Raw genomic sequence first — 72,089 nt, forward strand, 5'->3', positions numbered from 1 at the left:
ACAAGGCAACTGCTACAGGTCTGCATCTATCCTATCAGTTCAAAATGCCACGGTTTTACATAAGAAAACTGAAACGGGTCTGCATCTATCCTGTCAAATTCAAATATTCATGTGAATCATTTTCATAGGTATCTATTGCCACATATTGCATTACAAAATACCTTCGTGTTCTTTATACATCATTAAATCAATATTTTTATTTTGAACGATTTCAAGCTAGTTTGTCACACATTACTTATTTATGATACTATAGTTACCTATCGGAAAAACTATTATACATCATTACACGTATGAAATATTGATCAGGTATTTTCATTTTAGCTCCTGCGTAATCTTCAAAAACTTGACGATAAAAAAGAACTTGGTGCAGAAAATAACGAGGCTGAGGACTTGGAAGGCCAGAGCTCGGACGATTACGCAAGAGGTACTAATTTTTCTATCTATACATGTTAACCTATTAATGCACGACAAACGTGAATGGTTATAAACATACCTAAATATGAAAGTATATTTATCAGGACGTAACTCTCTCAGCAGGTATGTAGATATTGTATTATATATGTAGACCGATGGATTGGCAGGAATCTAGATTCATGGGTTGGATAGCTTGAACGGTCGATGGATAGAAGAATTAGGGATGATTAGAAACATTAAATCCTTTCCTGAGTCTATAACAAAATACTTGGAATCTGAGGATATTCAAGCCAAAGTAATAATCATACATGTATTTCACACTAATATTATTATTGCAAAATGTCGTCTCTAGTATAAATTATATCTCGTGATGAAAGAAAGTCGATCTTCTTCCTGGTCTTTTAGCTCTAGGAGAAACTAAATGGGTCCGTAATGATAATCCACTCCAAAGTGACAGCGGTGAAGAATCTGAAGAGAATCACAGCCAAAACCAGAAACTTGTTGTTTGTAAGGTAAGTAAAATGTATCAAACGTTAGAATTGACAACATTTACAAAGAGAGAGAGATACATAGAGGAACAGAATAAGATACTAGCATAACAATATGTTTTACATTTATTAGAATGCATGCCCGTCAAAACACAATAACAGAAAATGCCAATGGTAAAAATTGTTTGGAAAGTTGTGCCGGACATAATGTCAGTGCCCTCTAATGTGGAGTATAAGACATCGTTCCCGACGGGGAAATTGTAATTTTAAAATTAGGCTTTCCGCTGTGTAATCAATCAAAATGCCAAAACAAAAGGTGCACAACGATGTTACGAAGTCTACATATTCTAGTATGTACCTATGCACACACGAAACACTTCCCACTGCTAAGAGAAACGTTAGCTCTTGGAATGACAAAATCTGTTTGCATATCTACAAAGAACGAATATATGTTGGCATATCTACATTGAATGAAGATATGTTTGTAATATATACATTGAACGAAGAACTGTTGGCAGATCTACATTGAACGCAGATCCGTAGGGATATCTACATTGAACGAAGATCCGTTGGCATATCTACATTGAGCGAAGATCCGTTGGAATATCTACATTGGATGAAGATCTGTTGGCATATCTACATTGAACGAATATCTGTTGACATATCTACATTGAACGAAGATCTCTTGGAATATCTACATTGGACGAAGATCTGTTGGCATATCTACATTGAACGAAGATCTGTTGGCATATCTACATTGAACGAAGATGCGTTGGCATATCTAAATTGAACGAAGATGTGTTGGCATATCTACAATGAACGAAGATTTGTTGGCATATCTACATTGAATGATCGAATTTGGTTTGACGTGTTTATCTGGTTTTATTGCTTGACACACATGCCATGTTGTGTGCGTTCATTTCAGGTCTGTTACACTACTTTTTATTTAAGACATGAAATTCTGACCGTATGACCAAATGTGGACTACAGAAACTACATAGTAATGAATTAAGTCGCTCCGGTGGCCTAAGTGGTTATAGCGCCCGGCTCGGATGCGGGAAGTTCGGGTTAGAATGCCAGCCGAGTCATACCAAAGACTTATACATATGGTACCAGCAGCTATCTCGCTTGGCGTGTAGCATTAATAGGTTAGTGTTATGACTGGTCGGCCTGGCGTCAGGAAAGCGGGACTGGGTGGGACATGATGCCACATGTCTTTCGAGCACATGCATAAATATCATCACATATATCTGCTTTTATATTGCGACAACAGCGGCAATGTATGTCACGATTTAGTAACCATATCTATATACGTAAGGGGGTCAATTCACTTGTGTATGCGAATGTTTTAGAAACTAACAAAAATATACTAACTGTTTATGTCGAAGTTTATCTATTATAACGGACTATTACCAAATTTCATAAAGTAACCCGACTAAATCAAAATGTGAAGTGACATAGCCGAATAAACGGTGTAATGCCCATTTTGTTACCACCCATTTAGTTATCGCGAATTAACCAAAACATGAAGGTACAGTTTCAAAAAGAATACATTCAGTTGATCATCACCGCAGGTTTAAAAAAGTGAATCTTATTCGCGCACCTTATAATAGGCACTGGACAAAGATACATTACGTACCGGACACTGGACAAAGATTCATTACGTACCCGACACCGGACAAAGATACATTACGTATCCGACACTGGACAAATATGCATTACGTACGCGACACTGGACGAAGATAATTACGTACCCGACACTGGACAAATATGTAGTACGTAAACGACACTGGACAAAGATGCATTACGTACCCGAATATTAAGCGCGGTTTATTAGACTGACATTTATTGATGGTAGAAGATGCTGCGAGAAAAGCGCACACAAACAATTTTAATCAAAGATTAATTTACTGACCTATTAGTTGTATGTCGTAATCTCTCTCTCTCTCTCTCTCTCTCTCTCTCTCTCTCTCTCTCTCTGTATAACGTTAATATTAATAAACGTAATAACATGAAAAGTGGACTAATAACTTGTATTATGTGTAACAAGTTCTCTTCATGCTTTCTAACTGAGGTAACATACTTCCCTATGTACCTACCAACCTCGTACAGAATGAGTGTAGTGATGTGTTTTGTTTTCAATCAAAATTAGCCCTATTTTCCTTCCGTTTCGTGATCTTGGATGCTGACATAAATATCTGCTAACATCTTGTCACAGAAGTACGTAACCCAGCAGGGATTCGCAAACCGATGCATGATAAACAAGACCGGTTATAATTTTGTAACATGTTTATTATAAACACAAATACAGAATTATTAATTGTGTAACATGTTTATTCTAAACACAAAAACAATTTATTAAAACATCTTTGTTCTAAACACAAAAACAATTTATTAAAACATATTTGTTCTAAACACAAAGCCAGTTTATTAATGTGAAACATGTTTATTCTTAACACAAAAACAGTTTATTAATTGTGCAACATGCTTAATATTAAAACAAATACGGTTTATTAATTTGTAACATGTTTATTAAAACACAAATGCATACAGTTTAGTAATTGTGTAACATGTTTATTATAACACAAATGCAGTTTGTTAATCGTGAGAGCAATAGGCTTAGAATTTCTAAAATTGAAAATTAATACTAGTTTTATTCTTATAATATTCAAGTCCTTGATTCAGCTCATAAAAGGATAACAAAATTTAAATGATAATATCAAGAAAGTTAGCAATTAAAATGTACTTACACGAAGTTAATTTAATGAGCAGTATAAATAATCTTTGAATATTTATATGGAATCCACTCCATTGAGATATATCTATAAATATACCTTTCGAAGGGAATTTTTTAAATATTGTTTCTTTCAGTTACTGGATTCCTGTTCTATCAGATCAATAATTGCAATTAACTAATAAGTTAAATTGGAATTGTTGTGATGTGGGCTGTTACATTTTCACACATTCTTGTATATATGGGCTGCGAGAATTTCAATCTTCGAAAAATATATCGACCTGTATAGTTGTTACCCCTACCTCAAACGTTTCCACCGCTTACGAAGTAGTCCTTGCTTCCAATCCATTTCAACGCCATATCAAGTTAAATTATATCTAATGATACGTGGCTATGTTAGATTTGTTCATTTGTAAAGTTGATATATTCGTCGATCCCGCAACTATAACCGCACCGCGATCCCCACCGTAGAGAAAAATCAATAGCATTTTTGTCCCGACATGAGTCAAACACGATAAGAAATCAATCAAAGTACTTTATAACCATCGATCAAACACTACAGAAACCAAATTACTCTATGTTCATAATTCAATCACGCCCATAAGCAAAATTTATCTGTGCTGGATATGATTCAGACACGCCCAGACACAAAACAACTCTGTGCTGGATTTTCTTCAAACACTCCCAGAAACCAAATTACTCTGTGTTGGATATGATTCAAACACCCCCAGAAACCAAATTGCTCTGTGATGGATATGATTCAGACACGCCCATAAACCAAATTACTCTGTGTTGGATATGATTCGAACACGCCTGAAACCAAATTACTCTGTGTTGGATATGATTCGAACATGCTCTGAAAACAAATTACTCTGTGCTGGATATGATTCAGACACGCCCAGAAACCAAATTACTCTGTGTTGGATATGATTCGAACACGCCCTGAAACCAAATTACTCTGTGTTGAATATGATTCGAACATGCCCTGAAAACAAATTACTCTGTGCTGGATATGATTCAGACACGCCCAGAAACCAAATTACTCTGTGTTGGATATGAATCAGACACGCCCAGAAACCAAATTATTCTGTGTTGCATATGACTCAGACACGCCCAGAAACCAAATTACTCTGTGTTGGATATGATTCGAACATGCCCTGAAAACAAATTACTCTGTGCTGGATATGATTCAAACACGCCCAGAAACCAAATCAGCATATGTCTACGGTTTAAACAAGATTATAAACCAAATTAATATAATCTTTACACGTTCCAAACACTCACAGAAGGTAAATTATTATATGTCCATGATTCAAAAAATGCCAAGAAACCAAATCAATCGATGTCCATCAATTAAATACGAACATAAACTATATCAGTATATGTCCATGCTTTAAACACGACCAGAAACCAAATTAATCAACGTCCATACCTGTGGTTACAATTTGTACGCACGTGTTTGCACTTTTGCATTGGATGTTGCAAACAAAATATAATGATCTAATTATTAAACTGACTTCCCTAAGCGCAATATTTATATTCCAGAATTAGTATTTACATTTATTAATATTTGAGAATTAGGAGTATATACCTTTATTATATTTTTATTGCAATTTATCACTTTTCCAGAATAAGAAGTATTTTTTTTTTATTGAATTTGTATTGTACTTTATTAATATTCCACAATTAGAATCATATAGTTTTATCATAGTTTTATAGCAAGTGTCCGAAATTTAAAACATAATATGAATGGTCTCAAACGCACATACTTTTCTCTTTTGTCGCAAGTGCTTATGTCAGATTAATTTGCAATGCACCACTGTTTCATAAACGACAATTACTGCTAATCTGCGTCTATCCTACCAACTCAAGACATTACGATTAAAAATAGCTGCTACTAGTCTCCTACCATTTCTATAGACCACTATTTCATTTTAAACAGCTGCTACGAGCCTGCTTTTATCCTGTCAATTCAATATGGAGATGTGCGCAAGATCGATATCGAATGGACAAAGAGACGTGGGTTTCATATCGAATGGACAAAAAGACATGGGGTCCATATCGGATGGTACAGATATGTGAGGCCCAGATTATTTTGACACTTAACTATTCAGGGGACAAAAACCTCTTCTCACTAAGACTCATTACAACATGGAGTCCCTAGGTCTCATTACATCACTGCGTTGCTAGGAATCATTATATGGTAAGGGCACTAAGACTCATGTCATCATGGGGCCACAAGGACTCATAAATAACGGGGTCCCTACACTCATTACATAATGGGGTCGCTAAGACTCATGACATCATTAGGTTACTAGGACTCATTAAATAATGATGTCGCTAGGGCTCATTACATCATAGGGTCGCTAAGACTTATTACATAATGGGGTCACTAGGACTCATTACATGATGGGATCGATAGAACCCAATAAATCATGACGTCGCTAGGACTCATTAAATAATGAGGTCACTAGGACTCAATACATCATAGGGTCGCTAAGACTCATTACATCATGGCGTCACTAGGACTCATTTAATCATTGGGTCACTAAGACTTATCACATCATGGGGTCACTAGGACTCATTAAGTCATTGAGTCATTAAGACTCATTAAATCATGATGTCGCTAGGGCTCATTACATCATTGGGTCAATAAGACTCCTTACATCACTGGGTCACTAGGACTCATTAAATAATGAGGTCATTATAACTCAATACATCATAGGGTCGCTAAGATTCATTACATCATCGGGTCACTAGGACTCATTAAATCACTGGGTTTCTAGGACTCATTAAATCATGAGATCGCTAGGGCTCATTACATCATGGGGTCACTAGGACTAATTAAATCACTGGGTCCATAGGACTCATTAAATTATGAGGTCGCTAGGGCTCATTACATTATGAGATCATTACATTATGAGATTAATACATTTAGAACTGATGTGATCATATTAAAATCAGGAAGGAGAAAGAATTTAAAGCTTTATAGCCTACTGATAAACAAATTTGGTCCTCTAAAACTATCTTAAAGTTGTATACATCTTTGGTGATTCTGATGGCTGAACCAGGCTCGGATGTATCTTATTTTGTTATGTATAACGAAGGCTTTGCTGACGAAAATTGTTTTAAAGATCAGCTATGCAGCGTGCTCCGAAAGCTATTTAATTAGCAATCCGACGTCAATGTTTCTATTATATTAATACAGTCTTAACGTTATAAAGGAACATAGTACGATTATGATATTTTCAAGTCCGGATATTCGTGCATTTTGATTGCAACAGTGCAGTAATATTTTTAAAAAGAAATAATAATATCCTTTACAATCCTTGTTCCTTTGCATTGTATGCAACACTAAGAATCATAACTGTACCAGCTGTAAATCACATCAAACATACGGGTCTTGTACATAAAAGGCACATTTGTATGACGAATATGTTGGCCAGTCCTTTCACTGGTGTTTGTATACAGGATTGTCAGGTGGTAGAGAATGTATTAAGTGTCGTCTAATTATATATGGAGTCTATCTAACAAAGCAGATTTTTTAATCTTCTTTAGCACATCATGTTGATAATAAACCATCAGGAATGCGAAGAGATATGGAGTTACTGTCTTCGCTAGCACAACAAGCTAATGACGCAGCGTCGGGAAAAGAAAGAGACCTTGAAGAATATATAGATAGACGACTAGCTGATGAATTCGAAGAGCCCGGAACTCACGAATTTATGGACATACCATCTGATATGGACGAAACCATATACAGATATTGGTAAGGGCACACTTTGAGAATATAAACTTTTCAAGCAAGTCAAACTCTGACAGGGGAAAAACGAATTTGCTTCCAGAAAATAAATGCTAAATATAATAGTCAAGAGAATATTTGGAATATTAGGTATGTTAATAATAAGGGGGATGTACTAAAAAGAGATAAATAATGGAAAGAAAAAGAAACAAAGTTAAGGAAACCATAGAATAAGTGATCTACGTAGCATCTACTCTAAGTAAATAGTAGCACAGGTATAGCTTGTGGATAATAAACTAATGCTTGACTGGAATGTGAAATTTGCTAGGAACATTAGATGTGGTTAATTTAGCCTAATTCCCCTTGCCTTTTCAATTACAGTAGCTAGTTACAGTTGTGAATTTCGAGATGATTTGTTTCACGAATGAGGGCTAGTGGTCATTCATCTAACACACACGTGTGTGTGTATATTTGTAGCCAACTCACAAGCAACAGTACATCAAGTCAGGATTTAATGGGATCTAATAATCATTTCCATATCTCAAGGCCACCGATGCAAGCAAATAACAACTGCAAACAAAAAAACACAAACAAAATATATATGTAGTGTTGTGTTATTGACACAAAATGTATCAGAATATAATTCTAATATATCCAACCATGTAGAAAACTATATGCTATGAACTATTGATGTTTTGTCAAATGAGGAAAATCAAACAAACATGACGAGAACACAATTTGCGTTAGACCTGTATATGTGACCTATAATATTTACCATGGAAAGGAAATTTAACATCATATATCAATGATAGCAATGAAAGACAAACCAAAATGTGACCCAGATACGTTTAATTTATAATTATAATCTAAAGAGGAATACATTACGAATGGGCTTACATATATGCAGGACCTATCCTTTAACGGCATCTCCGCATAATAAAGGTCATACGACGCAAATGGAAAGAAGAATTATACACGTATATAACGCAACATTTGCAACAAAACAGTAGGATTATAAACACTTCCTAACAAAAGCAGATATAGAGTGTAAACAAGTTTTAATCATGCACCCAACACTACGAACAATGTGGTAAGTACAATTTTACATCACCAATAAAAAGTTAAGTTCTGAAATGGAAAGTCCAAGAATAAATATCCATCCTCACCAAAGTAACCATGGAACCAATTCAGAATGACACGATATACACACTTTATATGCAATATCATCAAACGGTTCGTCCACCTTACTAAATGAATTTGGAGATAGATTGACCAGTTTCTCTGTCTAACTGTAACAATATGTGTCCTTGTGTTTGCTATATTACATTTCTTCGAAAATTACCCCTCCAAAAAACCCAATAAAACAACTAATGCAAAATAAACATTCATAACATAAATATTCATAAAACGGATAGTCATACCAAATTATTTGCGAAAATAATTTCGATTATATCCCAGTTGTTTAGAGTATTGATCTTTAAAACAAAATGTTAAATGAATTTATATGTGAAGGGACCTGCCATAGTAATTCATATGCGAAGGGACGTGCTAGATTAATATGTGAAGATACATGCTAGATAGATTGTATATGTGATGGTACGTGCTAGATAGATTTTCTATATGAAGGGAAGTGCTAGATAGATTTTATATGTGAAGGGACGTGCTAGATAGAGTTTATATACGAACGAACGTGTTAGATAGATTTTATATGTGAACGGAGGTGCTGGATAGATTATATATGTGAAGGAACGTGCTAAAATGATTTTTATATGTGAACAGTTGTGCTAGATAGATTTTACTTGTGAAATGAAGTTCCAGATATATTGTATATGTCAAGGGACATGCAAATATATTTTACTTATGAAAGGAAGTTCCAGATAGATTGTATATGTCAAGGGACGTGTAGAAAGATTTTATATATGATGAAACGCGTTAGACAGATGTTATTGTGAAGAAACGTGCTAAATTGAATTTACATGTAAATTGACGTTCTAGATAGTTTTTATTTGTGAAGAAACATGCTATATATATATATATATATATATATATATATATATATATATATATATATATATATATATATATATATATATATAGCAGCAGAGGGGGCGAATCGGACATTTTGTCCAATCGTTATTTTGCTTAATTATTACTTTCTGCACTCAACGATCTAGTGTCGTCAGCGCCTGGTAAAAAAAAAACGACGTCGGTCCATCCTACACGATGGTGACGTCATTTGGTTTAATTAACACCTTCTGCGCGTTGATCCCCAGCGTCGTCAGCGTCCGGTAAGCACATCGACGACCGCGTCGATGTCATCGCCCCCTCTGCTGCTAAGTGGTTATTTACAATGAAAGTCTTTATGATCTTACAAACAGAGTGATCACTAACTCCTCCTCTTGCAGATCAATTAGGTTATTTGACTGATCGGTAATTCTAAAATTAATTCTCGTTAAAAACCGATCATGGCATCGCATATAGACCGGATTAATCGGACTCTCAACGATTAAAAATCCCGGAGGGGCTGTTGGTGAAAACGAATAAAGGATATATCCCTGTTGAGCCTGATTTGATTGCTTGGTATCTACCTGGTAACTTCCTTCGATAGCATCACACACTAGATTAATCGCTATCACCGATGCAATATTTACGTTGTATGGAGCAATATGCCTACCACCATCTCCGTTATCGTGTCTGAGGATAGTTGATGGGGGGGTGTCCGCGGGTGGATTCTCAGGCCATCCTAGTATGGTTCTTATTGAACTGTTATAAATATCAACCATATACCCCGGTGTGCTTATTTCAATCGTCGACGATAACGTCGGTTCATGAACCGTAATAGCGATTTTTGATTCCTTTCCTGTGATCGATTTTATCCTGCGTTGAAATTCTTTATTGATTTGTTCTATTTGGTATGACCCAGTTGGTATTGTAACCTCCTCCCAGTCTGGGGTCCCATCGGGTTTATTTGTCCGTGCAAAAACCAGCGAGTTATTAGGTTGTTGTCCGTTAAATGCGTCCGCTCGGATATTAGGCCAACTGTGATATACTCGCAATTTTGCCAGTGCTATTTCCTTTACTGGAACCGGTGATGGAAAGTTTACACTGAATTCGGGTTTCGTTGACGTTATTGATATCATATTTGTTTGTACCGGAGTGGTGTTCTCCGCGATCCGCTGAAGTAATTGAAACCCTTCCGGGTTCAGCGACATTATTATTATTCGTTGTCTTTAGTGTCTAATTTCAACAACCAGGTGGTTTCGGCTTCCAGTTGAAAATCCTCGATTTTTGACATCGCGGAGCTATACAACTGGACCATCGTGGAGAATTCAACATCGGATACGAACAAATTATCAATCGATAACGAGATCAACCCGGATAATTTCGAGTATGCGTCGGATACTATTTGATGTTTTACTGTATACTCGTTGAGTTTTTTCTGAAAACACGATGATATCTTCCTAGTGATTGCGTTGGCAATTCCAGCAACTGTTGTCATCGCGGAGACAGCGATTGGAACAGCGATCGGGGTTATCGTGGTCACCGTGGATAAAATAACACCGGCGCCAGCTACTATACCCGACACCGAGTACACGACCGCGTCGATGGCGGTTATTTTACGACGGTATTTTTTTATTTTTACACGGTATTGTTCGGAAAGCGTTTTCAAGTTCGCGGAAAATTCTTTTGCGGTATCGAATCGATATTGATGTGACGTCGGTGATACCTCTGATTCAACTTCCTTGGTGGTCATTTTTATTTTAAAAGGGCTAGTGTTTTTAATTACTTAGATTCGCTGCAAATTCCACATACCATGTAATGTTTGCCCGGGCTAGATTTCTATCAACGGCATAAATTGTAAACTGTTCAGTTGCGTTCCTGTCTATAATTGTTGATATTGTATTGTTAAACCCGGATGAACTCGACGATAATATATTAAACTGCATCATTGAAACCAGTGTCAATCGATAAATACCCTTAACAGTTGCGGTAATATTTACTGTATTCTGTGTAGGAGTCCAATCGAATGATCCATGCCGAATTGTGTATACTGTGTTGATGATGTTCTCATGAGGGATTTTTATTTTTTCGAATTGCTCTGCTACTCTCGGTAGTCCGTCTTTAATCGCTTCAACATCAGTTTTAATCGTTCCTATTTCCTGTATATGCGTGTCCACATCTTTTTTGTTCGCTGCAACCCTAGTAATGAGTGTATTTATTTCCTGTATATGCGTGTCTATACTTTTTTTGTTCGCTATAACATTAATTTTGAGTACTTCTATTTCCCCTTCATGCACGTCTATACTTTTTTTGCTCGCTATAGCATTAGTGTTAATTGTTTCTATTCTCTGTCTATGCGCGTCTACATTATTTATGATCGTTACAACATTAGTTTTGATTGTTTCTATTTCCCGTGTATTCTCGGTCATACTTTTTTTGTTCGCCGCAACATCAAGTTTGATTGTTTCTATTTCATATGTATGCACGTCTATACCTTTTTTGTTCGCTGCAACATCAGTTTTGATTAATCCTATTCCCCGCCAATACGCGTCTACATTTTTTTTGTTCGCTTCAACATCAGTTTTGATTGTTCCTATTTCCTGTGTATGCGCGTCCACACCCTTTTTGTTCGCTTCAATATCAGTTTTGATTATTCCTATTTCCTGTGTATGCGCGTCTATATTATTTATGATCGTTGTAACATCAGTTTTGATTGTTTCTATTTTCCGTCCATGCGAGTCTACATTATTTATGATCGTTGCAACATTAGCGCCGATTATTTCTATTTCCCGTTCATGCGCGTCTACACCCTTTTTGTTTGTTGCAACATCAGTTTTGATTGTTTCTATTTCCTGTCCATACGCAGTGATATCATTTATAGTTATTGTGATTTCATCCGGCTTGGTATTTTTTTTACCAAGGAATTTATCAAAGTTGTCATCGATCCTGTTAACATTTTTTCGTAACGTGTAAAATTGGCCCGACAGCGTCGTAAACTCCAAAATAGTATTTTTTATTGTTGCAAGATTTGGTTCGAATACTATCGGGTACCCAAAAAATCTATCGATAGTTGTTTTCACATGCCCTTCGAGTTCGATTATTGATCTATTCAACCTTATACCACCGTCTCGGATTAATTCTATCATTCTCTCTATCTCCACTATATTTCGACCCGGTTTGAGTCGTCCGTCGCTGGTATACAGCGCGATAGTGTTCTCGTCGGCATCACGCTGTCGTATTAAAACATCATTCAGTGACACATTACCGGATTTCAATTTACCCTGGCGGTCTTGAAATACAACTATTTCATCTGGGTCAACACTGGTTAAGTTCAACGTATCAGCGATTTCATCCTCAATTAGTTTTTTTATGTCATCGGTGGCGGCTGTTTCCGTGGATTCTTTCAGCGCCGAAACCGATCGTCCCCAAATATCAATCATTATTATTGTAAATGTTATTCTCTAAAATCCGTTGAGCTTCTACGACCCCACTAGTGTATTCGTTTACAACCACATGAGGTGGTTTTCGCGCTGATGAAATCGCCGCAAGTACGTTCAATACCTCACGGCCACATATCGGTGGGTCACTTAATCGCTGTGTTGGCAGCGTGGAATAAAAAACCCGGGCTGAACACGCCCGGATATACCGCATGAATTCGTTTGGTGGGGCTAACCCGTATGAATCAAAATAGACGATCGCACGCGGATCAATCGCGTACGCAACCCAATGAGTTCCCGCTCCGGAGGATCCATCGAGGTTAATTATGCCGGTTTCAATATTCCTTGGTGCCGCCGGTAATTGATCCCTCATAAAAACACCTCTGAAGTTTTTTATCGCTAGCGCGTTTGCGGCGTCTATTAAATCAAAATTAGACATTGGAGTCATAGACTCAGGAGTCATTGACTCCCGAGTTAATAAACGGTTCCCGGTAGTCTTAGACCCTTTCCCGAGTACCATGAATACGGAGTTCCCGGTAGTCTTAGACCCTTTCCGGCTACGGGTCGTTTTTTTTTGTAGCCTTTCCCGGTTGCCTTCTTCAATGCCATCCCCGCCGCGGTACCAACGGCCCCCAACGCCGCCGCCTTAGCCACTGCTGGTGCGGCCGCGGCAATCAATGCCGGAATCGCAGCTAACAGCGGAAATATCCCACCGGTCTTTTCCATGTTTTTAATTGCTGCGGCCGAAAAATCTATTTGAACACCCTTTTTATTCTTCATCGCATCATTGAAATGTTTTATTTGACGCGCCGTCAACGATATCTTATGATTACCACCCGCCATCTGCGACGGCTTCAGCGTTATTGTGGTTCCGCATTGTTTAGCCGACTTTGATCGTAATTTCTTGACTTGACCATCGGTCAACTCTACACTGACGACACTATACGACATTTTATTGTAAACGCGTTTTGTGCTTTCAATTACATGTTTTCCACTGGCGCATCAACGATTCTCATTCGTCCACCAACACCTTCTAGCAGCATTGATTTATCGCTGAGAATGACAGCAACCGCTCTATAATTAACACCACCCGGGGCTATACGAGCTCGGAAGTGTATATCAACGACGGATTGTCTCGTTAAATCAAGATGTTCCAGCGAAAAATAATAAATCGGATACAGTTTTTTAAAATCAAGTTGTGATATTTGCAAACCAGTGTCGACGTTTTGATCACGACCCATATATGACAGCAATCGATGATACACACGTGCGACATGGTTGTCACCGTAATTAAGCTGTATATCCTCGGATGGTTCCTGTTGTCCGTTTATTCTCAGCGAAACCTCCATGACTCCTAATCGATCAAATATCATATGGCTGTGTTCTTGATTACCCAATCGATTCCTATTCTGCAGCGCTATGAATATATGACGCGGGGCTGAAACACCCTGTTTTGATGCCAGGTGCCATGTAAACGTATCGGCGACGTTATCCTCTTTAGCATCAGTTGTTACCGCTAGCCAACTCAACAACGATTTCCCTCCCTGTTCCATAAATGCTAACAATCGTGCTTCCGTGGTAACTGATGGAGTCAGCACCGGCATCCACAATGCCATTTTAGTTAAAACGACTTTACCGGCAGCGACGCCAGCAGCACGCCATATTGCATTGTTATCATCGCCCCTTCGCGTCAGCGCGATTGTATGCTTAGCCCCATAGATAACCTTCCTGACATTTCTGCAGAATCCAAATATGTGATGGAGTGGAATCGCGCATGAAAACTTTCGGCGTGGTCCTTGCAACATCCCTACTCGTGTTGCGAATCCTAGATTAAAATTATCGTTAGTACTTTTTATAATATTGAAATTAGCGCCTGGTCTTGCTCTGCGGTCTGGGTTAGCTGCTTCAGCCTGTGGGTCAGTTGCGGTATCTCTTTCCGCCAGCACGTTGATGTACTGAATATGGTCAGCGTTATCGTCGGTGTCCTTCGCAAACATCATAGATGGGCCCGCCGATCTTGTATAATCATCCGAGTATCTCGCCAACCCAATTATCGTTGTTGCAACATCAACCTCGCGTTCTATTGATTCAATTTCTCGCCCGTCAATAAGATATCTGGCGCTCTCAAATAACGCCATGATACCGTTGTTGACGAAACCAACTCGAACACGAGGGTCATCTGCGTATGGTGCATTATCGGCGGCATTTGTCACGAGTTCTCCCTCGATTTCGATAAACGCTTCACACGGCAGAAAGTATTTACTGGTATCTTGGACCTGAAGTTCAATTCGCGATCGTAGGTCGGGTTGCGCTGCATAATAAGAATAATATTGATAATCACGGACAGAATCATCCCTGCGCACTGGGGCGTCCATATCAAACGCGGGATCAGCGGTTCGCGCAAACATTCTATTATTTATCATGTTGATGTTTTCAATTGAAATCCATCAACGTCGTTTTCGTCGTAAATTCTTCGAATTTAAACCACTCCCCGCTATCGCGTTCATGAGCGCGTTGGTTGCCGCATCGGCGGATGGCGAAGTCGCCAACGACTGAGTCGTCGCCAACGACTCTAATTTTTCTTCCACGGCGTTATTTATTACTTTACTGACATTTGCAGGCATCACTGTCGTTGATGGCATCTGTTTTCTTTTTGAGAATCTCTTGGATTTCACCAATGACATTAGTTTGTCCCGCGCGGCTGAAAACGCCCTTCCGGCAACATCTCCAATGGCACTAATACCCTTATCACGAATAACATCAATAGCCTTCATTCCTAATTGTTTGGCTAACGGCGCTACTTTTGGAGCCATTCTTGTAAATAACCCCGCAATGGTGCTACCGAGACCATCTCCATAGTACGCGCGGTAAACAGGCAATCGCGAGTTTACCACGTAGACGAGTACTGGTTTATCATGGTTGTAGTGTATGATCATCCTTATTAAAAACACCAGTTTTCCAATTAATCATCCACGAGCTCGTCTATGAGCGTTCGATATGCATTAATGTCCATAATACCGCCTGTAAATAACCGCTTGCAAATATCAGCGGCCTCATTGATTATTTCCGTAGAGTTATTTCCGGCTCGTTTTCCTCCGATTAGTACTTCCAGCCGTGATATATCACTGAGAACACTATTAGGACAGGTAACGCCGTAGGATTCTTTACCAACAGAGTATCCTTTTCCTTTTTTTGGTGTTATACTCTTAACTTCCTTGTGGAATGCGTCGTAATCGGATTTACTACGATGTGGTAATGCATCTTTATGTTTACTCGCTAAATACACTATTCTTGCCCAGTCCTTTAACGACTTTATATTTTTCTCGTAACCGCTATTGATATGCTTCTTATCTCGTATGCTCTTAGCAAAATTGTTGGCAGCAAAATTAATTAATTCTTCCCTGCTGCTGAAGCCTCTAATTTCATCTATTGTGCTCTTCTTGAGTACAATACGGGGTATATTCCCCTCTTTTTCTTCCGGTATTTCTTCTTCTGGTATTTCTTCTTCTGGTATTTCTTCTTCCGGTTCTTTCGCAGTAGCACCTAGTTCTTCTTCATCGGCCATTGTAACATAGGGTTCTTGTGGTTCGGTTATAGCGAGTGGTGGCGGCCTCCGTGTTGTAGCAGCCGCTATTTTTGCAGGAAGTGTTTCTAAAGACCTTTTTGTTTGTTCGGTCTGAGCCGCTATCTTTTCAAGCGCACCAAGAACGGGTACAGTTGCCGCCGTAACATCTTTGGTCGCTTTAGTTACCGGGGCAAAGAGTTGCTCGCTTCCAACAGTAAAATCGGTTTGTAGTTGCTGCCGCGTTTGAAGTTGTTCTCGGACCCTATCTCGTAACGGTATAAACTTTTTAAGCGCTGCTAGCCGCTCTCTGGCTAGCCGAGTAGTAAGTGATTCGCCTACCATTATTGCAATTGCGAAGCAATTTCTAATTTCTCGCCGGAGTTTTCGTCTATAATCCTTCTAATGTTTTTGATCTTGCTAGAAATCTCCCGGCGTCGTTCATAAACACGTCCGAGTTTTTTTCGTATTATTTCAACGGCAGTAAATAGTCCAATGAATGCATTTGCGTCATTGTGGTACAAGTTTTCATTAATCGTATGTTGTAATCGTTTTATAAAAAAATACTCGCGGGCCAGGGTAAAACGCCCCCGTTTCGACTGTTCGTTAATAATCTCATAATCGGATAATATTTTTTCACTGTCGAGACCATCAGATAATTCAATTCCTTGATTTTTTAATTTTGAAATCTCGGCTAATATATTATTGATGTCTTCGATATTCATTATTCTTATAAAACATCTTATTTCTAATATCAAAAATTTTAATAAAATTATTGGGGGTCATTTTTGACCCCGTTTTTTGTATGGACAGTACAATGCCGTAGATCTCCACTCGAGTGTTGTGGCAGATTACAGGCATACATAGACGGTACAATGCCGTAGATCTCCACTCGAGTGTTGTGGCAGATTACAGGCATACATAGACGGTACAATGCCGTAGATCTCCACTCGAGTGTTGTGGCAGATTACAGGCATACACATATACTTAATTAAGGACATTCATATCTTGGAACCCCAAAGCATACATCTCCGAGAGGGAGGCCTAGGGTGACAAACGTCATCGTAGACCGCCCAGAAGATATGCTTGGGGGACATCACTACATGGATGAATATATTTACAATGAAATGATTGATGGATGATGGGACGGCACAAGACAGCACAAACATAAAACGGCGGGGCGGAACTCTACGGCCAATTCAACCAATCAAAAGCAACCCAATTAAATTAACCCGGTTGCATGATTGTGAACAAAAGACAACCACACGCCCGGGTCAAGAGCGTGGGTTAGTTTTGATTAGTTGAATTGGCTTTCGAAAGCCCCAGGCTTATAACGAGTCATCTTATATATAAAGTGACTAATACAGCGGCGTCAGTCACAAGGTGTGTGTTAATTTGAATTCCCTTGAATCGTTGAATCCTTAAATACTTATTAATGGTGTTTCACGGCATTTAAATGGAACCAAATACTCAAATAAAACATTAAAAAAAAGAATACAGCTGTTAGATAACAGCGTGTATTTCATTAGTTTTCATCGTAAAATGATTAATTAATCGCAACATTAATTGGACTTCAAGGACGTAACTCTTGTCATGCGACGCTATCACAAAACGAGTTATCTCCCTTTGATGTTATATATGAAAATCGAATTCTGTGACCCGTCTTTTTTGAGATCGCTGTTTTAGTTATATTCTCCGCAACATCTAGAACTGATTTACTACAAATATCGAAGTATTTACCAGCCGCATTCATAGAGCGAAATATTTTTTCCTCGTGCGTTATTGTATCAAATGACTTTACGGGTTTTGCCTTTCTCATCCCTCCTGTTTTTCCAAATTTGGAATTTTGACTCGGTGTAACAGCTCTTAGATTACACAGTCTGTTATTTTGAGGACATCCATCAATGTGATCAATAACGAGACCGTCGTTGATCAGTCCGTTAAACGCTTCATACACCATCCTGTGAATAAGACAGATTTTTTTCCCAGCATTAAATCGCAAGTATCCGTGATTATTTACGGTACCAACCGGCTTCTTCAGTCTGCGGTTTCTAACAATACCGTCGCGAGATGCCTCGTAATTAACAAACACAGGGTGAGGTCTGAACTCTTGGTCCATTTGTATAATAATACTACTTGTCTAATTTATTATTTGGTTTAATTATAAACCTTGCAATGTAGTCCTGAGGAGTTTTGATGACGAAGTCTGCGGTGGGGTTGATGACGGCGTTTTTTATTCGTTTATCGTAATAGCGTTTTAGTTCCCTGTATCGCTTTCCGCCACAATTGATACACAACTGTGATTTTCCTCTTACACCGACGTGGCAAACCAAGCACGGGAGGGGGCCAAGAGAACCATTACGAACGCTTTGTAAATGATACCCGCAGAATTCACCTCTACATGATTTATTGCACGGGGTTGTCGACCCAATCATCAACCATTTGCATTTATTCATTATACTATATTCTTTCATTTAAATACTTGTTTTAATTATATGGATGAGTTCGAGAGATTAGCAGTAATTAAGCCCCGGAAAAATATTAAGTTCAATCTCGATAGAGTCCTCAAGGACACACCAAAAGCGTTAATAAACGATAGAACCCTGTTGAATAAAATACGCGATTGTATCGATGAATTCAAACGTGATGGTGCATCTCATAGTTGGTCAACATTTCGAATTGATGGCGTTGTTGATGCTACCATGAACGACAACCGCGCAGCAACGATAATATCACAACTTGACGGTAAAAGGTATTTCTTCAGAGTAAAATTCATTGTCCGGGTGGAATCAGGCGATTGGATCATGCGTGATAAATTTGAACCAGTTCTCAGCGACAAGAAAACAGTCACTGTCAGCCGCGACTCCAAGCCGGGGTTGTTAACCGGAATTGACAAACCATACTATGAACGAGCGTATCCTGAAACAGCAGTTGTTTATGGAATATACCCGTTAAATAAGAAACCTGATATCGGAAAACTGAAACCGATGAAACAGTCAACTGGGATAAATTGTGTAGCAGAACGAATAATAGAGCATTTTACAAATGCATGTCGAGGAAACAAATTGACTGATTTACGACGTAGCAAAATCAACCAGTGGGAACTAACCGTAAAAGAGCGTGGAGCAACCATCAGCGACATAGCGAGATTAGAAACATCGCTGAGATTTCCAATAACCGTTACAACGATAACCGGTGAAGTATTATACGAATCGAAGTATAAATCGAAGGGAGCCCCAATCAAAATTATTGATCATAACGAACACGCATGGACGCCCGTGATCACAATATTTCCACGGGATAGAACAGTAAAGTATATACCCGAAGAATTCCTGGGAGAACAATTCTCCAAGGACGGTTTTCTCGCGGAGAGGAAACTATTTGATGCTATTGCCTACTTGTGTAAAAACGACCCTGTATCAGTGTGGTTACTTCGCAGCGCTGAAAACGATGCGGATACCTTTGATCAGTTTGTAAGACCAAACGGCGAATTATATCGCACTGAAGCATTTCACAACAGGATGAAAAAAACCGCCATAGAATTTGAGGAGCATGATGAACAACTGCTAACAAATTGTTTTACGATTCCATCGGTTGTAGCTCATGTTGCAGCAAGGAAAAATGCGTGGAGACCAACGCTCAGGGAATTTCTACCGGATGTACAATCCAGTTGTTTGGAATACTATCACGGTGGACTATGGAACACTGAATACAACCGCGACGCTATGATCTCGGTTGATATGGTTGCCTGTTATCCAGCGAGTTTTCTCGGGTATGGATCCGCCGCTGAGTATTTCAAACGATTTGGACACCCCAGTCATGAAATGACTCGTGTTGCTATTAATGGACCACTGCCTGATTTTGATTTAACCGGATTCGCTCGCATAGTATCATTTGAATTCGCGGCAGGACTCCATCGCTGTTGCTATATTTGGATCGGTAGACACATGGCTGAAAAGAAGTGGCTGCCAATAGCGCTGCTACGGTATATGATTGATTGTAGCATGCTAGTTTCGTTGATTGTCAGTGACGCGATTATATCATACCGGGCGCAGACTGAAGTCTGGTTACCAGAACCGGAGCGTCTAGATAGCATAATTGACGAATCCAGAAAAAACATTGATGCCGACGAGGAATATATCATCGAATGGTCCAGGAGGATATTTAACCAACGAAACCGCGAGGCAAAAGATCTCGGTAGAAGAATAATTGGTAAGTTCACACAAGGTGGAAAAAACCACGACTACAAACGATATTGCTCACGGCTGATTATAGATGACGCAGAATATGATTTCGTAATCAAGGACGCAGTGGCAAAAAATAGATACGTGAACTGCAAAACAGCTTTCTTGTCCAATGGAACAAAGTTGGGTACAGTTGTTACCTACGGCGATGGAGACAGCCCGGCGTATCCACATTTGAGGGCGTCTATGCTGGGATATGCCGCTATCAATTTATTCTCGATGATAAATAGATTCCCCGATACCGCGGTTAGAGTAGCCGTTGATTCGTTTTATGTTGACGTAGCGTATAAGGGAAACGTAGCCGAGTTTACTAGTCCGGACGAGAGTTGGGGTACATGGAGAATTAAAAATGAAATACGACGCGATTATTCCCCGTCAGCAGATGTCACCGTTGAGAACAACTACTTACGCGGTGATAAATTGTCAGAATGGTCTAATGCACCATCGTGTTCTGATCCAATTTGTAGACACAAGACGGTTTATTTAAGCGGCTGTGGCGGGTCAGGAAAGACGACTCGGGCAATTGAATTATTTCGAACGCGGGCAAGTATAATCGTGCTTACACCGACTCATAGACTAGCGCGAGAGATAAAACAACGAAATGTTGACGCCGTTACTTATCACAGCTTCTTTCGATACAGCGGCGGTGAGTGGACTCCTGATCGAATGGGTGAAAAATTTATTCCTGAGGTTATCATTTGGGACGAGATATGTACTGTTTCGTTAGATACTTTACAAATGTTTCTTGAGTGGTTGCTGCGCGCGAATACAGCGGTAATCATGTGTGGCGACCATGGCCAACCACCACCATTTGTCGGCGAGGGTCCACATGATTGGTTGAGCGGGTTCGTGGACTATTATGAAGAAACCGATACTGATTACCGAGCACTTGATGAACAACTGCGCGAGGTTAAAAAATTAATCAGATTACAGCCGGATAGAGTTCAATGTGAAATAATCCGCGAGGTGATTCCGGAAACGCCGTTAAATGAATTCTGGGAAACATGGAGACCAAACGATTTGATTGTAGCGAGTAGAAAGATAGTCAGAGACACACTTCAGCGGAAATTGTTTGCGTTGCATAAGGAAAAGTTTCCAACGCGTCCAGTGCCGTTGTGTTATAGACCCGCGGACACACGGCGGCAGAACATTGAAGTTGAAATTCCAGCCCCGACAGCGTCGGGGACAAAAAAACAAATTCTTGTGCTGAATGATATTGTGCTCGTTGATATCAGCGTCGTCGAAGACGCGCTACGTGCTGATAAATCCCCGTGGACGCTAGGATACGCAACGACAATACATTCCTCGCAGGGACTAACCATCACGGACACAGTTGTTTGGATAGTTGATAATCGCATCGAATGGTCGAATCTAGTCTATCTTGCAGTGTCCCGAGTACGGAGAATAAATCAGCTTCGAAGAATTGTTGTTGACGAAGTCAGTGACGGAGTCACCAACGACAACGACATTATCGATGCAAGCGTCATTAATAGAAAACTCTCGGGTTACCGCCAACAGGATAAAAAAAAACAGCGGCGTTTTGATATTGATGCCGAATTAATAATCTCGCTACGACAACAACAGAATAATCACTGCGCGAGTTGCAATTGTATAATGAGTTGGCGTTATTCGGATAAAGACACTCGCCAATTTACCGTGGATAGGATCGATAACAGTCTCGGTCATGTCAAAAACAATGTGAGGTTGACCTGTCTTGAGTGCAATAGACGCAACGGCGCTAGTTAAGACCACGTGGGGGCAATTGAGTATCGTTAGGTATCACTTGTAGTTGCTCGCGTGTAAATCCGCGCTGAGGAGCAGTTGAATCCAGTCTATAGATCGGTGGTCTACCAGTTGATCGTGTTATCGTTGATATGTTATGTGTGGTAACACTCCAAATAGGATCGGTAGCCCTTTTTTTACCGCCTTCAAGCTCTCCTGGTTCATACAGATATCTCACGGTAACATCGCCGAGAATCGGCTTGGAAACGCTATTTATTTTTGATTTTCCGGGTATATACTCGTATTTAATCGCGTCGCTGGGCTTCATGTTGATTGCTCGGGTAATCTCGTTATTTAACGCTGCAATTACGCCTGGCAACCTTTTGACCCATTCACGAGATCGTTTTTCTTGGATGAATTCCTTCGCGTATTGATATCCAAATAACCGTTCAGCAAGAGTCCGATTGAATCGTTCAACAATTGCCTGATCACGATGTAGCGCAGTATGACCTCGTCGTATCGCGACGCTATGATGTTTCAGCGTTGATAAAACAACGCCGCGAAATTCACTACCAGGATCAACTTGTAATAGATTTGGCCAGCGCAGAGGACCTCTTCGATAAATTCTTTCAAACGCAGCGGCTACTTCAGTTGCTGACTTTGTTTTTAACGGCTCCGCTTGTTTGTATCGACTCGCAACATCAACTACGGTTAGCGCGTATTTGTAACCGTTGTCATGAGGCAAAAATAGTATATCAGCCTGATGAACTTCATTAGGTACGCTGACATCAAAGCGCGAGAAGTTGATTTGTTTAGGCGGTGGTAGATAGATTTGCCATATAGCCTGTTTGGATAACCAATTAGCCGCAGTGGTCTTTGTTACCTTTGCAGCGCTTGCAAGCTTACCAATTGCGGCCTTCCCCTTCCAGTATCCTCTCGGAGAATAATAGATGGATTCCATGTTGTTATTATAAACGCTATCGTTTTCAATTACCAGCGCGAGAAGCTCCGCTTCCAATCATTAATTTACCTTTCATAGCCGATTTTACCAACCATGAAGCCAATTTTTCTTTGAATGATTTATCAGGAATAGCATTTAATGCGTGAATTAATTTTACATCCGCGATATGACGCTGTTGCAGATCGCTACTTTTGTAAGCAACATCATGAGCATGACACGCTTTATCGATAGCGTTTATTGGATACTCACCGGGTTTGGGCTGATTTTGATCATCGAGTCTGATATCTAATCGTGTTCCGGGGCCACAGTAGCTATATCCTGGGAGGTGCTTTTCTCCTGGATACTTTGCCCACGGTGTTCCGGGGAGTTTTGATAACTTGGCTGCGATGTCACCTCCTCGCTTTTTTTTTAAAACATCTCCGGGTCTAATAGAAATAAATCTAAATTTCTTTGTACCGCATTGTACACACTTGCCAGTAAGGGCCGATCTGTTATTTCTTGTTGTAGCGGTTGTCATATCATTTGTGCCAGTACGTACTCTACACTTCACACAATATAGATCCATAATTTATGTATAGAGATATGAATATAATTGATTTTTCGGCGACTAAAACAAGAGAACCAGTTAAGCATGTTGCAGCGTTACCAAACTCGATCCGGATGATTATCATCGGACCATCTGGATCCGGCAAGACGCAATTGTTACTCAATTTAATAATGAGATGGATGAAGTGGGATAAGTTGTATTTGGTTGCTCCTAGCGTAGATGATCAACGATGCTACGAGGTGTTGAAAGATTTCAACGAGAATGCATCAGCGATCGCTAAAAAAAATGTTATTGAGTTTATTACAGATATCAATGATGCACCAGGTATTGATGATATTGATGGCGACGTTAACAATCTAGTCGTGTACGATGATGTTATGTTAGACAATCAAAAAAACCCAGCTAGGATATTTTCCAGAGGCAGGCATAAAAACACTGACGTGATATATGTCACTCAACGATACACTCAGATTCCAAAAGTAATTAGAGACAACTGTAATATTCTTGCTGTATTCAACGGCGTTGATACACACACGCTACGAAATATTTGGCAGACATGGTGCGGCGGTGACATGGACTTTAATGGTTTTCGAAACTTTTTTAGTCATGCTCAGTCGACCCCACATGGATTCGTAACGATAAATTTACATGATCCTCGCACACGATATCGTATCGGACTTGACCAAATATTCGGTTAAATTGCAAGTAGCCACTTAGCAGCAGAGGGGGCGATGACATCGACGCGGTCGTCGATGTGCTTACCGGACGCTGACGACGCTGGGGATCAACGCGCAGAAGGTGTTAATTAAACCAAATGACGTCACCATCGTGTAGGATGGACCGACGTCGTTTTTTTTTTACCAGGCGCTGACGACACTAGATCGTTGAGTGCAGAAAGTAATAATTAAGCAAAATAACGATTGGACAAAATGTCCGATTCGCCCCCTCTGCTGCTTATATAGGAAATTGTTATATAGATTTTATATGTTAACAGCCGTGCTAGATAGATTTTATATATGAACGGAAGGGATGTGGTAGATAACTTTTATATGTGAAGTATAATTTATCTATGCATTTTTAGATGTGTAGTATGGGCAGTGGGTTTAATTATAAATATCGAGAGCTAATTATAGTGGAAATGTCCATTGAAATTAAACTCGGTTGATTGAAACTATCATACAAGAAAACTAAAATGCTAATTAGTATCAAATACGACGCGGACATGTTATAAAGAACAATGACAAATTGTATTTTAATATGCATCCCACAGCTGCAACGTTAGATCATTTTATTTGCATATTCCTTGAAGGATAAACGGACATGCCAGCTTTGACGCTTTTTTCTTAGTATCTTTTTCATGTAAATTAATGTGTTTTGGAATAATGGATTCCTTTTGTTAGCAGAAAGCTGTTCTAAAGAATGGATCACATATATTCATTTTTCTTGATTTATATGTTATATTAAATATATTGATTTTGTTATATCATGTGATCAAAGGTTTACTCAATCATGGAAGATGAAAATGCAGATTGTATTTTTGCTGTCTTCATTGTCTAAGAGGACAAATGTTTCTAAAGTTAATTCTTTGAATGGAAAATGTTTTATTCGCATGTTTTTAATCATAATTAGTTCTGTTCGTTTTATTCAAAGAAGCGAAATAGAAGACAACATGTGTAGCAAATTAAGTTTCGGATACTATCTGGTCTCACACATTATTAATAGGAATTTGTATTATTTCTCTGTTTTCAGAAAACTCGAAGAAAACAGGCGTAATACCAAAACTGTCGGGAAACAACGGATCTACGATAATAGAACGACAGTGTCCTTTTGGAAAGAAACCTTTCTTAAATTCTTCAAATAAATGCGATGCTGTATTTAGAAGTACTACATTTATGGTGAGGGTTTTCCTCCCTAGTATAATTGATTTTTTTTTCCTCTACAAGAACCTGCATACAAAATATTATTTGGCAACACAACGCTACTATGCTGGGCCTTCAGATAATAAATCACCTACGTAATTAAAAATGATAATAAAGTATATATTTCTTGCACTGACAGATTTCTACCGTTTTTTCTAGACCACTGATGAAATTGTCTTCTAGTCAAAAAATGTGTCCACTTTTCCATATACACAAAACATAAGTCGATTATGCGTTTAAAAGCAAAATGAAAAAAAACAACAACACATCAGTGGGTGGAGAACAACATATCCACTTGCAATAAATCATACCTCCTTAACACACACACACACACACACACACACACAGAGAGAGAGAGAGAGAGAGAGAGAGAGAGAGAGAGAGAGAGAAAGCGCCGAAATGAACGCTTATGCCACAAGAATGACATACACACACTGATAGAAAAAGTGATATGTCTTCTTCAAAAAAGACACTTCGCACATTCATCAATTAGTTGATCAAGATAAAACAATTACCTTTAAATCCCTACCAAAAAAAGCATAAATTAAACTCTTCTATCACCACCAACATGAAAGAGGGAAAAATGTTCTCAAAATAGACTAGAACTACATTCGTGGATACTGAACCGGAAGTATTAATTGTGACCCGATTATATACGACCTTGGTGTATTCATACGCCATATGAAACTCGCTCCTTATGTGTTTTGTTATGAGAGGGCAGATATGTACCAATGTATTAACTCCAGTTGCTAGCACGTGTAAGTTTATTCAAACCATATGCATGACGTTGATGATCAGTGTTAAGTTTATTCGAGCCTTGGTACTAAATAACCTACAGGTGTTGATGTGTCGTGAAGAATCAAATCAAACAATTTTCCATATACGAGTACTTCTTCATTCATATGACTCATCTTCGGTCGCTGCCGGTCGTTACCGATACTTCACTTTCACAAGATTAATAGAGACTGACCTAAAACTTACACTAACTTTCAATATACAATTTAATGAACATAGCATTCTTGCCACAGTTCGGAATCAGCATGCAATAAAATTTACATTTAGGAACGCACGTATTTATATTCCGCAAATGAGAGTGACATAATCTCTCTGTCTTTGTCTCTCAGTTTCAGTTTCTGGAATGCTAGGATTTGGTAATACATGGATTCTAATTTCACAGATACTTCAAAATCGAAACGTCAAAGAGGTTATATATATATATATATATATATATATATATATATATATATATATATATATATATATATATATATATATATATATATATATATATATATATATATATATATATATATATATATGAAGAGATAGAGTGAGAGTGACAGAGAGAGAGTTGGTCCTATGCAGACTAATTATCATCTTGCTGTAGTCACTCAGGATTATATTGACAGAAAAAGAGGTTTATGGTAGGTTATTGCAGAGTTATTAATTTAAATGTAACCTCTCATGGATCTACATGTGAACAATGTGAGACGTACCATTACCTAAACCGGTTTTTATTTCTCCTTACACTAAAATTAAATGTTATTCACAAAGCATTATTTACTTTCTTTACTTGACATCACACTAAACGAAAAACAGTGACGCGCTATATGAAACACTCATGTACTTAGAATTCCGTCCTACACTTGCCCAGTAAGTGTGTAGGGTAAGTTTCTTATCCTCAACCTCAAAAGCTGTGACAAACGACCAAAAATGCTCAAGCAAAGTGGGCCCTGGGTAGATGTAAGTGGAATTTGTTTAATCAATGCCATCCGTGCACCTGAGATACAATAATCGATTCCTAAAGTGTCTGTACAAGCTTTCTGTCATGGCATGTTGTTAGTACATGCAAACGTTTGAATAATGTTTTGTTCATAATAACAGCAAATGTATTGCTACAATAAATATATAAACCTACATTTAAGGGTGAACTTTTATAAGTTTTGTTTCCAGTCATCGTCAACTTCATCGTTCAAAGTGATTTCAGGATTTGCAATACATTGCCGAGGATGGAGCGTTTTTTATCACCTTGCGCTAGGTTGAAAGTGCATAATGTATCTATTTTCTGCAAATGTTAGTGTAGCTTACTGAGAGATGTTTTGCCCATAAAATTAAACGTATTAAACTTCACCTAATTATTAATGACTGAACGTCGTTAGGCATGTAAATTGTCAAGTTTTGGTACCAGCTAACGCTTTCCATGTGACCGACCACACGGTGTACAAACCTCAACGCGACTTCTGTTGCTAGTTGAATACACTATAAATAACTTGTCCCTTTACCTACACATATATTGTAATCCACCAGTTACTGCCTGGTGGGAGTGACTGGTTAGAGCCACGTATTCCTTATTACCTAGTTGAAGTGAATATTGACATGGTTCCATGTTGTTGTTGTTGTTGTTGTTGTTGTTATAGGGTTTAACTCCATTTTTCAGCACAAGATAGGCTGTACATGGCGGCCAGTATTAATGGTGGAGGAAGAACCCGGGAATATCCCGGAAAGAACCACCAACCCACGAGAAGCTTTCTCACATATCCACATTTGCTGAGCCAGAGACTCGAACCCACGCAGACAGGTGAGATAGCAGTGATCCGTGAGGGAGAGCGCTTTAGACCACTCGGCCACTCGGGGCCCTGACATGGTTCCGGAAAGTACACTAAAATATAAAGAATGTCTAGCACATGTGTAGTTGTCTATCTCATAATGATCCCATTTCATTATTGTCACGTTTTCAATGTTATATTAATATAATATTATCACCAATGTCGGAGCCACGAGTGTCAACACAAAATGATTCCTCTTTGCTTCTGTGCCTCTGTAGATCTGTTCAATGATATTATATTTTGTTCTTATTATACATAAGTGTAAAGGGAAAAGGTGTCGATTTAAGTAGGATTTCCATACGTGTAAAGGCAAAAGGTGTCGATTTAGGTAGGATTTCCATATGTATATATTCAAAAGCTGTTGATTTGAGTAGTATTTCCGTGTTATATACCAGACATAAATTGTAAACTGATTTTACGACAGTGACGTTGTACAAATTCAACTTGCATATATCATGATTCAAATTATGTATTGTGTCAATCTCTGTTTTTGTACTAAATTTATATTTGTTATCATATTTTTCATTTACAGATTGATACTGTTAGGTATATTTGATTTAGTTATGTCTGATCTAATATATATTTATTTCAGTTGAATTGTCTATTTGTCAGTTTCGATTTTTTTTAATTACATGATAGTGTAATGTAAATGTATTCACTACAGATGATACTTTTTCCAGAAAATGGTTTGACCGTGACTGTTCATTTCGTAAACACCAGGAGTTGAACTAGATCCTGACCTTGATTCAAAATTAGTATCAACCACGTAAATAAGTTCTAGTTTTATTTTAATATGATTGGTTGTTGTCAAAATCATTATGGGACTACGTGTATATGATGTAAACAATTTGTTTTCCCTTCTATTTCTTATAATAAAATGAATGGCTTCCGTCAGGGCGACACTGCGTACATAATTTCGACGAGGTTCTGGAACATGATCACGTGACCCTCTTTTTACGTTTTAGAATACGATTTAACCTTCATTTTGGAGAGATGGTCTCATTAGTAGTTATTTGACTTTAAGACTGAAACTTGTATGTTGGGCTGTTTGGAGTTACTTTAAAATATTTGGATTCAAAAGAAATAATTCTTTTCTTCCCGTGGAAAATACGTGTGTTTATATAAAATTGTTGAATAAGGACAGCTTTATAAAAATTTACTCAGATTTCCAAAACGGAGTGATATTTTATGTTTCTGCAAGGATCTAAAGACTTCAACACTACAGATGACAGCATACTTCATAGTCTTACATGTTTGATTATTCGTGTGGACTCGAACTTGAAATCATTAGAAGATTTTGTTATTAGGACTTCAACAATTTTATTCATGCATTATTCTTGAATTATTTTTGGATTTGATTCTTAAAACCGTAAGTTCATATTTTTTCGTTTCTGCAGAAATTTCCAGGGAAATAAATTATTATATTTTTTCAAATATTGATCTTTTCACTCTTTCTTGTGTTACTATTTACTCGAGCCTAAACACGTAACATACGAATACTGTTGGGTTGTGGTAACTAGAAGCACAATGAAATGATTGTATACAACATATTTCAAAGCATAACATCTTTAACCAAAGATTTAATTTTTTGAAAGATTACTTGAAAGGCGTTTCGTACTTTAATTTGTTTACTTCTATCTTGAAACGTAATTTGTACCTGTTGTATTGGTAAGCACGCAGACTAAAAGATTCTGTATCCATTGTTCGGTTCTCACATAATTTCGGTTTCAAATCCACAATAATCATTCCCCAGATTTATCCATCGTTTTCAACACGATTTTGGTTCTTGTTAAAATTGCTGCAAAGGACTGTATTACTTTATGTAATCAAAGGCTTAGTTTCTCTAAGAAATGTGTACCTTATACAGTAGAGTAAAATAAAAGTAAACATACAAATAAGTATACTATTCTTTAAAACTTAAAGTGAATTTGTCAATTAATTCTCAATATAATATGATTGATTATTTATAAAATACTTGATAGTAAGCGTTACGCACACCATATTTTTTATTATATAAATTGAGTTCTGATAACCAATTTAACAGTTGTGAAGATTATATTAGTATATGCATTTTATATATTTACCTTTCTAATTTTATTTTCATTTTATTAATTTTATGTTCTTCTCTTTTCTTCTATTTATTTAATTTCTATATCTCTAATAAGTGTGCATTATACATAATACAAATATTACTAAAACTGTTTATCTCTGTTTATTAATAAATTTTATATAGTAGAGTATCACCCATATACACTTAAGACTGTATGGGTGACACATAGCAACACGTCTTATAAGTTCAGTTTCCATGATGCATGCAGAAATCTAAACATCCAAAAGTGTATGTGTGATGTCTAATATTTGCTGTTTGTAGTTTTAAAAATGGGGGGGGGGTATTTCTTAATTACACCCCCTTGATTGCATAAACTTTACACAAGAGGTTATACTGTTGAATTATTTAGACTTTGTAACCAATATAATTATATCAATCTGAGCCAAGAACATTGGAAGTTACACATAAACTCTCGGGTCTACCTTTGGCTTACCTCATTTTATATTATAAGTTTAGGAACAGACCTAATTATAACTACGATTTTTATCTTGTAAACATCGGGAGCCTTCCAGGATGAAATTGTCCAGTTGGTAATACATTTCTTTAGAAAATGCTAATTGAGACATGTGGTCAAGTACAAGACTATACAATCTTGTTTATCTAGACATTGTTCATTCGTGATGCAATATTGGAAACAAATCAGTTATGTTATCGTTGTGTCCATTGGTTCATTTGAGCCATACTTTATTTATTCAAATTATTTAATACAAGTGTAACCAAGACCAACCTTGTCAGCGCACCCAGGAAGAACGCTCCTTGACTGGAACGTGGAATTGTTCAAAGCTCTGGACATGGGATACCAATTGTTAGAAGTGTACGAAATTTACCACTTTCCCAAGACACAAAATACCACAAGGAAAATACCACAAAGGCGACAAAACTCAGAAAGGCATTTTCGCAGACTACGTGGATACCTTTTCAAAACTAAAACAAGAAGCCAGTGGCTATCCTTCCTGGTGCCACACTTCCGAAGACCAAAAGAAATTCAAACAAAAATACTGGGAGCAGGGAAGCATCACATCGAGAAAAATGAAGGCAGGCGATCGTTTGCCAAAGTCATGTTAAATTGCTTGTGGGGCAAAATGGCACAACGATCATGTTTTCGCAAGACGAAGTATTTTATAGAACCCTCCCGCTACTTCCAGATGATTTACCACAAAACCAAATACATGAAACACGTGGACGTCGTTCGTGTGCATTTTATCTCTGTCCATTACGAAGAAGAACTGGACTTTGTACAAGCCGAAGAATTTGGAAATGTCAGCATTGCGGCGTACGTGACACCTCATGCTCGCTTAAAATTGTACGAAGCTTTATAACTGTTAGGAGTGCTGTACTTTGACACGCACAGTTGCATCTACATTGATCACCCGAGTCAGCATGACCCTGACATCGAAGGAGACCGTTAAGGAGCCTGGACACGATTCTAAGTTTTGCTAGTGGTGGTCCTAACAATTACGGCTACGAATACTGGGACAAACAAGGAGAAGTGCACACTGAGTGCAAATTGAAAGGATTGACTCTCAATTATTGTACCAGTCAAGTTGTGAATTTTGGGGTAATGAAAGAAGCCTTGCAGTCTGGAGAGGATAGAAACTTTAAAGTGACCACCCACGAACCGCATAAGATTGTACGTTTACCCACTTACCAAATTGTCTGTCCACTCTTGGAAAAGCTGTATCAAATCCTGTACCACAAGCGAGTGTGGCTTCCCAACCACTTCACTTTGCCGTACGGTCACGTCGATATTGGTCAGCATAGAAAAAGGATAACGTCCAAGACCAATATTTCATTGTCACTACCAGCTTCTATCGAGGAAGTTGAATCCTTTCAAACAGCAAGTATTGAACGTAAGACACAAATCTAAAGAGAAACTCAGGTATGATTATATGCCTCACGATCACATCACCAATGCAGTACCACATCTTAGATGTTTATATACTAACGCCATGACAAACTACGTGCAACCAGTGAAAAGTACAGACCACAACACTTTACCTTATGGACATGCTGATATCACCCAGTATAAAATGGGACGACTTCCAAGAACAACACTTCATTGCCAGGACAAGCGACAAGAAAGATGAATAACTCTACTCAGAAGTAAAAAGAGAAGGAACAAATATAATTGACCTCTTTCTCCACCATACCGTCACAGCAAAGTGCTTCAAGAAGGGAAAGGATTCAATAGACCTAAAGGAGTATTTTAGCATCCAAATTACTCAGACAGCGACCTCGAGAAAATCTGATACGACAACGTACACCTACACGGTGAAAAAATTAAAGACTTCTCGTCTGATGATTCAGCCGAGGAAGTAGCAGGTTTCATTACGAACCTATCTGACTCACTCTTAGAGCAACTCAAATGTTTTTGCCAAGTTAAAGATCGAGGTATTTTGACCATATCCATGCATCAAGACAGTTTGAACTCGCCTGGATGTTTCGTATTTAGCGCACATGCAGAAATAACTTCTTCCAAACGTTTGAGCTTTATTTTAATGTTTCGGATTATTAAAGATTAACTCATTACTCTCAAAATAGTTTGTGCTTATACAGCATTCTTGAATAGAAACATTTTTTGAAAATTTTTTTTAGATTTCCAAGACTGGATGATTAATTATACAAAGAAATGTAAACTTCAACAAAGTACACGTTACAGCATGCAGCATCGCCTTCCTTATTGGATTCTTCGTCTGGACTCGAACTTGAAATCATTAGAACATTTCATTATTAGGACTCCAAAAATTTTATTAGTTTACTATTTTTTGATTTGATTCTGAAAACCGTACGTCATTTGTTTTAACTTTTACAGACTTTTTCCAGGGAAATAGATTGTTTATTATATTTTCAAAGCTTGTTTGTTCACTCTTTCTTGTGTTACTGTTTATTTGAGCCTAAACACGTAATATTATTTTCTTCAAACAAAGGATAACCTCGGTACCAATTGTTTCCACTTTTTATGATTAAATTTCAAATTAGTTTTCACCTTTATATACGATCATCATAATTCATTGTATTCCTAACCTGTCTACAGACACATATATATTTTGATCTAAATTTCCAAAAGGTATGCAGCAAATCATGCAGTGCTGTATAATAGGTTGCAATATCTGAACTGGCTCCTTGGTTAAATCAAAACCATCTACGTAGATGCACATTCGAGACTACAAGCATGTCAGCATTTTCAATATCGGAATATATTTGTAATGTCGGCTAGAATTTAGTTGGAACTTCATACATTTGGACTTGGGATAGAACTTTTACGACCATTTGTGATTTAATTCAGAATACGGTACGTTATTTTTAAAATTTTCACTTTATATTCTGAGAATTGTTTTTCAAATTTTCAAACAAACGTGCTAGTCAACGGTCTTTTCTATTCATTGGTTGAACAAAACAAAAGGGGGTGGCCCGATTCTGAGATTAGAATTTATTTAAAATATTTCAGAATACTTATTTGTTTAAAAATTTAAATCCTCTTTGTTTGGAAATAGCCTAAGTCTCAGGTATTTTAATTTTTACATATTTGATAAACCTATACTGAAACTAACAAGCTTTCACAATGTAATCTAAAGTGGAGAGTGTTATTGCAACTGCTACCAAGAAAGGTTAGAGTCGTTGAAAATCGATTAATTGCTCCAGCTTTCCAGACAATATGATCTTTCAGAGGCGAAGGCTACTTTATCAAAGCAAGAGAAAGAAAACATGTTTGCCAATATTTTTTGGACTTGAGGTTTCTATATACAATTTTTATGGTAAGATCTGAAAAGTCATGCGATACAAGTAATAGAACGGATAGAGTTAAGAAAGCATCAGCTCCAGAAGGAGACAGAAGGGAGAAAAATGCAATTGCAGAAGAAATATAAGTCATGCAGTTGAAAGAGGAAAGAAGAAGAGACAAACGCATATGACAAAAGAAGTGGTGTAACTGTACATATGGAGAGGAAGAGAAAAAGCAAGAGAGAAATGCAGCTTAGTCTGACAGTATTATAATTGGCGAGTGGAAAGCAATCTCTCCTTGCTTGATGTTACCAGAAATATTAGGTTAATACCATTTGTAAAGAAATAAGATGTAATTAAATATTTCTCCTCGTATTAACAAAAAGCTGAAAATTGTAAATGGCCAAGAGAGCAATGGTTACTTATTGGCGTAGCGCGTGAAGTCTACACTTCACTGTCAGTACAACGTACTGATTACGGTGCAGTTCAGGAATATATTTTGAACGGTTATGAGTTAGGACCTGTGACATATCGACAAACGTTAGGAACTTTAAGTAAATAAAATAGACAGACCCTTATCGTAATTGCAAGAGAAAACGAACAATTGTTTGATAGGTGGTGCTCAGCTTAGAAGGTAGGTCAAGACTATGATAACCCCAGACAAGACCAAATTTATCAGTCTTTGGTATAATTCAGCCGAGGTTCGAACCCGCGACCTTCCGCATACGATCTTGGGATATATATATGCATGTACGTATGAGGGGGATGGCATTAGAAAGTTTTAATTGTCAACTCGATAAAGAGTATTTATATTTCAGTTAAATGAAAACAAACCTCAGAGATATCTAACATTTGTCTTTACCTTTTCAAATGCCATGCCACTTAAAAGGAAAGAATCGTATCCATTTGCCAGTAAAGAGTTCTCCTGCAAATGTAATCCCTTTAAGAATTGCTAGTTTGGAGTTTATCACTTCAGGACTGTACGTTTTTCATTACCACAAAATGAACTGCTCATCAAGCATGTGAATGGTATGAACGTCATTACCACATAGTTATTGTGAATTAATGCATTATGCAAGATAACCCCAATAGCAACAATACTATTTACACTTTACAGTATTGCCGAAGCACTGGTACGCCTCTGGTTGTTATGCAATTACAGCTAAGAACATCTCAATAAAGAACGGTGCCACATGAGTAAACAATTTTGAACATTGTGAATGCATGACATTTATCCTATTATTCCTTAATCAGTATATTTATATGTGAATTAGATATACCAACATAATTATATGGAAATATTTTGAGCAATTCATCTTATAATGTATTTATGCAATCCATCTATTTGGTACAATATGTTGAGCATGATGCAGTTTTTGTCTCTTGCATACACATGCATGCATAACACCTGGTAGACTTTTTGCATTAAAAATAACATGACCATGAAATTGTTAGTATAAAGCAATTTCATGTACAAATACTATTGATATATCAGATTGTGATCCGCCCGTTTCGCAATAATACGCATTTATGAACATTCTCACGACCTTGTGCGGTTGATTCAAATCAATGATGAATTTCCACATATGACTAATTAGTGACGTACGAAAATAGCGATCCAAAGTTTTAACAATCCCCATGTTCTAAATGAATTTAATATTATACACATTTTCATCGCAATCCCTTCTTCTTTCTTTTCCCCCACATCCTCACATGCATAACTGACAAACTACGCAGGAATGTGGAGTGAGAGAGAAAAAAGAATTTAGGCTGGATTAAAACCTTGAAATAGAAATTACACCGAGGAACCTACAAGAACATGGTTCGTCATATCGATATATGTGTACCTCCCTTTTGATTTTTCTACAGCGTCTATCAATGATACAGTTTCAACCCATGTCGACATTATAGGGCAAATTTCTCGGTTACGTGGTACATGTACTGTGATTTATTTAATGTTTTGTTGTTGTTATTTCTTAAACAAATTACAATTATCTAAAATCGATTAGTAGTTATTAAATATCAAAATATCCAAAGACACTCCTTTTCTCTCTCTCTCTCTCTCTCTCATCGTACCAAGATACGGGCAAACATCTATGAAATGACGAACGTAAAAGATGTTCGATCGTGTCATCCCACGATGTCTCTGAACTTCTGAATGATGAACGTAAAGTCAAACCGACCAAAGCATAAGAGAGAGAGAGAGAGAGAGAGAGAGAGAGAGAGTTTATTGTCGGCGGTACTGTTTCTAAAGCAGAATTATGACTTAGAGCAACTTAAATATATTAAAATATTTGAACTATCTATTGTTGGTTCACCATTTCAGTTAGGTTCTCTTCCACATTAATTTTCATGCACCGGTGCGTAAATAGCTAAGCATTCAGGTGAATGGCGTAGCTAACCAAGTCTTTGAAGTGCTCTAATTTCATCAGTTAAACAATATTTAATATTTAAATCATAAGTATCTATTATATTATTATATTAATTTAATCAAGGTGAAGAAAATATTAACAAAAAAGAAAACAATCAACTTATCAATATGCAAAGATGAATGTGAATAGCCGCAAATGGCATAGAACTACATTATGTAGCGGACACACTTGGGCATGTGAGGAGTTTATTCACTCAGTCAATACACAGCTGCCGGTAGTAAATCTTTACTCGGTTCAAAGGGCAATTATATGTATTTGTAAGTGATATAAATAAAACATACGCATAGGATCTTCACTGTATCAATGATATGCTACTCGTTTCCTTTGAATGAAAAATGTATACATCTCGAGACATATCATTGATACATCGTACATTATATAGATATAAATAAAGAAAGAAAGAAATAAAGAAATAACAAATAAATAAATATTCTGTGTTAGTATCATCTTGTTTATACACAATACATTCTATTTACAGCAGGCGTAGTTTTCCTTCTCTTGTTTTCGACTAAACGTTCATGTGAATTCTCGCTAAGTCTCTTGGGCATAATGGTGCCCATTTTAAATAGTGCATTCGGCTGCTTATTTAGTGAGAAAGCCAGAGGAGCAGACGGCGGTTGCCAGTTTGCTCTCACGTTGTGGACACCAGTACTAAAGGTGTTCAGAGTTTGTCAGACAGCAGTGTCATATAAAACAACTAGGTAAAACATTAAATGTTGCTGTGCTATAACCACTTGACTTTATCAAAGAACACGTGATAATCGAGGCTCGAACCCAAAATGATCACACATCTTACGGATCCGACCATTAAAATAACAAGTTGATAAACGCGTATTCAAAACTTGTTCTCTGCATAGAATGATTAGGAAAAGGACCTTTACACGCGACTCTCACTAAACAATAATATATTAGATAATTATATTTCAAACTGAAGTGCGTTTGTTCATAGAGATTATATTTGTAATACATTATGTTATTTGTTTGTGCATTTGCTATGCTGTTCAAAATACAACACTAACACAACATACATGATGTACAGGCAACATTCCATGCATGCACTTGGTATTGATTCTTTTACCTCCGTACTACATCATTTATGCGGCCGATACTGATAATTAAGTCAGTATAGCACTTCGTTACAAGTTTCCATGCTATTCGTGCACGCCTCTTGCGTGATGGTGGTAAAGACAACGAGCTCTGACAAGCGTTACTTGGCGATCTTAAGAAAACCGGTCGAACTGTAAACATAGAACTACATCCGATATTGGTATTAGTGAATTCATACAAACAGTAGTACACGTTTTGTCGTTTTTGTCTTGTGCACACTGAGCTGTAAGTTTTGTTATTTAACTTAGATATACCAGAATGTAATACTATTAAAGGCGGTGATAGTATGCATATAAATAACAACAATTTAAAACGTAAAACGTAGTAATAGCATGGAAACCCATAATGGTTCTTATCAACAAGATATATCTGTACGTTGTGGAGCACAAATTTGATGAACTATTGACGTGAAGTTCCTTTGCTTATGTGATTAATAAACAGTATGATTATGAAATTGTCTAACCTTATTCAGTCTGCATTGTATCATTGATTCGACAGAGCCAAGTACCAAAGCCTCAAAGCATCGTCCAAATATACAACCAGTGTTGAAGTTAGTTCATCGATTGGTAAACGAAACAAAAAACTAAAGTCATTTCTTTATTTAACGATCGCCTGAAATAATTGTATTCAATATGGTATATTAATGCAGTTAATATCTTACTTCTTTCATTAATATCCACTTGTCTTCCTTGTACGACCGTCACCTAAAGAGAGGACGCTTTCAGACTAAGGGTCATGCAAACTGTGACTGAATATTGTTCTTCTCTAGATTGTCGTTCCCTTGTCTTCAGGTAATTGTTTCCTTTTCAATCAATCTGTCTTCTCGTCCCTTCTGTATTCCACACCTACTGTTGTATAATAATCTGTAAAGGTCTGACAGATGATTTTAGTTTCTCGCAGCAAATACAGTTATTATTTAATGGTCTTAACTTCAACAAAAAATTGACGGCTGTCATTTCTTGAAACTGTTATATATGAAAAGACCATGCATTTATCACGTTTGTGTATTTATTTCCATGAAGTAATCCAAACTCGATGAAGTGCTTGGCATTGACCACGAAGTGAAGATCAAACTATGTACATATTAGAATGCTTTGATCATGGGGTCAGGATCATACTATGTCCATATTAGAATGATTTGATCATGGGGTAAAGATCAAACTATCTACATATTAGAATGATTTGATCATGGGGTCAAGCTCACACTATGTACATATCAGAAGGCTTTAATCATGGGTTCAAGATCATACTATGTACATATTAGAATGGATTGATCATTTGGTCAAGACCACACTTTGCACATATTAGAATGTTTTGATCATTTGGTCAAGACCACACTTTGCACATATTAGAATGCTTTGATTATGAGTCAATATCACACAATGTACATATTATAATGCTTTGAGCATGGGATCAAGATCTCACTATGTACATATAATGCTTTGACTATGGGGTCAAGATCACGCTATGTACATATCAGAATGCTTATATCATGGGGTCAAGACCAAACTATGTACATATTAAAATGATTTGATCATGGGGTAAAGATCACACTATGTACATATTAGAAAGCTTTAACCATGGGGTCAAGATCACACTATGTACATATTATAATCATATGATCATGGGTCAAGATCACACTATGTACATATTCTAATCCTTTGATCATGGGATCAATATCACACTATGTACATATTAGAATGCTTTGATCATTGGGTCAAGATCACATTATGTACATTTTATAATGCTTTGGTCATAGGGTAAAGATCAAACTATGTGCATAATAGAATGCATTCATAATGGGCTCAAGATCAGATTATGTACATATTAAAATGCTTTGATCATGGGGTAAATATCACACTATATACATATCAGAATGCTTTGATCATATGGTCAAGATCAGAATATGTACATATTACAATGATATAATCATGGGTCAAGATCACACTATGTACATATTAGAATGCTTTGATCGTGGGGTCAATATCACACTATATACATATCAGAGTGCTTTTATCAAGGGGTCAAGACCACACCATGTATATAATAGAATGCTTTGATCATGGGGTCAAGATCACACTATGTACATATTGGAATGTTTTCATCATTGGGTCAAGATCAGAATATATACATATTAGAATGCTTTGGTCATGGGGTTAAGATCGTACGATGTACATATTATAATGCTTTGATCATATGGTCAAGATCACGCTATGTACATAATAGAATGCTTTCATCATGGGGTCAAGATCACACTATGTACATATTAGAAGGATTTGATCATTGGGAAAAGATAACACTATGTACAGATTAGAATGCATTAATCATGGGGTCAAGATTACACTATGTACATATTAGAACGCTTTGATCATTGGGTCAAGGTCGCACTATGTACATATTCTACTTCTTTCATGATGGGGTCAAGATCACACTATGTAAATATTAGAATGCTTTGATCATCATATTCTTGTTTACTAGTTCTACTTTTTATTCGATGTTCAAAACTGTATTTGTCTATGTTAGAACAGGTTTGAATTAGATTTAGATACATGAGACATATACATGAAACCTCGCTTTCGATTACCATAGCAATGGTCCATTTTAAACTATGCAATAACATAAATGTATATCATTATTTCCATAAACGTTTGTAGCTTTTGAATAACATTAAGAATATGTATTGTTCCAGTGACACATATTCTGACAATATATCATATGTTCTTTCGTTAGATCAATATTTCAGAGTCGAATCTCAACTCTGATAATGCTTTTAGAGAGATTATGAGAACAAGGGTTGTTTGGCGATGGAGTGAAAACCATTGCATTGGCCGCGGACTCGATATGTTTTGAATTGAACTAATGTAGTTTCCAAAAATTGCTCGATTTGTTATAAAATATTTCCATGTAATTGTTGTTAATGAAATTTGTTCAGATGCTTATTTCATTGACCTTTTTGTTTTATGACATTTTCAGTGCGATGCTGTGATGAAAATGACTTAAGATGAATAACGGAAAATAAAAATACACTTGGCAAAGGGTATTTAAATTTACTGAATGTCTGATGGTATGTCCCAAAATTTACAATAAAAGCACTAATTATCAATCCGATTTTCCCGTTCATAATTGAAATAGCTTTGTGGGATATACGTGTCATTCGAACGTCTTGCATTTATCTTCTCCTGACGATGACGTAGTCAATGAGATACCAATGATTGGAGAGTAGGAACATCCAAGACGCCATGTTATGGTTTGGCAGGCGGAAGACAATATTGACGTGGTCATATCATTTCCTTAGTAGGAATCGTCTGCTTTTGTACATTTGCCCATTCAATTTCACCACTGACACATGACCATGGCCGGTGATATGTGCCAGCTCTACCATTGAAGTGACACATCTACGAAAAGACACTCCTCATCTTCCTGAAAATTGTCTTCCATTGTATATGGGTTGGAAACTGTAGCACATAGGCGTTGATGATAACTGCGTCTCTTTTTCTAGATAAGTAATCTCATATGCATGCGTCTATCGTTCATACCGTTTGGAGAGTTGTGAGCCTGCTGGCTATCTGTGATATGATGACAAATTCAACACCTGCTTTACGCCACTTCTTAACTCCTAATGATGTTACCGCTAACGGCTTCAGTAAACGACACTACTTAAGTTCGCGATTTTTCCTCAGAACCACCATTTTAATGTTCAATCTGTCCACTTTTTTTTACAATAGACCGGTTGTTCTCTCTGGTCCATTTTATGTTTTCTTAAGCAATCGCGTGTGACTATACAGGCCATAATAATGAGTGGCGTTCCATTTGTCTCCTTATTTAGCTTTTGACCACCAACTTGGGATTCCATTCAGCTGCTGCCTTATAATCTGGGTTTAGGGGAATCAGGCAATATTTATGTCACGTTTTCGTATGGTCCCATCATCGTGCTTCGGGGGGAAAGCAGTGTGATACTAAATATGGCTCATTAGTCGCCCTCCACAACTACAGCTTCTTGCTTGCCTCTCTACCACCCCCATGTATGTGGCCTGGCAGCGGGATTTAAGTGAGGCAAAAATGTGCAATCTCTCTCTGTATGCATTAGAAGCTGTCACAGCAGTAGACCTTGGTTACCCTCTTGATTCGTACTGAGTAAATAAAATGTTCAAATATCAGTAAAGTAAATAAGATATTATTAGTCATATTTAATCGGCATTTTTAATTTTGTATTCATTAAAAGTATGCATAATTGTATTTTGCAGTTGTCCTCGTTCACAATCAAGTTTATTTTCTACAGGATCTGAATCAATGATTTGTGTGTCGTAAACAACATGTTTATCTCAATTTGAGTCTATAAAATTGAAAATTACCCATACACTACTGCCGGGTCTACCTGTTGTATACTACACTTTTAAGTATAATGTAATAACAGACCTTATAATAAAAGCTACGATTTTATCTTGTAAGCATTTGGAACCTTCCAAAATAATATGATTCATTAGATAAAAATTATTTTCGAAAGTGCTAATTGTGACATGAGGTCAAGAAGAAGACGTTTCTAGTAGTCATGCTGTAAGATCTGGATAGAATCATTGGTATTATGGTTTGGTCTAGATTTTTCATTTCGGCTTTAAAGCATTTATTCAAATTTGTTAATTCAAGTTATTCTTTTCTAGGTATACAAGGTGCTCAAAAATAAACCTCTAGGAAAAAATAGACTTGGATTTACAGTGAAGTTCAAATAAAATATACATCCTATGATTGTATTATTATGATCCAGGAAATTGCTGTTGGCATATGAGCACGACACGGCCCACCAAAGGCACATGAATACTTGCATTAATGCTTGGAATGCCCATAAAGTGTATTCAGAACATAAATCTCTACGACTTGTATTTGAAAGTATTTCAATATGTTTAGTCGAAAACAATTCCGAACGACAAGTTTTTTAAACACTGAAGGCATATTCACAAAGTAGAGGACCACACGATAGTTTTGCCCCATTAAACACCCAATATCAAGGTTTGTTCGTATACATTTGGGTCAACCTATGTTCATTGTAAATAGTACAATAATTGTTGATTCGAAATATTAGAGAAAATGTTAAATAAAATCCTTTTTTGTTTCTGTAGATAACAGAATGCCCACAATATAAGATGTGTCATTTACTTACCATTAGATAATAATTTCACCTGGTCATCCCCCAGGATATGGCTAATGATGGCCTTTTGACTTCTTGCCAGTCTAACATGAACACCTTTGTGCAAAGGGTATATCAGTATACTATCTAAAATCATACAGGAAATAGATTCATATCGCCCAAAAGATAGAAGTTACCCCCGGCTACTAACTTGATAAATAAGAGATTATATGTATTGCATGTACTGTATTCCTTTACGAAACATCTAAAGAGAAACAGTACCAAATCATTAAACGTTTCCTCACATTACAAAGGAGAATAGGTAACAACAGCGTGTCAGAATAAAAAGAGTTCGATGATGATGCATTAATAACATTTACTAAATAAGCTAAAAATTTGAATGTGTCACTATTTCGAAATTACGCCGTTCCCGAAAAGAAGCCATTCAATCTCTATAACGTTGACAGACAGACAGACGCACTGGGTATTTACAAAAGACAAACATATTCTAAATTGCTTGTGAAAATCTTCCAGTAAAGAAATGTATAAATACAACACTCTTAGCATGCTATTCATCGATACCTCTTTGAAGCAAAACATCTTGTAATACATGAAATTCATTTTAGGCACCATAATTCTGTTTTCCACATCACACAAGAGAACCATCTATAGACGCACATTGGCATTATTTTCTATACCACACATGGGGATCATTTTAGCCAGACGGTACCGTTTTTCCATATCTCGCATGAGAATTATTATAGACACAGATCACCCTATTTCCATATCTCGAATGGGAATTATTTTAGACACAGAGCACCGTTTTTCCCATCACACATGGGAATCATATTAGACTAAGGGACGTCGTTTTCCCATCACGCATACGTCATTTTAGACACTGGGACACCTTTGTGACCATCTCGCATGGAGATCATTTCTCCATCGGACACGGAAACTACTTTACATATTTCCTACCAATGGTATGACTTAGAAAATACGGCCACATCAGAAGTAAGCTTTCTTTGAAAATAATCCACTCCAAATTACTATTGATCACTATAAGCTTGCTTCGGATTGCAAACTCCTTACAACTCGAGCCCATTGTCGTAATGTAAAACAAGATCAATTATTTTACAAGGTCACTGTTTAAAGTTGTATAAACCTATACCAAATTTATCTTTCTTTTTTCGAACGTGTGGGTGGGCATGTTTTCGTTTTAAAATATTTTCAACTGATAAAATGGTGTAAGCATTACACTGCAAATTATATCAGATATTCATTCCTTCACACCTTAAATATGCGAGTATTTTGAATTGCACTAACCTATACAAAGTCAGGTTCAGTTCCATAAATTGAGTAACAAAATCTGCTCTAGAGTCAGGTAAACATTGAGGACTCAAAGCAATTATCGGTTTAAATGCGCAGTGCTGCGGTACCCTTATGTTTTCAAAATGATTGTTATATTGAGACGTTACTGCATAAAGTCGTAACACAATTGACCTTAACATTTTGTCTCAGGCAATCACATATACCGTCACTTAGGAAAGGAAGGCTCCAATTGACAGATAGTATAATTCAATCTCCAAATTAGGCTCAGAGATTTACGATCGCCCGGCCAGAAGCATTTGCTGAGCAAAGGTTTGTGCGAATGTTTTTGATTCGTTGCCATGACGCCACGTTATCCTTTCATTAAACTCAAATTCATTGTATTCTTGTGAAGACCGTCATGCTTTTATCTCCGTAACGTCAGTCTGTATTGCACTAATGGGAATATGCCACACGTGCGATAGGAATATCCAGCCTATTTGGATTTGGCCAAAATATATCTACTGTACGCGCTAAAAGAATAATAGAGTGTGGATCGTATTTAAATATGAACAACTTTTTGATTGATACACCATCCATTTAATTTATGACACTACCTTTATAACTGCCTATATATTTATATATTTCCTATATATGCAAGACCCGGGGTGGGGTTGGTGTGATCCTCTAATGTATACTAATAAATGCAAAGATTGTACTGTTATACCGAATGGGAACTGTGATTTGCAGGTAATGATTTATTCAGAAACATTTATAGAAAAATATCGGTCGTATATACAGGTCAAAAACACAAATAGTACACTAGCAGTTAGGTCGTAAATGTGGCACTCAAATACTGATTTATTTGTATAAATATTTTTGTGGTTATCCGTTTCTCAGTAAGTCAGTCGGCCATGTTGGCATCAATGTATGAACATAATAAAAAACTCACTTATATTTCATCATCATTGGCGACTCGGTCTCGAAAGACCATGCGAATAGCGCCCTTGGGGTGTTGCCTGTCTCTGTTGGCAACGTCTGCTGTGGCTGTGCAGGCCTATACGTGAGTGACAGTCCCTACTGCAGTTGGTGCAGACATACTGGGAAGTCTGCATTACTGTGGTTGCTGTTGCGTTCTTCTTTCTCCTACGTTTCTCTGCCACCAACTGGTCTCTCCTCGCATCAGCGACTGATATGCCATTGTTTACCATCAGTCTCCAGGTGCCTCGGTCCTCAGCCAGCTCTTCCCAGCCATCGGGTGAAATGTTGCATGCCTTCATGTCCCTCTTGCACACATCTTTGAAACGGAGTGAGGGGCGTCCGACTCTTATCATGCCAGTGGCCAGCTGTCCATATAAGATGTCCTTTGGCAGCCTTCCATCCTCCATGCGTCGGACGTGACCCAGCCATCGAAGGCGGCGTTTAATTAGCAGGGAGTACATGCTGGGGGTTCTTGCACGCTGCAGGATCTCGCTGTGTGGAACACGGTCTTGCCAGCTGATTTTCAGGATGTGTTTTAGGCACCGTATATGGAAGGAGTTGAGCCGGCGTTCTTGCCTCATGTAGGTACTCCACGTCTCACTTCCATATAGAAGGGTGCTGAGAACGCAGGCCTGGTAGACTCGGACCTTGGTGTGCTCTGTCAGCGCGTTGTTTTCCCAAACCCTCTTTGTTAATCGAGCCATGATGGTGTTTGCCTTTCCAAGCCTTCTGTCCAGCTCCATATCAATCGAGAGAGTGTTGCTGATGGTTGACCCTAGGTAGGTAAAGTTGTTGACTGCTTCCAGGGTGACACCGTTGATTTTGATTGAAGGGGCAATGGTGGTATCTTGCACGCTGACATTTGTTTTTTCCAAGCTGATTGTGAGACCAAAGTGCGTGCAGGCAACAGCAAAACGGTCTCCCAGTCTCTGGAGGGCTTCCTCGGTGTGGGCCACAAGAGCTGCGTCATCTGCAAAAAGCATCTCCCTGATGAGCACAGCTCTCACTTTGGTCTTTGAGCGCAGTCGTGCCAGGTTGAACAGGCTCCCATCAGACCTGGTGTGTAGATATATGCCATCCGTGGACGTGTCGAAGGCGTAGGACAGGAGCAGGGAGAAGAAGATCCCAAAAAGTGTTGGTGCCAGCACGCAGCCCTGCTTCACACCACTGTTAATTGGGAAGGAAATTGAGGTTGATCCATCATACATGACTGTTCCCTTCATATCTGCATGGAAAGAGATTATCATGCTGAGGAGTTTTGGGGGGCAACCGATCTTACTCAGAAGTTCAAAAAGGCCCTTCCTGCTGACCAAGTCAAAGGCCTTGGTGAGGTCGATGAACATCATGTAGAGTGGTTGACCTTGCTCTCTGCTCTTCTCTTGGAGTTGTCGTAGGGAGAAGATCATGTCTGTCGTCGACCTGCCTGCTCTGAAGCCGCACTGTGATTCCGGGTACACACGGTCTGCCAGCAACTGCAGCCTGTTGAGTATGATGCGGGCGTACACTTTACCAACAATACTCAAGAGCGAGATCCCTCTGTAATTATTACAGTCACTGCGGTCGCCCTTGTTTTTGTAAAGGGTCACAATTGTGGCATCACGCATGTCTTGGGGGACTACTCCTTCCTCCCAGCAGCGGCAAAGTAGCTCGTGCAGTGGTTTAATCAATGCTGGTTTTCCACGTTTGATAGCTTCGGGTGGGATGCTGTCACTACCTGGTGCTTTGTTGTTTGGAAGGCAGTCGATTGCTTTGCTGAGCTCCTCTAAGGTTGGCACTTTGTCGAGCTCTTCCATGGTGGGCAGATTCTTTATGCTGCTGAGGGCTGCATCAGTGACTGACGTTTCTCGGGAGTATAGTTCTGAGTAGTGCACCACCCATCTGGCCATCTGTTGCCCACGGTCTGTGATCTTCTCTCCCGTCAGGGATTTCAGGGGAGCGACCCCTTTCACTGTAGGGCCTAGAGCCTTCTTGATGCCACTGTACATGCCTTGGATGTGTCCGGACTCGGCACTTCGCTGGATCCCTTCACACAGTTGTTGCCAGTACTCGTTTGCACACTGTCTAGCAATGCGTTGGGTGTTACTTCGGGCACTTCTGAGAGCAGCAAGCGTCCGTTCATTAGGGCATTTTTTGTAAGCTATGAAGGCTTTTCGTTTCTCCTCGATTTGTGGTTCCATCCTTGATAGGTGTGCATTGAACCAGTCCTGGCTGGGTCGTTCCTTCTTGCCAAACGTTGACATAGCTGTACTGTAGATGGCACCCTTCATGGCGTTCCACTTGGCTGTAGCGTCATACTCAGGCAGGTCCTGGAGAGCCTTGTTCAGGGCAGACACATACTCCTCCACCTTGGCAGGGACTGACATCTGTGCAGTGTTTATGCGAAGACATCCTTTTGGTTTTGTGCGGTGTAGCACATGTGGCTGTAGTCGCACTCTGCTGCTCACAAGGGCATGGTCGGAGTCACAGTCTGCACTGTGGTAGGTTCTGGTGGAGAGGACGCTGTTAAGGGCAGAGCGCCTGGTGATGACCAAGTCGAGTTGGTGCCAGTGATGAGATCTGGGGTGTTTCCATGACACTTTGTGTTGTGGCTTACACTTGAAGAAGGTGTTTGTGATGCACAGGCCATGGTAGGTGCATAGCTCCAGCAGTCTCTGGCCGTTTTCGTTGGTCTTTCCAGTGCCATGATATCCGAGGCAGGTAGGCCAGGACTCGTGGTCCGCACCTACTCTGGCATTAAAGTCGCCGAGGAGGAATAGTGGTTCATTTTTGGGGCATCCTTTGATCTGTTCGTCCAGCTGCCCATAGAACTGATCCTTCACGTCTTCTGATGACATGAGGGTTGGGGCGTAGACACTGATGATGTTGACAGGACCTGAAGTAGTGGTGAGGCGGATGGACAAGAGACGCTCAGTGCCCCCTGTTGGAGGTTCAACCGAGGCCAGGAGATTGTTTTTGATGGCAAAGCCCACTCCGTGCTGACGGGGCTCCTCAGGTTCTCGACCCTTCCAGAAGAAGGTGTAGTTTTCCTCTCTGAGGGAGCCACTAGAGGCGAGCCTGGTTTTCTGGAGGGCAGCTATGCTGATATTTAGTCTGGTGAGTTCTCTATCGATGATGGCCGTCTTTCTGGTGTCGTCCACTTCTCTGAGGTCGTCGGAGATGCCTGTACACATGGTGCGCACATTCCAGCTTGCAAATCGAAGAGCTGGAGTCTTCTTTATTGGTTTCTTGTTTCTTTTGTCTGGTGTGGAATTGCCGTCTGCTTGTCATGCTGAACAACACACTGAGCTCCAGACACCCACTGGAGCAGGCAGACGATGGCGGGTCAACACCTTATTGACCGGGGACTGCCCGGCTTGAGGCGGGCGATAGTTGGCCAGTGGGACACGATGATCCCTCCCACCGTCAAAGCTGACCCGTGGCGCCCCTTCCCTACACCAATCGGGTGGGACTTATAACCCGTAAACTGTCAGCTTCCGTGTTGTTTCCTCACTCAGTAGCGAGATTGGAGTGTCCTCTCCAGGGCGCAAGCCTGGGCGTGGAATATGGAGATCCTGGGCTGCCCAGACGTCAGGATCCCCCTCTCGTCCTTGCTGGTGGGGTCCAAAGGAATGCTGAGCATGACATTTGGCACCAGTTTGGATGCAGGAGCTGCCGGAAGGAGGTCGTAGTCGACCCCCAGCCGCCTTAGGGGCTCCACTCCTGATTTTCTGTCTGGGTTTACTCCCGTAGCCTTTCCTTCTCCCGAAGATATCCACAAGGCAGTGGAGCCATAATCCAATGGATGGGACTTGGTTGGTTTTGAATCAGAGTTTCCTTCTCCTAGATGAACTGCCTGACAAGGCTAACGAGCTTCATCTGCCCGGGTTTGGGGTCAGAGTTTCCCTTCTCTTAGACTGGTTGCCTGCCAAGGCTAATGAGCCCAGTCTGCCCACCCAGTTATACCGCCGGGTACTCGGTCGCGCCACACAGCAGGCTCTGTTAAAACAGGGGGCACCGCGTGAAGGTGCTGCTGTGGACACAATAGTGTAGGAGAGGCCATATGCAAGTAACCTCCTGCCCCGCAGAGCGAGACAATGGTCCTGCGGCGATCACTACACCTGGGAAGGAGAGGCTATGAGAGACGCTTCACTTTCCTTTGGCAAGCGGGACGTCAGGCCCAGGCCACGCACCCCCCAACACACATAAATAAAAACATTCCAACACAATACATCTGTATGCCATAAAATTGTTGCATGTCTTTAAAATACATTATACACAGCAAGGTAGTTAATGCATAAGAGGCCGTTACACAGATTTTACGAACTGCTGCGAGATTACAAGTTCTTTTATTTAAATAATTGGTATAACCAGTGAGGAAAACCAGGGAAATTATTTTTCTTTATAAATCTCACTTATGCAAAATACGAAGTTGTAGACCGCATCCTTTGTATAATCATGTTTCTTTACTTAAATATAGTACATTCATTTCTCAAAATTATTTCCAAGTTGTCCAATTGCAGGAGTACACGTCTGATCGACTTCGTTGTAAATTCAGATTTCCAATACAACACATAAATAATCATATCCTGCAACTTTATATATTTATTCATTTATTCTTTTGTTATTTAACGAGATCTGCATTTGCATTTACACTCCTAGTGAACGATGTTTGAATTAACCTTTGAATATCTCAGTCACCAAACCATTTGTCCTCAGTGTTACATTCAATGGACACAATTTTTTCTCTGTTTGCAAGACAATAACGAGTCAACAATGTATAATCCTTTCTTTATATGCTCACTCATGGTCAGATAACTTGAACAGATACCCGGTGTAAATGCTAATTCGTTAGCTATGTTCTTCCATTAGAAATTCACGGATGTCGTATTTATAGGTAAACACGATTCACACTGCTGACGTCTTCCAATGTCTTTTCTATTCTGGTTTAATTTAACTACTGCATATCTAAACGGATCTCTTCAAGATAGTATATCCATGTTTTCAAAATTATGTTTAATTCACTTTCAAAATATAATGCCTAGACAGCACGTTGTATTCATTTTTAGAACTAAAATTCAATATAATACTGAAATACAACACATCTTCACTTCACATTTACCACATCCTTTTTAGTAAAGATTCAATCATGTTAACAACTTAGCATGTGCTAGAATGAAAAATTCCATGAAGTGATCTTGAACTTTCATTCTCAAAAAATGTTTCCTTACAACTTAAAATCAAGGACAACAATCAGGTATCCAAAAGCTCTATCCACATCCCTCAGTTAAGGACTTCAGCACATAATATAGATTAAATGTGTGCCAATATAGTATAATTGTTATTCGGACCGCTGTTATGTTTATCAGAAATAATATAAAAGAATTCAGTCGACATTTGTCACCAAGAAAATATGCGATTCATTTAAGCCAAATAAGCTAAAGAATTTTGTAACATGATTTTCACGTTCTGTACATTGTTAATTATTGCATCTTGTAATGGTATACGTACCCCCAGGCAGTATATTGTGAAATAATTAAGTAAAAATGGAACTGCATTGTTTACTCATCTCACTAGGATCCATATTTGATAGTGTTTAAATGCTGACATCGTGAACATTATCTACAAGGCCATGTTGTATGTAAGCGCGATTAGAGCTACATTTGCTAAATAGTTAACAGGGTAAATAATAATTTCACACTCCTCATTTGCACGAATGTAAAATATATGATATCCTTTGTTAGAAAAGTTAAAACATATGTGTTTCTGTATAAAGATTAAGACTAGCCACTGTATGGTATAGTATAAAGATTAGCCGTTGTATAATGTATTATAAAGATTAGCCGTTTTATGCAATGTCTCGCAACGTCAAACTTCATATGATCTTGTTCTTCAAGAGTGATGATGCTCCAACTCACAATCATCATGTTTTCTAGAGAGCAATCACCTCGTGTTATGTAGAGAACAATCACCTCGTGTTATGTAGAGAGCAATCACCTCTTGTTATGAAGAGAGTAATCACTTCGTGTTTTGTAGAGAGTAATCACCTCGTCTTTAGTAGAGAGTAATTACTTTATGTTTTGTAGAGAGTAATCAGTTCATGTTTTGTAGAGAGCAATCACTTCATGTTTTGTAGAGAGTAATCAATTCATGTTTTGTAGAGAGTAATCACTTCGTATATTGTAGAGAGTAATCACTTCATGTTTTGTAGAGAGTAATCACTTCATGTTTAGTAGAGAGTAATCACTTCGTATTTTGTAGAGAGTAATCACGTCATATTTTGTAGAGAGTAATCACTTCATGTGATCTAGAGAGTAATCACTACATGTTTTGTAGAGAGTAATCATGCCATTAAGCTTTATCAAGAAACAATTTAAGACTTTTAGACCGAACGAACTATAGACGTATACTATCTACACTACCAAACAAATATATGTTCTCATGTAGAGTTCGGTGCAGCAGAATTCAATAAAATGCAACTCTGAATCATTTGTTCTTATGTTTATATGTTAAACCATTGTGCAGAAGGGGAAAATTTACTATGTTCATCTTTTTGACTTTCATAATAACCTAAACAAAAACCAAAGCCGCAGGTATCTTGCAATTAGATTCAAAATCCAATCAACCACTCTCCTTTCTCGGTTTCTTGTAATTTCTTTGTTGACACGTAAACAAAGATACAGTTCAACTTGCAAGTATATTGAAATGTTTTCAACTATTTACCCTGCGGCGTCGAAGTCGAAATAGCAGATACACATGGTTACCATTTATGAGGTAATAAATCAACGAGTGGAAGTTCCTTATTTTTCGCTATTGCTGTCATTCGCTTAAATAGGAGGTGAAGTACGTTTACAGTGAGATCAAAATAAATGCATCAGTTTATTATCAGTTTTACTATTTACATTTTTCTAATTCGTGTATAGATCTTTTAACAATCTAAATAGCAAACGACATTTAGTATGCTACGATATATATATAAGAGAGAGAGAGAGAGATACAGACAGACATATATATATACAGATATATATATATATATATATATATATATGTCTCTCTCCCTCTCTCTCTCTCTCTTTATATATATATATATATATATATATATATATATATATATATATATATATATAGAGAGAGAGAGAGAGAGAGAGAGAGAGAGAGAGAGAGAGAGAGAGATAGTACTTTTTCAATACAGTTATTGTCTCTCATTCTATACAAAAGAGGTTTTGTAGTCTTATGAAAATCTGAATGATATTCGAAGAAGAACCTGTCTATATATGTCGCTCTTAGAAATGAAACGAAAATTCAACAGTTATAATTGTGTGTTGATTGATTATTGATATTAGTACTCTATCACATTTAATCGAACGATGTCATAAGAAAAGAGCAATAAGTAATTAATATCTCCTATACAGATAACTTCATATTCATCAGTTATAATTTGTATAAAGATCTAAGGTATATAACGGTACGATACATTACAATTGTAACATGATTGAAAATTAATGGATATAGGATCTAAGGTATGTAACGGTACGATACACTACAATTGTAACAGGATTTAAACCTAATGGATATAGGATCTGAGGTATGTAACGGTACGGTACACTACAATTGTAACAGGATTGAAACCTAATGGATTTGGGACAGTTGTTGTTGTTGAAGGGTTTAACGCCACTTTTCAGCACACGATACATGGCGGCCAGTATTAATGATGGAAGAAGAAGCCGGGAAAACCACAGGAAAGAACCACCGACCCACGAGAAGCTACTGGCAAGCTATGTCGCATATCAGCGTGGGCTCAATCCGAGACTCGAACCCACGCAGACAGTGATGTGATGGCAGTGATCCGCATCGGCGAGCGCTTTAGATCACTCGGCCACTTGGGGCCCCTGATTTAGGATAGAGTAAAAGCGCTGAACATATTGCACGAGAATTAATGAGATTTTATGGGGTGTAAATAAAACTATGCGGCAACAAGTAAGTACGTAAGCTTTAATTACTTGTTTTGCTCAAACGATAAAATAATGAATAATGTCGTTCATGAAGATAAGCATGCTTTCTAGAACAGAATACTTTCAAAATGAGGATGGTTCATACAACCGTATGATTTAAAGACAAGTATGCTTCATACAACAACACGTTTTAAAGATAAGTATGGTTTATACAACCATACTCTATGAAGCCGCTAAAAGGAATGTCACAACTATACTCCATTCAGCGAAATCAGCCCACTATACTACAATGATCATGGACATTTCCAGCTGCAAAGAAGTCTTCGAGATTACTAACAAGCTAATGACAAGGAACAAATCTACACCACTTCCAACCAGCTTCTCTCCAGTCGACCTTCCGGACATGTTTGCAAATTTCGTCCGTGTCTGAGTACAAACCATTAGAGATAAGCTTGACACCACAGTTTGAATTGACTCGTCGTCACCATACAGTTGGGATACAGAATTTGAGCGGCAACTATTAGCAGCATCTGAACCTGTCTCTATGGATTTCGTGCGTACAATCCTGAAGAAGAGTGCACCAAAGTCATGTGAACTTGATCCATTTCCATCATCACTGCTGCTTGAGTGCTTAGATCCAGTATTGCCTTCACTAACTGATGTTATTAATACATCTCTCTCATCAGGGGGAATTCCCATCATTTTTTTCAAAACTGCCATTGTAAAGCCTCTGCTGAAGAAACCAACACTAGACCATAACGATTTAAAGAACTACCGCTAACTACTATCTAAATTCAAACAGTCTTTCTAGCAATGGACAATCTGCATACCATCCTTGCCACAGTACTGAAACTACTCCTCTAAAAGTAGTTAATGATATTCTCTCTGCGCTGGATAGCGGAAGGATTGCAGTCCACACCCTCCTTAATTTGCCTGCAGCATTTGACACAATAGACCATGATATATTACTTCACCGTCTCCAGCATGTATTTGGCATTCATGATACAGCCTTACTGTGGTTCAAGTCCTACTTGGTCAACAGGACACAAATTGGTGTTGCACAGGGTCTGTTCTTTGACCTGTTCTCTTCATTATATATACTCACTCGCTCTCAAGTGTCATATGTCATCATCCAGTCTCTCACCAATTATACGCTGATGACACCCAAATATACAAATCTAGCCACCCAACTGAAGTTGATGATACCATCCAAGGTGTAGAGAGGTGCATTTCTGATGGTAAATCATGGATGACATGTAACAAGCTGCTGATGAATGATGAAAAAACTGAGGCCATTCTGATCACAACACAAAGACTTTCTCGTTTACATCCTTTACCAGAAACAATAAATATCGGGAACATCAACATTAAATTCACATAATCAGTAATAAACCTAGGTGTTACCCTGGACAGTCCACTCACATTGCACCAACATGTCATGAACATATGCATGGCTGCGTATCTTGAGCTCAGACGCATCAGATCCATTCGCAAATATCTTTCAGTTGATGCCACTAAAACACACTTGTGTGTTCATTAGTACTTTCAAGACTGGACTATTGTAACTCAGTTATGTTTGGTTCATCTCAATATCTACTCCAGAAACTTCAAAAAGTTCAAAACACAGCTGCTCGGATCATACTTAGAGTACCACGATCGGAGGGCACCTCCCCGCTGCTCTGTACCCTACATTGGCTATCCATTCGATCCAGAATCAAACACAAAATTTGCTCTCTGTGGTACGTTTCACTTTCGGACTCTAGTCCAACATACCTATCCGATCTCACCCATGTGTACACACCGGCAAGACACTTATGCTCATCTTCTGACAATCATATACTCATTATTCCCACTATGGAAACAAAGTCATATGGACAGAGTTCTTTTGCGTACCAGGGTTCAGCAACGTGGAATCAAATGCCCACTGAACGTAGACACAAAAACACTGTGATCACATTCAAGAGGGCTCTCAATACTCACTTATTTCGACTGCAAGAACAAACTTAAAGGCCTAATAATGTTTCCTACCTTAAATATTCTCAGCATGTTTTTCTTAACGTTTTCTAATTTCATGGTGATTGTTTTTGTAATCATATCATTATGGTTTTTTTTATCTAATAGTTGTTGTCAGATGTAGCAAAGCGCGTAGAGCTTCTAAAAATTATACAAAGTCCTCATTATTATTATTATTATTATTATTATGATTATTATTATTATTATTATTATTATTATGTAATGTTATAAACATAGAACAATGTTCATTCTTTATGCACATACATGAATCCATATATACCAACGAAATTCTAGTACAAAATTGGAATGCCCCTACATTATAATTTGTCACATGACCCTTCCTGTTGCTACACATTAAGGAATCCATATCTACAAACGAATTTATAGTATAAAGTACACTGCTACTACCTTCTAATCTGCCACATGACCCATCTTGCTGCTACATTTTAAGGAATCTATATCTACCAACGAATTTCTATTACAAAATGCTCAGCCCGAACATTTCGATTTGTGACATGGCCTGTCTTCCTGCTATACATTACGGAATCCATATCTGCCAACTTATTTATATTATAAAGTACACTGCTACTACAATCTAATTTGCCACATGGCCCGTATTGCTGATACACATTAAGGAATCCATATCTACCTACGAATTTCTATAACAAATTGCACTGCCCCTGTATTCTAATTTGCCACATGACCCATCTTGTTGCTACATTTTAAGGAATCTATATCTACCAACGAATTTCTATTACGAACTGCACTGCCACTACATTCTAATTAGCCGCATGGTCCAATTGCAGATACACATTAACGAATCCATATCTAACAACGAATTTATATTACAAATTGCACTGACCCTAAATTCTAATTTGTGACATTGCCTGTCTTGCTGCTACACTTTAATAAATCTATATCTAGCGACGAATTTCTATTACAAATTGTACTTCCCCATAATTCTAAGTTGCCACATCGACTGTCATTCTGATACACATCCAGGAATCCATCTCTACACACGAAATTCTATTACAAATTAATTTGCCCCTAGATTCTATTTTGTCACAAGGCCTGTCTTGCTGCTACTCATTCAGGAATCCACATGTACCAACGAATTGCTATTACAAGTTGCACTGCCCAACATTTTAAGTTGTCACCTGGTCTGTCTTGCTGATACACATTTAGGAATCCATATCTACCAACGAACTTCTGCTACAAAGAGCACTGCCCTTCATTCTAATTTGTGAATTGGCCCGTCTTGCTGCTACAGATCCAAGAATCCATATCTACCAACGAATTTCTATTACGAATTGCACTGCCCCTACATTCGAATTTGTCACATGGATGGTCTTACTGATATACAATAAATAATCAAAATCTACCAACGAATTTGCATTGCAAATTGCACTGCCCCTACATTCCAATTTGTTACGTTGCCCGTCTTGCTGATACACAGTAACTAATCCATATCTACCACCGAATTCGTATTACAAATTGTACTGCTCCTACATTTTTCTTTCTCACATGTCCTGTCTTACTCTTACATATTCAGGAATATATATCTACCAATGAATTTGTGTTAGAAATTGCACTGCCCCTACATTCTAATTTGTCACATGTTCCGTCTCGCTGATAGAATTAATGAATCCATATCTACCAAAGAATTTGTATTACAAATTGTACTGACATACATTCTAATTTTTCACTTGGCCCGTCTTGCTGATACACATTAAGGATTCCATATCTACTAACGAATTTCTATTACAAATTGCACTGTTCCTACATCCTAAATTGTCACATGGCCCGTCTTGCTTATATACATTAAGGAATCCGCATCTACCAACGAATTTCGTTTATAATTTGCACTTCTCCTACATTCCAATTTGTCACATGGCCTGTCTTGCTGCTACACATTTAGGAATCTTTACCTACTAACGAATTTCAAATACAAGTTGCACGGATACTACGTTCTAATTACCTACATGGCCCGTATTGCTGATACACATTAAGGATTCTATATCTACCAACGAATTTGTATTACAAGTTGCTCTGCCCCAACATTTCGATTCGTGAAATTGCCTGTCTTGCTGGTATACATTCAGGAATCTATATCTACCAACGAATTTATATTACGAATTGCACTGCCACTACATTATAATTAGCCGCATGGTTCATATTGCTGATACACATTAACGAATCCATATCTAACAACGAATTTCTATTACAAATTGTACTGCCCCATAATTCTAAGTTACCACATTGACTGTCATCCTGATAGACATCCAGGAATCCATCTCTACCTACGAATTTCTATTGCAAGTTAATTTGCCCCTACATTCTAATTTGTCTCAAGGCCTGTCTTGCTGCTAAACATTCAGGAATCTACATGTACCAACGAATTGCTATTACAAGTTGCTCTGCCCCAACATTTTAAGTTGTCACCTGCTCTGTCCTTCTGATACACGTTTAGGAATCCATATCTACCCCCGAATGTCTGTTACAAATAATACTGCCCCTTCATTCTAATTTGTCAAATGGCCGTCTTGCTGCTACAGATTCGGGAATCCATATCTACCTACGAATTTCTATTACAAATTGCACTACCGCTACATTCAAATTTGCCATATGGCCCATATTGCTGATACAGATTATGGAATCTATATCTACCAACGAATTCTTTTAACAAATTGCACTGCCCCAACATTCTAATTTGTCACATGGCCCGTCTTGATGCTACACATTAAGGAATCCATATCTACCAACGAGCGTCTGTTACAAACTGAACTACCCAAACATTCTAATTTGTAACATAGCCTGCCTTGCCCCAACACATTACGGAATCCATATCCACCAACGAATTTCTACTGCAAACTGCACTGCCCCAACATTCTAATTTGTCACATGGCCCCTCTTTCTTATATACAATAAGAAATCCATATGTACCAACGAATTTCTTTTACAAATTGCACTGCTCCTACATTATATTTTGTCACATGCCCTGTCTAGTTGTTACACATTTAGGAACATGTATCAACCAACGGATTTCAAATACAAATTGCACGGCCGCTACATTCTAATTGGCCACATGGCCCCTTTTGCTGATACACATTAAGGAATCCATATATACCAACGAATTTGTATTACAAGTTGCTCCGCCCCAACATTTCGATTTGTAACATTGTCTGTCTTGCTGCTTAACGTTCAGGAATATATATCTGCCAACGAAATTCAATTACATATTGCACAGCCACTACAGTCTAATTGGCCACATGGCTCCTAATGCTAATCCACAGTAAGGAATACATATCTACCAACGCATTTGTATTACAAATTGTTCTGCCCCAATATTTTGATTTGTGACATGGCCTGTCTTGCTATTACACTTTCTGGAATCTATATCTACCAACGAAATTCTATTACGAATTGCACTGTCACTACATTCTAATTAGCCAATGAAATTCAATTACATATTGCACAGCCACTACAGTCTAATTGGCCACATGGCTCCTATTGCTGATACACATTAATATATCCATATCTAGCAACGAATTTGTATTACAAATTGCACTGTCCCTACATTCTAATTTGTCACTTGGCACGTCTTGCTGCTATAGGTTAAGGGATCTATATCTACCGACGAATTTCTATTACAAATTGTACTGCCCCATAATTCTAAGTTGCCACATTGACTGCCATCCTGATACACATCAAGGAAGCCATCTCTACCTATGATTTGCTATTACAAGTTGCACTGTCCCAACATTTTAAGTTGTCACCTGATCTGTCATGCTGATTTGTCAAATGGCGCGTCCTGCTGCTACAGATTCAGGAATCCATTTCTACCGACGAATTTCTATTACAAATTTCACTGTCCCTACATTCTAGTTTGTCAGATGGTCCGTCTTGCTTATATACATTGTGGTACACATTCAGGAATCTAAATCTACCAACAATTTCAATTACAAATTGCGCAGCCACTATATTCTAATTGGTCACATGGCCCATATTGATGATTCACATTAAGGAATCTATATCTACCAACGAATTTCAAATACAAAATGCACAGCCACTACATTATAATTTGTCATATGGCCCGTCTTGCTGATACACATTAAGGAATCCATCTCTACCTACGAATTTTTATTACAAGTTGCACTGCTCCAGCATTTTAAGTTGTCACCTGGTCTGCTTGCTGATACAGATTTAGGAATCCATATCTACCAACGAACTTCTGTTCAATATTGCACTGCCCCTTCATTCTAATTTGTCAAATGGCCCGACATGCTGCTACAAATTTAGGAATCCATATCTGCCAACGATCTTCCATTTCAAATTGCACGGCCCCTGCATTATAGTTAGTCACATTGCCTGCCTTGCTGCTGCACATTAAGGAATCCATATCCACCAACGAAGTTCTATTGCAAACTGCACTGCCCCTACATTCCAATTTGTCGCATGGCCCGTCTCGCTGATAGACATTAAGGAAGCCATATATACCAATGAATTTGTATTACAAATTGTATTTCCCCTATCTATTACACTTTGCACTGCCCCTACATTCTAATTTCCCACAATGCCTGTCTTCTGTTACAATGCAGGAATCCATATCTACCGACTTATTTCTATTACAAATTGCACTGCCCCTATATTCTACTTTGTCACATGGCCCGTCTTGATTATTTACATTAAGGAATCCATCTCTACTAACGAATTTCTATTACAAATTGTACTGCCCCTATATTCTAATTTGTCACATGGCCCGTCTTGGTTATATACATTAATTAATCCATCTCTACTAACGAATTTCTATTACAAATTGTACTGTCCCTACATTCTAATTTGTCACATGTCCTGTCTTGCTGATACCCATTCAGGAATCCATATCTGCCGACGAATTTCTATTACAAATTGCACTGTCCCTACTTTTCTATTTGTCACATGTCCTGTCTTGCTGTTACACATTCAGGAACATATATCTACGAACGAATTTTTATTATTGCAGTGGCCACACATTCTAATTTGCCACATGGCCCGTCTTGCTGACACACATTAAGGAATCTATATCTACCAACGAATATATATTACAATTTGTACTGCCCCTACATTCTAATTTGTTACATGGCCCATCGTGCTGCTACACATAAAGGAAAAAGGCACTGCCTCGTAATTCTTATTTGTCACATGCACTGTCTTGCTGCTACACATTATGGAATCCATGTCTGCCAACGCATTTCTATTACAAATTGTTCTGCCCCTACATTGCAATTTGTCATATGCCCCATTGTGTTCCTACACATTCAGGAATATATATCTACCAACGAATTTGTATCAGAAATTGCACTGCCCTTTACCTTCTCATTTGTTGCATGGCCTGTCTGGCTGCTACACGTTAAGAAATATGTATCTACCAACGAATTTCTATTACAACTTGCACTGGCCCTATATTATAATTTGTCACATGGCCTGTCTTGCTGATACACATTAAGGAATCTATATCTACATACGTCTTTCTATGAAAAACTGCACAGCCACTATTTTCGAATTTGCAACATGGCCTGTCTTGTTGCTACACAATCAGGAATCTATATCAACCAACAAATTTCTTTTACTAATTTCACTGACCCTACATTCTAATATGCCCCTACATTCTAATTTGTAATATGGCCCGTCTCGCTAATACACATTAAGGCATCCATATCATCCAAAGGATTTCTGTTACAAATTGCACTGCCCCAACATTCGAATTTTTCACACGGCTCGGCTTGCTGATACACATTAAGCTTTCTATATCTACCAACGAATTTCTATTACAAATTGCACTGCCCCAACATTATAATGTGTCGCATGGCCTGTCTTGCTGCTACACATTCAAGAATCCATATCTACCAACACCAACGAATGTGTATTACACATTGCACTACACCATCATTCTAATTTGTCACATGGCCTGTCTTGCTGCTACATATTCGGGAATCTATATCTACCAATGAATTTCAATTAAAACTTGCAATGCCACTACATTATAATTCGCCGCATTGGCCCGTCTTATACAGGTTGGCTTTCTTAGTTATATAACAGAAAGCACACTATTTCTGGCTATAATTTCTAAAGAATCTACTGGAAAAGAAAAATTAACGTACCAGGAGCCACAAATAAAAAAATGTTGTTGGTATTTATTTTATCATAAACTTTAGTTAGCATTACATTGCAGTGATAGCTACATAACGAGGATATAAATGAGGCTACATACTAGAGAATAAATATTTGAGGATGCAGACAAGCCTTGCTGAATAGAATAAGTAACACAATTATATTATTTAATGAATACAAAAAAGATTTATTAATTTGCCAATAAGTATGCTAACAATGTACAGATCAAAGAAAGATTACTTATTTTCGCCTTAAAGTGCAATATACTCCTAATTGACGGCATACATGTTATTTTCCGACCATATCCTATTGTTAGTCAGTTAGTTTTCCCCGTCAGCCCTGCCGGGGTATAGATCGCCCAAAACAGATCGCCATAGACATCTGTCCTGTGCCATCCCTTCAAGCTGACTCCAGGTGTGACCCATTTAGTGACGTCCGCCTCAAGGTTGCGTCGTCAGGTGTTTTTTTGGTCACCCCCTTCTAAGATTGCTTTGGGATTCCATTTAAATGCTGGTCTGGTAATCTTCTCTTCTTCATCTCGTCCTCTGCTGGAAGCTGGGAGGTTCTCTGCCACAGGTTCTTCTTAGGCAGCTGTTGATGAAGGTCTCAACTCTCTTTACGGTCGACTTGGTGGTTCTGCAGGTCTCTGCTCCATACAGTATTGAGCAAATTATAATCATTTAAACAATGCTATTAGGACAAATTTGAGTTTAAATCTATAATGAATTCATCAATTTATTTAATTATAATACGAAGTCAAAATGTAAAATGTATTTACAGCAATGTGAATATAATCCCAATAAATCATAGAATTTCTAACACAAGTCCTAATTAATAATGTTATAAATCAACATAATGGCATTGCAAATAAATTTCAACGGTGTTGATACGCCTGTAATGGATATATACAGCAGTTAACCATTAGCATATTCGCTGATGCTTTCATATAATATATTGTTTTCATTATGTCCCTATTGAATATGTATGTATGTATGTATGTATGTATGTATGTATGTATGTATGTATGTACGTTTATGTATGTATGTATGTATGTATGTATGTATGTATGTATGTATGTATGTATGTATGTATGTATGTATGTATGAATGTGTGTGTGTGTTTGTGTGTGTGTATGTATGTATGTATGTATGTATGCATGTATGTATATATGCCAAAGGTCTGTATTTGCAAGAACGGTGATGAATTGCTCGAAATGTACAGAAAACACATGGTGTATATTCCAAGTTTCCAAAAGTTTGAATAATGACATTTTCATAAGCATGATTTTTCCCCCGATTTTCGTTAATATTGTCTGTGTTTATGAAGTTAATATTTGCCAAATGTTGGAGAGTGAAAATGTTTCTTTACTTTTTACTTCCATACTGCTGTAGAAATTTTATGTCACATATACATAGATTGTAAGCTGTAAGCTGTATGGTTATTTGAAAGTGTATCAGAAATATAGACTGTGGGCTGTAGTGTTATTTTAAAGTTAATCAGATATACAGATTGTAAGCTATAGTGTTATTTGAAAGTGTGACAGATACATAGATTGTAAGCTGTATTCTGCCTAAAAGTAATATAGTAATATATGTATATATATATATATATATATATATATATATATATATATATATATATATATATATATATATATATATATATATATATATAGATTGCAAGCTGTAGTGTTCGTAAAAGCGTATCAGATACATATATTTGAAGGGGTGGTGCTCCTAAAGCTTCATTAAAACGTATCAGATACATATATTGTAAGTTGAAGTGTTATTTAAAAGTGTATCAACTACATATATTTTAATCTGCAGTGTGATAATTATTGACTTATTTTCACTAATACCATTACAGAAATAAAACAAAAAGCGGTCAATACGTCTCCTTAAGCAGTCAGGGCAAGGACTTGCTAGGTGGAAGAAGTATATGATATACCAAAACCATGCTCATAAACTTCTAAACATTATTTTGCATCAATATCGACAGCAAAAAGAACAAAAAGAAAGAAAACTCTGAAATCGTTGGAAATATTGCGAGGCCAGCGAACGAGGTTAATGACAACTCAAGGATTGCATTCTTTCTTACTAGTGTAGGATTACGTACTTTGTAAAGGTCGTTTTGAACTATTCGTATCTACGCCTTCGAGACAAAATAAGTAAGGCGTGAAAATAAATATTCAGCAAACTGGGATTGGGCAGCCTTGGGTACCGTACCCAGATATAAATCTTATAGATATTTATCATGTAAGTCCCACACCCTAGAGTGCCACGGTAACTAAAACTATTTACAATTGTCTATGGATTGTAGGCTAATTAGTGGAAACGCTGTGTGTTAAATCACATGACCGCTTCTTGGTTTGGAAGATGCAAAGGGTCTCGTGTGTATATTGGGTATATAAGGACATGCCTTGGTCAGAGTACATAGTACAACCGTCTGAAGCTGTTACCACGAAATCTATTTCATGATGAAGGTCCTTCTCTTGCTTGGTCTTTTAGCTCTAGTGGAAACTAGATGGATCCGTAATGATAGTCCACTCCAAAGTATCAACGAACGAGAACTGGAAGAGGAAGACAGCCAACTTCAAGCGCTTGTCATTCGTAAGGTAAGTAAAATATATCAATCTCTATGATTGGCAAGGGTTACAGAGAGAGAGAGACAGAGACAGAGACAGAAAGAGAGAAAATTGAAACAAAACTAAACAAGGCAAAACATTTGATGTAGGATTGTCGTCATGGACACCTCCCAAGTTTCGATGATCTGATTTTTCATGCTAAACATGTAACCACACAATTTATGTATTCAGTTATATCACTGAGCAAGTAAACACACAATTTATGTATTCAGTTATAGCATTGAATATGTAAACACACAAATTATGTATTCGTTATAGCATTGAACATGTAAACACACAATTTATGCATTTTGCTAGATCATTGAACATGTAAACACACAATTTATGTGTTCATTTATATAATTAAACAAATAAACACACAATTTATGTATTCAGTTATATGATTAAACAGGTAAACACACAATTTATGTATTCAGTTATATCGTTGAACAAGTACACACACAGTTTACGTATTCAGTTATATCAGTGAACAGGTAATTACACAATTTATGTATGCAGTTATATCGTTTAACAAGAAAACATAATTTATAGATTCAGCTATATCATGGAACAAATAAACACATAATGTATGTATTCATTGATATAACTTAACAGCTGAGCACACCATTTATGTATTCAGTTATCACATTGAATAGGTAAACACAAAATTTATGTATTGAGTTATATCATTGAACATGTAAACACACAAGTTATGTATTTAGCTATCTCACTGAACAGGTAAACGCACAAACACTTATTTCGTAAAAAGGTATATATTTCAGTAAGCAACTTTAAAAGTTATGCAGGTGGATTTACTATATTCACGATGTATTCTAATTACGTAGAGACTAAAGTTAATTGAAATGAACAATGCTAGCTACTGGTATACTAGTATATATTCACTTCATTGTTATATAAATTAAGCAAAATAACAGAGGAAAGACCAACAGGAAAACTTGCTTGGAAAATCTGTACTAAATACAAAGCCAGAAAACTTTGTGGTGAAGTGTCAGATGTAACTCTCGACGGGGAAATAGCTCGTTCAGAACAGAGATCTGGAATCTAAAAATGAGACTGTTTGCTGTGAAAGCATCATCCAAAGTGCATAGATTACAAAAACTGTACAATAACATTAATTAGCCTAACTGTTGTAACCTTTTTTGTGCTCGGAATAAACACAGCCGAGAAACACGCGAGTTCTCACAATGATAAGACAAATACCTTTGAGTTCATCTGTATGGATAGGCCAAATTAGTTTTTACCTGTTTATAAAGATCTTATTGCTTGACACACATGCAATATTGTAACATTACTTTTTTTATTAAGTCACGACTTTGACTATATGACCAAACGTTGACTGCTGCTATACATGGCGACCAATATAACTTAGTGGAGAAAGATCACAGAAAACCTCGGCAGGAACCACCAACTCACGGTTAATCGACTGGCAGATTTCTCACATACCTACATTAGCCGAACCCGAGACTCGAACAAATGCGGACATAGGGTAGATGGCAATGATCAATATAAGCGAGCGCTTAAAACCACTCTCACAGGTGCAGTCGCCTGAATTACATAATGTTACTTGATACTCGATACAGTTATTTAATGGACTGTTTCTAAGAAAGCAATTTAGTCCTAGTTAGTTTTTGTGACTTCATCTTTATTAAATAATTTTTGCTAAGTCCGAAACAACAGATGCATTGAAACAACCTACATGAAATAGACAGGAAAGAAGCAGCAGTAGTTTATGTTACGGTTTAATAACCTTCAATTTATATATGCTTAAGAAGTCTATTCAAATGTTCCCGAAATTAAAAGATAATACACTGCTTGTTATGTTGTAGTTTATTTAGTATATTCCTCTATGGTCAACGTCCACATAGTTATCCAAGTTGAAGCAGATGTGAAATGATATGGCCCATCTAAAGGATGAAATGACCCGCGCATGATTTACTCCTGAACATAAATATGGCACAGGAAGTGCATAAAATCCCCTAAGCCACTCCCCGTCCATCCCCCATTTAAAAAGGTGCCCCCGTGCTAGAATCACAATATACTGTCTCACTGCAGACATCGTAGCGATATGAGTGAAAAAGTATTCAAGCTAACTCAAAATTCCAAATCACACACACACACACTATGAGCATGTGCCTCCTGCCTAGTGGTACAGCAAGGTTGCTGTGACGTCAGTGGTTGGAAATCAAGATTATTCCTGTTTCCGGCAGTTTTGCTAGTTAGGGTGGTGATATAAAGTCTGCTGGCATCTATCGCAGAAGTAGGTAACACACCATGATTTTTCGAACTCATGTATGATAAATAAGAGCAATTATAATTCAGTACCAATTTAAACTTATAGATATATATACAGGTCCTATGTTATAGATATAACAAATGGGTATAATAATGTTAGAGTTTCTAAAACTGAAAATAAATTAGCTAAATATGAATTACAATAATGCAGGTTTTTAATTACCTCTTTTTACATAATGTTGTAAATATATATTACGACAATATTAATCCCAGCAAATTTGTTCAACTTGTACTTTAACCCCACCCCTCCCACCCCAAGACGTAGCCCTTGCTTTTAAGACTTCCAAACTCTACATAACGTTAAATTCCATCTAATGATATATGTTAAGGTTAGATTTGTTCTTTTGTAAAATTCATACGTTCGTTGTACCCCAACAACACACCCACCCTCATCCCGACCATGGATAATAAAACAAGCAGGTATGGCAAAAATGCCTAGTTTAATTTCCCGACATGACTCAAACACACCGGGTGATATATGTGCCTGTGTTGTTTTGCCACATGACTCAAACACACAAGGTTATATATATATATATATATATATATATATATATATATATATATATATATATATATATATATATATATATATATACCTGCTTTGGTTTTCCGACATGACTCAAACATGTCTAGAAATGGAATTACCTATCTGACGATAGCATTGATGAGATAAGGGTAAGCATTCCTTTTGGTCGTTTCACACCAAACAGAATGATCCAAAGTGTAAATGGAAGTTCAAAAACGAAACAGTAACATTCCAGAATAAGGATTATACACTTCTATTTATATTCCAGTGTTATGATTATATATTCTATTGCATATTATTGATATTCCAGTGATAGGATTGTACATTTTTATTATAAGTCATTAATATTCTAAAGTTATTATCATACATTTTATTTGAATAATATTAATATTCAAGAAGTATGATCATATATTTTTGTTACAATTTATTAATATGCCACAATTACGATTATACATTTTTGCAACATTTGGAGTGCCATTGTCCGAAATGTCGGAACACAAGATGAATGTTCCCAACAACCATATATTTATTCTAACTGACACAAGAGATACGGTCAGATTCATTTTGCTATTCAACACGGTTTCACATAAGACAAGTTATATGAGTTTGCTTCTATATGCTCAGCTCAATACACCACGGTTTCATATAAGACAACTTGTATGAGTATGCATCTATACTCTCAGCTCAATACGCTACGGTTTTATATTAGACAACTTTTACGAGTTTGCATCTATCTTGTCAATTCAATACAGCACGGTTTCACATAATATATAGACTACAAGATTTGCTTCTAACCTGGCAGTTCAATATACCACGGTTGCATATAAAATAACTAGTAAGTTTTTGCATTTATCATCTTTATTCTATGCACCATGTTTCATACAAGGCAACTGCTTCAAGTCTGCATCTATCCTGTCATTTCAATATACCACGGTTTCATACAAGGCAACTGCTACAGGTCTGCATCTATCCTGTGAGTTCAAAATGCCACGGTTTTACATAAGAAAACTGAAACGCGTCTGCATCTATCCTGTCAAATTCAAATATTTATGTGAATCATTTTCATAGGTATCTATTACCACATACTGCATTTACAAAATACCTTCGTGTTCTTTATACATCGTTAAATCAATATTTTAATTTTGAACGATTTCAAGCTAGTTTGTCACACATTACTTATTTATGAGACTATAGTTACCTATCGGAAAAAAACTATTATACATCATTACACGTATGAAATATTTATCAGGTATTTTCATTTTAGTTCCTGCGTAATCTTCAAAAACTTGATGACAAAAAAGAACTTGGTGCAGAAAATAACGAGGCTGAGGACTTGGAAGGCCAGAGCTCGGACGATTACGCAAGAGGTACTAATTTTTCTATCTATACATGTTAACCTATTAATGAACGACAAACGTGAATGGTTATAAACATACCTAAATATGAAAGTATATTTATCAGGGTGTAACTCTCTGAGCAGGTATGTAGATATTGTATTATATATGTAGATCGATGGATTGGCAGGAATCTAGGTTCATGAGTTGGATAGCTTGAACGGTCGATGGATAGAAGAATTATGGATGATTAGAAACATTAAATCCTTTCCTGAGTCTATAACAAAATACTTGGAATCTGAGGATATTCAAGCCAAAGTAATAATCATACATGTAATTCACACTAATATTATTATTGCAAAATGTCGTCTCTAGTATAAATTATATCTCGTGATGAAAGAAAGCCGATCTTCTTCCTGGTCTTTTAGCTCTAGGAGAAACTAAATGGGTCCGTAATGATAATCCACTCCAAAGTGACAGCGGTGAAGAATCTGGAGAGAATGACAGCCAAAACCAGAAACTTGTTATTAGTAAGGTAAGTAAAATGTATCAAACGTTAGAATTGACAACATTTACAAAGAGAGAGAGATATATAGAGCAACAGAATAAAATACTAGTATAACAGTATATTTTACATTTATTAGAATGCATGCCCATCAAAACACAATAACAGAAAATGCCAATGGTAAAAATTGTTTGGAAAGTTGTGCCGGACATAATGTCAGTGCCCTCTAATGTGGAGTATAAGACATCGTTCCCGAAGGGCAAATTGTAATTTTAAAATTAGGCTTTCCGCTGTGTAATCAATCAAAATGCCAAAACAAAAGGCGCACAACGACGTTACGAAGTCTATATATTCTAGTATGTACCTATGCACAGACGAAACACTTCCCACTGCTAAGAGAAACGTTAGCTCTTAGAATGACAAGATCTGTTTGCATATCTACATTGAACGAATATATGTTGGCATATCTACATTGAATGAAGATATGTTGGAATATATACATTGAACGAAGATATGTTGGCATATCTACATTGAACGAAGATCTGTTGGCATATCTACATTGAACGAAGATCTGTTGGCATATCTACATTGAACGCAGATCCGTTGGCATATCTACATTGAGCGAAGATCTGTTGGCATATCTACATTGAACGAAGATCCATTGGCATATCTACACTGATCGAAGATCTGTTGGCATACCTACATTGAACGAAGATCCGTTGGCATATCTACATTGAACTAATATCTGTTGACATATCTACATTGAATGAAGATCTGTTGGAATATCTACATTGGACGAAGATCTGTTGGCATATCTACATTGAACGAAGATGTGTTGGCATATCTACATTGAACGAAGATGTGTTGGCATATCTACATTCAACGAAGATCTGTTGGCATATCTACACTGAATGATCGAATTTGGTTTTTAGGTGTTTATCTGGTTTTATTGCTTGACACACATGCCATGTTGTGTGCGTTCATTTCAGGTCTGTAACACTACTTTTTATATAAGATATGAAATTCTGACCGTATGACCAAATGTGGACTACAGAAACTACATAGTAATGAATTAAGTCGCTCCGGTGGCCTAAGTGGTTATAGCGCCCGGCTCGGATGCGGGAAGTTCGGGTTAGAATGCCAGCCGAGTCATACCAAAGACTTATACATATGGTAACAGCAGCTATCTCGCTTGGCGTGTAACATTAATAGGTTAGTGTTATGACTGGTCGGCCTGGTGTCAGGATAGCGGGACTGGGTGGGACATGATGCCACATGTCTCTCGAGCACATGCATAAATATCGTCACATATATCTGGTTTTATATTGCGACAATAGCGGCAATGTATGTCACGATTTAGTAACCACATCTATATATGTAAGGGGGTCAATTCACTTGTGTATGCGAATGTTTTAGAAACTAACAAAAATATACTAATTGTTTATGTCGACATTTATTTATTATTACGGACTATTACCAAATTTCATAAGGTAATCAAAATGTGAAGTGACATAGCCGAATAAACGATGTAATGCCCATTTTGCTATCGCGAATTAACCGAAACATAAAGGTACAGTTTCAAAAGAATACATTCAGTTGATCTTCACCGCAGGTTTAAAAAACTGAATCTTATTCGCGCACCTTATAATAGGCACTGGACAAAGATACATTACGTGTCCGACACCGGACAAAGATGCATTACGTATCCGACACTGGACAAAGATTCATTACGTACCCGACACTGGACAAAGATTCATTACGTACCCGACACCGGACAAATATGTAGTACGTACACGACACTGGACAAAGATGCATTACGTACCCGAATATTAAGAGTGGTTTATTAGATTGACATTTATTGATGGTAGAAGATGCTGCGAGAAACGCGCACACAAACAATTTTAATCAAAGATTAATTTACTGACCTATTAGTTGCATGTCGTAATCTCTCTCTCTCTCTCTCTCTCTCTCTCTCTCTCTCTGTATAACGTTAATATTAATAAACGTAATAACATGAAAAGTAGACTAATAACTTGTATTATGTGTAACAAGTTCTCTTCATGCTTTCTAATTGAGGTAACATACTTGCCTATGTACCTACCAACCTCGTACAGAATGAGTGTAGTGATGTGTTTTGTTCTCAATCAAAATTAGCCGTATTTTCCTTCCGTTTCGTGATCTTGGATGCTGACATAAACATATGCTGACATCTTGTCACAGAAATACGTAACCTAGCAGGGATTCGCAAACCGATGCATGATAAACAAGACCGGTTATAATTTTGTAACATGTTTATTATAAACACAAATACAGATTTATTAATTGTGTAACATGTTTATTCTAAACACAAAAACAATTTATTAAAACATATTTGTTCTAAACACAAAGCCAGTTTATTAATGTGAAACATGTTTATTCTAAACACAAAAACAGTTTATTAATTGTGCAACATGCTTAATATTAAAATAAATACGGTTTATTAATTTGTAACATGTTTATTAAAACACAAATACATACAGTTTAGTAATTGTGTAACATGTTTATTATAAAAACAAATACAGTTTGTTAATCGTGGGGGCAATAGGCTTAGAATTTCTAAAATTGAAAATTAATACTAGTTTTTATTCTTATAATCTTCAAGTCCTTGATTCAGCTTATAAAAGGATAACAAAATTTAAATGATAATATCAAGAAAGTTAGCAATTAAAATGTACTTACACGAAGTTAATTTGATGAGCAGTATAAGTACTCTTTGAATATTTATATGGAATCCACTCCATTGAGATCTATCTATAAATATACCTTTCGAAGGGATTTTTTTAAATATTGTTTCTTCCAGTTACTGGTTTCATGTTCTATAAGATCAATAATTGCAATTAACTAATAAGTTAAATAGGAATTATTGTGATGTGGGCTGTTACATTTTCACACACTCTTGTATATATGGGCTGCAAGAATTTCAATCTTCGAAAAATATATCGACCTGTATAGTTACCCCTACCTCAAACGTTTCCACCGCTTACGAAGTAGTCCTTGCTTCCAATTCATTTAAACGCTAGATCAAGTTAAATTATATCTAATGATACGTGGCTATGTTAGATTAGTTCATTTGTAAAGTTGATATATTCGTCGATCCCGCAACTATAACGGCACCGCGATCCCCACCGTAGAGAAAAATCAATAGCATTTTTGTCCCGACATGAGTCAAACACGATAAGAAATCAAAGTACTTTATAACCATCGATCAAACACTACAGAAACCAAATTACTCTATGTTCATAATTCAATCAGGCCCATAAACAAAATTTATCTGTGCTGGATATGATTCAGACACGCCCAGACACAAACCTACTCTGTGCTGGATTTTCTTCAAACACTCCCAGAAACCAAATTACTCTGTGTTGGATATGATTCAAACACCCCCAGAAACCAAATTCCTCTGTGAAGGATATGATTCAGACACGCCCATAAACCAAACTACTCTGTGTTGGATATGATTCGAACACGCCCTGAAACCAAATTACTCTGTGTTGGATATGATTC

At 37.6% G+C, this 72,089-nt stretch overlaps 1 protein-coding gene and 1 long non-coding RNA gene across 2 annotated transcripts in view; both read left to right on the top strand.

The window, feature by feature from the left end:
- The first annotated feature begins 7,265 nt into the window (after nucleotides 1-7,265).
- Nucleotides 7,266-25,903, top strand: LOC149772913 (uncharacterized). The gene is made up of 2 exons (XR_016417542.1): nucleotides 7,266-7,405; nucleotides 25,602-25,903. It is a non-coding gene; the product is annotated as an uncharacterized LOC149772913 (long non-coding RNA).
- A 37,818-nt stretch (nucleotides 25,904-63,721) lies between these two features.
- The window catches only part of LOC149772914 (uncharacterized), a 16,036-nt gene continuing 7,668 nt past the window's right edge, over nucleotides 63,722-72,089 (top strand). Inside the window, exons 1-3 of the mRNA XM_089947130.1 lie at nucleotides 63,722-63,859; nucleotides 67,972-68,074; nucleotides 68,470-68,576. Of these exons, the coding sequence (XP_089803256.1) occupies nucleotides 63,722-63,859; nucleotides 67,972-68,074; nucleotides 68,470-68,576 (348 nt within the window). The remainder of the gene's footprint in view (nucleotides 63,860-67,971; nucleotides 68,075-68,469; nucleotides 68,577-72,089) is intronic.

The sequence above is a fragment of the Sinohyriopsis cumingii genome, unplaced genomic scaffold (genome assembly GCF_028554795.1).
Source record: "Sinohyriopsis cumingii isolate HCF-2022 unplaced genomic scaffold, ASM2855479v2 utg000974l, whole genome shotgun sequence".
Classification (NCBI taxonomy): domain Eukaryota; kingdom Metazoa; phylum Mollusca; class Bivalvia; order Unionida; family Unionidae; genus Sinohyriopsis; species Sinohyriopsis cumingii.